Source organism: Macaca thibetana, chromosome 12 (assembly GCF_024542745.1).
Source record: "Macaca thibetana thibetana isolate TM-01 chromosome 12, ASM2454274v1, whole genome shotgun sequence".
In the NCBI taxonomy this organism is placed as follows: domain Eukaryota; kingdom Metazoa; phylum Chordata; class Mammalia; order Primates; family Cercopithecidae; genus Macaca; species Macaca thibetana.
Genome location: NC_065589.1, coordinates 123,547,255 through 123,619,343, shown reverse-complemented (window position 1 = coordinate 123,619,343; position 72,089 = coordinate 123,547,255).

Sequence of the window (72,089 nt, the reverse complement as noted above, 5' to 3'; positions counted from 1 at the left end):
ATAGCAGAAAAGAGAAAAGCAAAGCAGAGTTTGGGAAATAATGTTGAAGAGAGTAAAAGGAAATGAAATAAAAATTCTAGATCTGGTAAGGAGAGGGGAGGAGCAAATCAGACAATGCGATGAGCACCAAATGTCCACCTCAAATCAGAATCTTGGGAGCGTCTCTAAAGGAGCTAGAGCCATGGCTCACTGTGTGGATTAGAGGACCTCAGTACCCCTGACCTTAGTGTCCTTCTGCAGAAGTCAGAACCCAGTGAGGCTTTTGTGAGAATCATCTCATTCCTATGAAAATGTTCATACTATTTTTCAGTCTAATTTATTATCTATGGTGTTATTCCTTTTATATAGTTAAAATTGTATTTATTTTTAAATAGGTGAATTTCACCCTCCTACTTGTGTCTTTTGACCTGTCCTGGACCAGTGGATACTGATCCTTTACTGTGTAACCTGTTCAGATGTCCTGTCCTGGTTTTTAGTTTACTTCTCTGATCTAAGATAATTTGTCCAACTCCTGACTTTATCCACTCCCCAACAGATCCTGGTTTCTTAACATTTTCCTTGGGCATCCTGGAAATCACACTTAATCTTTCTTTTCTTTCTTTTTTTTTTTCTTTTTTGAGATGGAGTCTCGCTCTGTCTCCCAGGCTGGAGTGCAGTGGCGCGATCTCGGCTCACTGCAAGCTCCACCTCCCGGGTTCACGCCATTCTCCTGTCTCGGCCTCCCGAGCAGCTGGGACTACAGGCGCCCGCCACCACGCCCGGCTAATTTTTTGTATTTTTTTTTTTCAGTAGAGATGGAGTTTCACCGTGTTAGCCAGGATGGTCCCGATCTCCTGACCTCCTGATCCGCCCACCTCGGCCTCCCGAAGTGCTGGGATTACAGGCGTGAGCCACCACGCCCGGCCAGAATTAATCTTTCCATAAGCAATGGCCTCGCACTAGAGCCCTCTGATTACTACAAATATCTTTCGCAGTTTGGTGTCTAAACCCAGGTGGTGGAGGAAGGGGCCTAGCAATCTCATTCCGAGCTTAATTCATGGAGTAAGAAGAGGGAGTGACCAAGCAGGCAGCAGTGGCCATGTGAGTGTGGTCATGAAAGGATATACCTAGAGCTCTCCAGCCATCACAGAATCACTGACAGCAAGGTTAGCCAACCAAAATAACCAAAACAGATTTCCTGTGCCTAGAGACATTTTAGAGCTACAGGAAGCAGTGCATTCCCCAGCATCTGCTAATGGTGATCTCAAGTATCCAAAAGCGCTTCGAATATTAGCCATGTTTTTCTTTTCTAAGTTTCTGTATTCAAAATATATTATTTTCAATGCAACATGATCCCTTAGAGTGAATCTTAAAACAAAAAAGCAGTAGAGATTAGTGAAAATATATGCAAAATCCAAGTAAAGCCTGGAGTTTTACTTGATATTAATGTACTATCAACAATAAAGTCTAGTTTAGAAAAATGTATTATAGAAATGGAAAATATTAATATTAGAAGAAGTTGAGTAAGAGGTGTTTAGGTACCACCTGTAATACCTTTGCAACTTTTATATAAATCTAGAATTATTCTGAAATAAAGTTTATTTAAAAAATTAATGATAGCCTTGGGGAACAGCCAAGATGGAGCAACCAAGAAAAGCATAGCATTTCTCTTAGTGATTACAGCAAAACCTCTGGATAAATACCATAGCAACTACCTGAAGACTCTCAGGAAACTGAATAATAACAAAACAATTGGGGACAGAGGCGAAATGTGAAGAACTATCCACAGAGTATTGGTGAACTTCTTGTTTCCCTGCCATTTATCTCCCAGATGAGCAGGCCAAGTCAGAAACATACGGGGTGGGGACTACAAAATCTCCAAAAGTAGTTATCTTTATAACAAGAGGACGAAGAAAAAGGCCCCGCAGAATGTGAAAAAATAATCCTCTTAATAAAAAGTCAAAACCAGAAGCTATTTTTTTTTCTTTTTAAGTCCAATTCCAAGACCAACTCCATACACAGAACTATATCACAGGAGCGTGTCTATTCAGCAAAGGTGTTAGGACACCACCAGAAAACCTGCCCCTCTGTGTAGAGACATCAGAAAAAAAATATGACTAGAATCACTACGATTTTTTCTCTCTTCCCTTGTCACATTGCACAGGGCAGGCCCAATCATGTGAAACTGTGTGACAGAGTGGGAGGCTAAAACTATGAGACAATGTCACCTTGATGGACATGAACATGGATGAAGGGAGCCTCTTATTGCTTCCTGAGAAAACAGACCAGGAGAAGCAGATTCCTAACTCTGTGCATGATGTGACATAAGCCCTGGGGTAACCCTCAAGATGCACATGTGTGGAAGATCTCCCTCTTTCCACGCCCATATCAAGGGCTTCGAGAATTGAACTTTTATGTACACATCTGCACAAGTGCCAGAGCATGTTCTGAGGGGCACATGCATGGGAGAGATCAAATAATAAAGCAAATGCTCTAAAAACTCAAATGATACTATACCCACAGTCCACAAAATGTGAGGAAGAACCTGCAGTCTGAACTTAATTGCATTGATTACCTGCTTAAACAAAACTAAACAAAGCTAAAATAAATATTCTCAAGATCTTAACAGAAACCAGAGTTCCACAATAAAGTATTTAAAATGTCTGGAATACAATCCAAAATTACTGTACATGCAAAATTCAAGGGAAATACCAAAATCTTGCAAGGAAAAGACAACTAACAAATGCTGACCCTGAGATTACCCGGGTGTTTCAATTATAAGACAAGACTTTAAAGCAGATTTTATAACTAGTTTCATAAGTTAAGGTGACTAGATCTGAAGCAAGTAAAAATATAGAAGTTTTCAGCAAGAACATATAAACTATTTTTTAAATGGAATATAACATGTGAAATAGACTGGACTCAATGGTAAAATGGAGATGGAAAAGGGAGGAGTCAGTGAACTCAAAGCTATGTCAAAAGAAATGACGGAATCTGAAGAACAAAGAATATATTGTGTTTCAATATATTTCAAGATATATTGAAAAAATATGAACAAAGACTCTGAGACTTGTGAGTGAAGATGAGAAGGCAATGGTGCAAAAAACATTTTTTAATACATGGCTACTTTTCCAAATTTAATGACAGTCATATTATTCTTCAGTTCTGCTTACTCCGTCTGTTCTGAAATTATCCCTACTGATATCTACAGTTAAATTCTATTCACTTTAACTGCAATGTAGTATTTCATCATATACATATGTTATCCATTCTCCTAATGAACATTCTGTTTTTTTCTCAAATATTTTACTATTATAAATAATTCTTCACTGATCTCCTATACATATCCCCCATTCACATACACATTAGTTTATCTAAATTGCATATAATTAATAAAGAATATTGGTGATTCAAAGTGTATACATGTTTTTTCTTACATTGATAAATAATGATCTAAAATGATTGTAGTAATTTTCACTCCCTTCAGCACTTTATGAGAATATGTGTTACTGCCCAAATTCTTCACACCTGCCCTCTGGGAAAATATGCATAACTGGATTTTCTGTTCCTGATTTAATTTTTATTAGATTTAGGCCAGTTCAAACTCGATATCTCAAGTTAATTTTGGAGTCATTATTTTATTGTACTCTGTATAGTTTTTTTTTTATTTTTTGCTTTCCTTGAGCATATGCTCTTGTTCTTTTTTCTAACATCTTGAGTTAAATTCTTAGCTCATTAATTTTCAGTCCTTACTTTTTTATAAACATGTAAGTCTATACGTCTCCTAAGAACAATTAGAGTTGAATCCCCTAAGTTGTCTCTATGTTAACTTGATTTTCATTTAGTTCTAAATATTTTATAATTTACAATTAGGTTTTGGATTCATGAATTATATAGGATCTTCTTTTTTCTCTCAAACATACAATAAGATGTAGTGACTTCGGGATTTTTATTCTGCCATTGGCATCTAGGTTAAATGTATTTCCTTAAGATAGTGTATTCTGCTTGCTATTGATTATTAACGGTTTGTAGGCTTTCAATTTGTGGAACAGTAGATTATTTGTAAATTATTAATGTGTGTTCAAAAAAAAAACTTTTGATCTCCAATGGTTGGGTGACCTAGAGTCAAAGTATTAATTGAACTATATTAATTGAACTAACTATATATATATGTATATCTTCTTACTGAATGATATTCATCTGCTTGATGTATTATTTATTGAGAAACTGGCTTTAAAATCTGAACACTATAATTATAAAATTTAAATTTTCTCAGCAATTTTACCATTTTAATTTTAAGGCAATGATATATGCTATACACATTTTACATTTACTGCGATTACCAGAGCACTGTTCTTTTTTCACTTTATAATGACTTTTTATTCTATCATCTTTTTAAAGTATCTTTTACATGTAATATATATATTCAATATTAATATTTTGCAACAGCTTTCTTTTTATAATATTCACCTGATATACCCTTTTGTTATACCTATAACTGTCCCTTTACTTTCAATCTTCCATTATCCTTTGTCCCTCTGTTAAAGAGCATATAGCTGGCATTTAAAAAGCCAAATCTGAGAATCTTTGCCTCTTAACTATAAAATGGAGGCTGTTCAAGTTTATTTTGTTTAGTGACATTTAAAATCAATGTATACTGTCTAACTTTTTTAACATGAATATTTGACATAAAATCCCATACTTATTTAGCACCTTTACTATTCCTTACTATTCTTCTAAACCTCATACAACAGTTAGGTCTCTTGACTTTGGATTTATTTTTTCTCTTCTTACATTAAATTATTAAAACTTTGAGTTTCAACTTCCTTTTATAACCTTCCAATGAATAATTGTTCAGACAGTTAATGAATATTTATATTTATGCGTGATTTAAACTATTCCTTTGCTCATCATTGCATCTTGTATCTCATTTGTTCCATCTGGATAAGTTTCCTACATATGGAAATGTAATATTTGATAGGAAGTACAGAGACAAGGAATCTGTTGGTGACCTGTCTGTTTTCATTTCCAATTACTTTGTCATTATTCTTGAATAAACTGCTTAGCTGATATAGAATATTGTATTAATAGGTGTTTTCTCTGATGCATGGGAAGATATATTCCATTGTCTCTTGACTTTTACTGTGACTTTTGAAATTTCTACTCTCAGAGTAATTGCCATGCTTCTAAGGAAGAGGATACGCCAATAATTCCTAACCAGTACTATGTGTCAAGGATTCTTTTACACAAATTGTGTGTACTAAATCCTTGACTTTTCACAGCAACCTAGTGACCAATGTATTTATGGTGTTTTTCAGCAGGCATTATTTACATTTATCTTTTGTCAATGGGATTGAGGTTTGGTTTTTTTTCTTCATATCATTCAGAGATATCACTAAATGGGAGTAAATGGGAGTAATTTTTGTTAATTTATTAGCTTGGGATATATCCAAGCCTTATGTGTATTTGACATTTGAATTCCAGCTCACATAAGCCATACAGATTCTTCAAAAAAATTTTTTTTGTTTTGTTTTGTTTTTTACTTTGACAGTGGAGTGAAACCCTTAAGCTTTTGTGTTTGGCCCTGTGCCTCTGGATAGACCTTTTTTTTTTTTTTTCTTGTACACTCTTCGTTCATGGTATAGTCTTTATCAGACCACAGCATAAATCAAGGAACTCAGTTTTGATTCTCTGCTTACATGCTTTGGAATCATGTCCTGTTCTTCTGTGGCCATGAACCCAAATTCCTAGCTTACCTGGGATGATCATCCTCTTGTCATTCCCTACTCTCCTCCTGATGATCTCCAAGGACAAAGGAGGTAATTATAGATCTGATTTTAAGCTGCTTCTTTTCTTCTGTGTCCTGTTTTCATTGTATCTTATTTCTCTCTTATTTTTTATTTCTCTTCCTTATAGTCTTCTCATCTCCATAGAAGGTCTGTGTGATGACTAGTTTTATGTGCCAACTTGGATAGGCCACAGTACCCAGGTATTTGTTCAAACATGCCTAAATCTGATCATGCAAGTATGTTTTTGTATACAGAATAATTTTTCAACTTTATTCTTCTCTATATGGCTATCCGTTGTCCCAGCATCATTTGTTAAAAAGGCATTTTTTCTCCCAAGTAGATAGTCTTGTTACCCTGTCAAAAACCAGTTGGCTACAGATGTATGGGTTTATTTTTGGACTTTCATTTATATTCCATTGAGAACATGTCTTTCTTTGTGCCATTATCAAGATGTCATGATTGCCATTGTTCTGTATTAGCTTTTGAAATCAGAAAGGGTGAGTCTTTCTAATTTGGTCTCATTTTCCATTTTTTTGTGTCTGTTCTACGTTTATTGTAATTCCATGTGATTTTTTACAATCAGCTTGCCAAATTTTACAAAATGTCGGCTGGGATTCTTGCCATCTTGTCAATGATAATTTCTCCAACTCATGAAAATAGGATGTTTTCCCAATTATATAGATCTTTCAACAATCTTTTGAAGTTTCAAAATATAAGTTTTGCCCTTTTTTGTTTATTTCTAAATGTTTTATTTTGATATTTAAGTAAATGTTACTGATTTTTAATTTTATTTTTGGATGTTTATTGCTTTTTTGTTGAAATAAAGTTAATTTTCATATATTGGTCTTATATCCTGCAATCTTACTAAACTCATTTACTAGCTCCTATAGTATTCTAGTGGATTCTTTAAGATTTTTTGCATACATGATCATGTTATCTGCAAGGAGATAATTTTATTTTTCCTTCCTATATGTATTTGTAATTTATTTCTCTTGTCTAACTGCCCAGACTAGTACTTCCAGAGTAAGATTAGTGGACGAAGACATCGTTGTCTTGCTCCTGATTTTAGGGAGAAAAGCATTCAACCTTTCACCATAATGTCTGAAGTTGGAGTCACTGCTGCCTTTTACCGTGTTGAAATGTTTCTTCTCTTCCTAGTACATTGAGTAATTTTATCATTAAAATATACTGAATTTTGTTAAATCCTTTTCCTGAATATATTGAAATGATCGTGTGGTATTTTTCCATTAATATGATGTATTATACTAATTGATTTTCAGATGTTAAACCAACTTGGTGTTCTTGGGATAAACACAACTTGGTTATGGTGTATGATTTTTCAAATATACTACTAGACTCAGGTTGCTAGTATCTTGTATCCATATTCTTTTTTTTTTTTTTTTTTTGAGACGGAGTCTCGCTCTGTCGCCCAGGCTGGAGTGCAGTGGCCGCATCTCAGCTCACTGCAAGCTCCGCCTCCCGGGTTTTACGCCATTCTCCTGCCTCAGCCTCCCGAGTAGCTGGGACTACGGGCGCCCGCCACCTCGCCCGGCTAGTTTTTTGTATTTTTTAGTAGAGACGGGGTTTCACCGGGTTAGCCAGGATGGTCTCGATCTCCTGACCTCGTGATCCGCCCGTCTCGGCCTCCCAAAGTGCTGGGATTACAGGCTTGAGCCACCGCTCCCGGCGTATCCATATTCTTAATAGATATTAATTAGTCTGTAGTTCTTTGTTTGTTTGTTTGTTTTACTTGTTACATGTTTGGCTGGTTTTGGTGTCAGGAAAATACTAGCCAAAAAACAGTTTTAAAGTGTTCTCTCCTACTTTTAAGAAGATCTGTAAAAAATTATTACTTCTCCAAATATTTTGTAGAATGCATTGAAACCATCTTGAACTGGCTTTTTCTTTGTTTGTTTTGGATTTTTCCTTTTTCCTTTAAAGATGGAGTTTTAGAGCAGTTTTAGCATCACAGCAAAACTGAGAGTTAGGTACAGAGATTTCCCATACATTTCACAATTTACCTGAGGGTTCACTCAGTGTTTTATCTCTATGGGTTTGGACAAATGTATAATGGCATGTATCCACCATTGCCAGACAGAGTAGTTTAACTACCCTAAAAGTCTTTTGCACTCTGCCTATTTTTCTTCAAACCTTGGCAAGCAATGATTTTTTAAATTTTTATTTCTTTATTTTTATTTTATTGAATTAAGTTCTGGGGCACATGTGCAGGATGTGCAGGTTTGTTACACAGGTAAACGTGTGTCACGGTGGTTTGTTTTAACCAACCACCCATCACCTGGGTATTAAGCTGAACATATATTAGCTTTTTTCCCTAATGCTTTCCCCACCTACCCTTCCCTAACAGGCACCAGTGAGTGTTGTTTCCCTCCCTGTGTCCATGTATTCTCATTGTTCACCTCCCATTTATAAGTGAAGATGCAGTGTTTGGTTTTCTGTTCCTGGGTTAGTTTGCCGAGGATAATGGCTTCCAGCTTCATCCATGTTCCCACAGGACATTGTCTCATTCCTTTTTATGGCTGCATGGTATTCCATGGTATGTATGTACCATATTTTCTTTATCCAGTCTATCAATGGGCATTTGGGTTGATTCTGTGTCTTTGCTATTGTGAATAGTGCTGCAATGAACATACATGTATCTTTATAATATAATGTATCTTTATAATAGAATGATTTATATTCCTTTGAGTATATACCCAGTAATGGCATTGCTGGGTCAAATAGTATTTCTGGTTTTAAATCTTTGAGGCATCACCACCCTGTCTTCAACAATGGTGGAACTAGTTTACATTCCCACCAACAATATAAAAGCATTCTTACTTCTCAGCAACCTCGCCAGCTTGTTTTTCTTGACTTTTTAATAATTGTCCTTCTTACTAGCATGAGATCTCATTGTGGTTTTGATTTGCATTTCTCTTTAAAGATCAGTGATGTTGAGCTTTTCTTCATATGTTTGCTGGTTGCATATATGTCATTTTTGAGAAGTGTCTGTTCATATTTTTTGCCCATTTTTTCATGCAGTTGTTTTTTTCTTGTAAATATGCTTAAGTGCCTTGCACATTCTGGGTATTAGATCTTTGTCAGATGGGTAGATTACAAAAATTTTCTCCTATTCTGTAGAATGTCTGTTAGCTCTGATGATAGTTTTTGTTGTTGTTGTTGTTGTTGTTTTAATCTAATTAAATAGCTCTTTAATTAGATTCCATTCATCAATTTTTGCTTTTGTGGCAATTACTTTTGGCATTCTTATTATGAAATCTTTGCCCATGCCTATGTCCTTAATGGTATTTCCTAGATTTTCTTCTAGGGTTTTATAGTTTGAGGTTTTACATTTAAGTATTTATCTTAAGCTAATTTTTGTATAAGGTGAAGAAAGGGATCCAGTTTCAATTTTCTGCATGTGGCTAGTCAGTTCTCCCAGCACTATTTATTAAATAAGGAGTCCTTCTCCCATTGCTTGTTTCTGTCAGGTTCGTTAAAGATCAGATGGTTGTAGTTGTGTAGTTTTATCTCTGAGTTCTCTTTTCTGTTCCGCTGGCCTATGTGCAAGTTTTTGTACCAGTACGATGCTGTTTCAGTTAGGGAGCATGATGCCTCCAGCTTTGTTCTTTTTGCTTAGGATTGTCTTGTTTATGTGAATTCAGTTTTGGTTCCATCTGATTTTTAAAATAGTTTTTTCTAATCATGTGAAGAATGTTAATGGTAGTTTAATGGGGTAGCACTGAATCTATAAGTTGCTTTGGGCAGTATGGTCATTTTTATAAGATATTGATTATTTCTATCCATGAGCATGGAAACTTTTCTTCATCTGCTTATGTCCTCTTTGTTTTCCTTGTCAGTGGTTTGTAGTTCTCTTTGAAAAGGTCCTTCACTTCATTTGTTAGCTGTATATTTTACTCTCTTTGCAGCAATTGTGAATAGAAGTTCATTCATGATTTGGCTGTCTGCTTGCTTGTTGTTGGTGTATAGGAATGCTTGTGATTTCTGTACATTAATTTTGTATCCTGAGACATTGTTGAAGTTACTTATCAGCTTAAGAAGTTTTTGGGATGGGTTTTTCTAGACACAGGATTACATAATCCACAAACAAAGATCATTTGACCTCCTTTGTTCCTATTTTGAATATGTTTTCTTTCTTTTTTTTCTTTTTTTTTTTTTTTTTTTTTTTTTGACAGAGTTTTGCTCTTGTTGCCCAGGCTGGAGTGCAATGGCATGATCTCGGCTCACCGCAACCTTCGCCTCCCAGGTTCAAGTGATTCTCCTGCCTCAACCTCCTGAGTAGCTGGGATTACAGGCATGCCCCACCACGCCCAACATTTTTTTTTTTTTTTTGTATTTTTAGTAGAGATGGGTTTTCTCCATGTTGGTTAGGTTGATCTCGAACTCTCAGCCTTAGGTGATCCACCTGCCTCGACCTCCCAAAGTGCATGAATTACAGGCATGAGCTCCCGCGCCTGGCCCATTTCTTTCTCTTGCCTGACATCCCTGGCCAGAACTTCCAACACTATGTTAAATAAGAGTGGTGAGAGAGAGCATCCTTGTCTTGTGCCAGTTTTCAAGTGGAATGATTCCAGCTTTTGCCCCTTCAGTATGATATTGGTTGTGGGTTTGTCATAAATGGCTCTTATTATTTTGAGGTATGTTCCTTCAATACCTAGTTTATTGAGAGTTTTTACATGAAAGAATGTTGGATTTTATCGAAGGCCTTTTTTTGCATCTACTGAGATAATCATGTGCTTCTTGTCTTTAGTTCTGTTTATGTGATGAATTATGTTTACTGATTTGTGTATGTTGAGTCAGCATTGCATCCCAAGGATGAAGCTGACTTGATCATGGTGGATAAGCTTTTTGATGTGCTGCTGGATTCGCTCTGCCAGTATTGTACTGAGGATTTTTGCATTGATGTTCTTCAGAGATATCGGCCTGAAGTTTCCTTTTTTGTTTTATCTCCACCAGGTTTTGGTATCAGAATGATGCTGACCTCATAAAATGAATTAGGGAGGAGTTTCTCCTTTTCAAGTGTTTGGAATAGTTTCAGAAGAAATGGTACCAGATCATCTTTGTACCTCTGATAGAATTCAGTTCTAAATCCATCTGGATCTGGGCTTTTTTTGTTGTTGTTAGTAGGCATTTATTATTGTCTCAATTTCAGAACTTATTATTTGTCTATTCAGGGATTAAACTTCTTCCTGGTTCAGTTTGGGAGGGTGTATATGTCCAGGAATGTATTCATTACTTCTTGATTTACAAGTTTATTTACAAAAATGTATTTATAGTATAATCTGAGGGTTGTTTGTATTTCTGTGGGGTCAGTGGTGGTATCCCCCTTTTCATTTCTGATTGTGTTTATTTGAATTTTTCCTTATTAGTCTTGCTAGCAGTCTATCTATTTTATTATTTTCAAAAACCAGCTCCTTTTTTTGTTGATTGTTTGAAGGGTTCAGTTGAACAAAATAATTTAACACAAATTCTATTTTATAATAAAGTATTGAGTGCTGTACACAAATAGATGTTTGTAGACATAATGAGATGTGAAAACAGAAAACACAATATCAAAAAATTGCTGATAACACAGTAAACTGTAGAGTATTAGTTTGTAAACCAACAGGTATCTAAGACAGATCTCAACCAATTTAGAAGTTTATCTTACCAGGGTTAAAGGCACGCCCAGGAAGAAAAAAAACAAAACAACATGCAGAATTATACAAATAGTTGTAAAGGAAATGGCTGTGCTTCAGTCAGGAGTAATCCAAGGCAGACATCTGGTACCCCATGACACAGCAGGTTTGGAGCACAGGTGCACAGTCCCATGCACAATGTAATTACATTTGTGTAGCCTTTAATGTTACCTAGTTGTGTGATCTCATATCTGGCTTTGAGCCACTCTTGTCTGTGACAAATATAACCACACTGCTGACTCAGTAGCAGAGACAGGGAGAGAATAAAGCCATGTCCCAACTGCCTACAGTCCCTAGAGTGTTCTTTTAGCTACCAGTCACCGGTCTACCAGATACCCTTGGACCCCAGCTCAGGTTGGAGTCTGACAATTGGCCTAGTCAGCAGGATCCCAAGGTGAGTGAACCCTTGGTCCCCAATGATGCCAGGTCAGCCATGTGGCCCCAACATGGGCTGTGGTCCCCGGTGGCAGCCGTGCTGTTGGAAAGGCCCTGATGGAAACATGGGCAGTGGTGGACGGGTCCCCTGCAAGCATGGAGAAGGTACTGAAGCACCTGGAAGCACAGAGCACCGAGAAGGAGCGCACCTTTGCTGGCAGAGTTGGATGGGCATTTTTTACTGTGCTACGCGAAGTACACTTTCAGTCCCTACAGGATGCAATGCAGGTAAAGAACCTCCAGGTGCAAGCAGAGTCCCTGGAGGCCCTGACACACAGGTTGGAACAAGAATAGGGACTGCTGTTAAAGCAGGCCTGGGCCCACCATCCCGGCCAGAGGCTCCCATTCAGTCTGATACCGAAGAGAAAGAACCTCCGCTCACCCAGTGGTCCATCAGAAAATAGAGGAGAAACAGCCATTGGGGCCCCAGAAGCAGGCTCAGGAACCCCCTATTGTGACGGAGCACACATCATACACTGTCTATACCTCAACTGAGTTTGCCTTTGGGATGAGGGAGCTGACAGTATCATCTGCTCCACCTCTGAAATGGAAACATTGGCCTCCATTATGACCCATCCCTTCCTCTATCAGCAATGGCAAGTGAGCAGGCGGTTAGCACAGAGGCAAGGTGACCAAACCCTAATTGAATGCATGATGGCAGCCATACAAACAGTATGAAATGATGCCAGAGAAATATCAGAAACTGTGAGTACATGGCAGTCATATGCAGATTTGGTGCAAGTAATTTAGGAAATAGGTATGCGGCAGGCTATGTTCGATCTGAATACCCGAGGGCCAGATAAAGAATGCTTTACCTCCCACCTTTATGACCTTGTGTTGGGCTCTGTGCCCCTGGGTGCCTTTGGGCCCCTGGTCGCTGTCCTCACTCCATATGTGGGGTGCCGGCCACCTCACTGGACAAAAAGGGGCCCCAATGGGTGACTCACATGCAGATGTGGATTGATTTGATTTGGGTTGGGGTTGCCTGAGAGAAAACTGATAGGCAATCCAATGCGATGCTGTTAACTTTGTGGAGGAAATTGTCCCCAGAATAGCAATTCCAGAAAATGCCCAAGAGGGGGCAGGACGATGCTGCTCCACCCAGTCCCCACCCCCACGCCCCCCCCCCCAACACACACACTCCAGACACTCCAGCTCAAGGACTACTTGCAGATGTGTGGAGGTATACAGCCTTTTGTTTTTGATTAGAAGTTTTTTCTAATTTTTTTTAAATAGTTTTTTTCTAAGATTTTTAAAAGTTTTTAAAATTTTTCTAAATTTTAAAAATTTTCTCTAAAGTATGTGAAGAATGTCATAGGTAATTTAATAGGAGTAGCACTGAGTCTATAAATTACTTTCAGCAGTGTGCTCATTTTAATGATGTTGATTCTCCTATCCATGGGCATGGAATATTTTTCCATTTGTTTGTGTCCTCTGATTTTTTTCAGTAGTGGTTTGTGAAGAAGTCCTTCACTTCCCTTGTTAGCTGTATTCCTATGTACTTTATTCTCTTTGTAGCAATTGTGAATGGGAGTTCATTCATAATTTGACTCTCTGCTTGCCTGTTGTTGGTGTATAGGAATGCTAGCGATTTTTGCACATTGATTTTGTATCTTGAGACTTCTAAAGTTGCTGATCAGCTTAAGAAGCTTTTGGGCTGAGTCAATGGGGTTTTCTAACAGCATCGTGACATCTGCAAACAAAGATAATTTGACTTCCTCACTTCCTATTTGGATTCTCCTTATTTCTTTCTCTTGCCTAAGTACCCTGGCCAGAACTTCCAATACTATGTTGAATAGGAGTGGTGAGAGAGAGCATCTTTGTCTTGCGCCAGTTTTCAAAGGGAATGCTTCTAGCTTTTGCCCATTCAGTATATTTGGCTGTGGGTCTGATATGAATGACTCTTATTCTTTTGAGATATGTTCCATCAATACCTAGTTTATTGAGAGTTTTTAACTTGAAGGGATGTTGAATTTTATTGAAGGCCTTTTCTGTATCTATTGAGATAATCATGTGGTTTTTGTCTTCAGTTCTGTTTATGTGATGGATCACATTTATTGATTTGCATATGTTGCACCAATCTTGCATACCAGGGACGTAGCATACTGGTTCATAGTAGATAGGCTTCTTGATGTACTACTGGATTTGGTTTGCCTGTATTTTATCGAGGATTTTTGCATTGATATTTATCAAGGATATTGGCCTGAAGTTTTCTCTTTTTTGTTGTTAATTGTATCTCTGCCAGGTTTTGACATCAGAATAATGGTGGCCTCATAGAATGAGTTAGGGAGGAGTCCCTCCTTTACAATTTTTTGTAATAGTTTCAGTAGGAGTGGTGCTAGCTCTTGTTTGTACCTCTGGTAGAATTCAGCTGTGAATCCATCTGGTTCTCTGCTTTTGGTTGATGCTCTCTTTGCATTTTATTGTTTTTTCTCCTCGATCTTCACGTGAAATCTCTAGTACTCTATCTTCCAGTCTGCTTTTCATCTTCTACTACTTCAAATCCACTACTGTCATCTCTGGAGCTGGGAGAATCGCAAGCTTCCCTTTGAGTGACACCCCAGCTGGAGGAGGAAGAGTTCACCAGAGGTCCTTTGGCTGGGCTCACTTGGCATGGAAACAGTGACTCATGATCCAGGACAAGGATGGTCAGGACCCCAATTTGCTTAATGTGCCATGCATAAGGTAAGTCTGCATTTCATGAGTGGAAGCTGGCCAGCTGAAGGGTTCTCCTACCTCTTGCCTGCACTGGTTTGTAACTTAGTAGCAGCAATAGGTAGCTGGGAGATGGATAAGCCGGCTGATGTTCTGCTCCTTCCAGGAATAAAGTACTCTGGGAGATGGGGGAAATAAGTACTCCCTGTGTTCTTTGCTGTGAGCTGAGAGGGAGTAGGTTTGTTTGTTTTGTTTTTTTGTTTTCAAATACCACAAACTTTAGACTGTTTAAACAAAGTTTTTTTTTTTTTTTGCGATCTTGAATATATATTTCTTCGTTAGCTCTTTGTTCCTAAAACCTTTTCCAGAGGCTTTAAATGGTTGTTAGTTTTTGTTTTGTTTTGTTTTACAGTTTTTAGCAGTTTCAGTGGAAAGAGGGTCAGTGATATGGTACACCACCACTGTTGTACCAGAAGTTGCTCTCCATATAAGCCTTGTTCTTACACATGCACACTGAAATATTTAGAGAAGAAGTAATATGGTACTTGGAATTTAATTCAAAAGATTCTAGGGAAGTGCTTGGGAATACAGATAAAACAGATTTGAATGTGTTAGAGCAAAAAATGAATCAATTTTATTAAATTATTTTCTGCCTCTCTCTTTCCAACTCATATTTTTTTGGGTTGTTGTTATTTGTGTATGTGTGTGTGTGTGTTTAGTTGCAGACAACAATTTCTTGAAGATACACAAGAAACATTCAGCAGCAGCTGTGTCTGGGAAGAACTACTGTCAGAGGTAGGGCAGGGGAGGAGAGAGACTTAATTTTATGATATAACTTCTTTTGTCCTAAAAAAAAGTTTTAGATAATTCTGAAATATGGCTCCATTTGGAATCTATTAATACAGTGCAGTTTATCATTTTGTAAAAAGCCAACCTGTTTAAGATAAGTAAGTTAGTGGGAGTGTCAGAATTTAGATCTAGAGCCCCTGCCATCACACTCATAAGTAATGGCAAACTGCCATCCTGATTTTAGAACAATTCATTCTAGACCTCAGAGAAGTAGGAAAGCGTTCATTAACAATGATTTCGAAACACATGCTTACAAAAAATTATTTTTAAAAATTTACATTAGTGGGTATCTGCTTCATTTAAAGTTGTGGCTAAAGATTGACTTTGATTTAAATTACTTTTGGAAGAAGATATTGTGATTGTGAGCAGGGAAACTAAATCATCTTATCAAGATGAGCCTACACAGTGACGTCTGCTGATTGAGATCCATATCTGCCTAGGTAATATATTTATTTAACTTAGGCCTCCAGGGTAAAATGAATCTTTTCTGTAATTTTTCCAATAATAGCAATAATAATGATATATGTGTTCATAAAAAATATAAATGGGTAGGTCGTGTATTATCAAATCACAGACTGAACAAAAATGGAATATTTAGAAACTTTAATAAATCTTAAATTTCATAAAAATCTTCATCTCTCACTGCTCTTGAGATACCATAGTAGTTGTATAATGTTTAACAATTGACTGTCTGGGTTTAATACAAAATGTTCTGATTTGTAGCTTTTGCCAAACTTTGAGTATAAATACTCTATGGCCAAGTTCTACGAATGAATTAAAAACCAGCTGACCAAATTCCCGAAATGTTAACAATAGAGTTTCATAGCTGGCAAGTCAGCCCCAGCACACCCATTGAATATCATTGCACAATGGAAGCACACGTATTTGAAAATAAAACCAAATTTAGCATTAAGTTTTCAGAGGGAAGCAGTGGTTCAAATGAGGGCTAGATGGTTATAGTTTTATGTGTCAGCTTGACCAGGCCACAGGATGTCCAGAGATGGGTCAAACATGATTCTGAGTGTGTCTGTGAAGGTATCCTGGAGTGAGATTAACATTTAAATTTGCAGGCTGCATACAATGATTTGGCCTCTCTAATGTAGGGAGGCCTCATCCGGTCAACTGAAGACTTAAACAGAACAGAAAGCCTGAATAGGAGGGATCACCTTCTGCTTGACTGCTTGATCTGGAACATTAGTCCTTTCTGGCCTTTGGACTTAAACTGAAGAATTGGTTCTTCTTGGGTCTTCTGCCTGCTGGCTTTTCGAATGAAATTTACATCATTGGTTCTCCTGAAGAGCAGGTCTTTAAACTTGGACTGGAGTGACACCATTGATTCTCTCAGGCCTCCAGTTTGCAAACTCAGTTATTGGGACTTCTTAGCCTCTATAATAGCATGAGCTACTACTGCTACTATATCTATCTGTCTGTCTGTCTTCTGTCTGTCTGTCTCTCTATCTATCTATCTATCTATCAGTCAATCTCCCATTGGCTCCATTCCTCTGGGAAACACTAATATAACCATTTCTACCTGAACCGTACCAAAATGCTTAAAATCCTCAGGGCTTAGATTAAGTTTGCTTCTGGCAAAATCTATTTCTGTCTTTCTCAGCCTACAATAATTCTCCTATTTTCTAAATTGTTTATATATAATAAAAACAACCATTGTGAACTCCCAAAATTTGAGACCGGTCTCAGTTAATTTAAAAAGCTAATTTTGCCCAGGCTGAGGATGCGTGCCTATGACACAGCCTCAGGAGGTCCCGACAACATGTGCCCAAGGTGGTCAGAGCATAGCTTGCTTGGTTTTATACGTTTTAGGGAGATATGAAAAATCAATCAACATACGTAAAATGAACATCGGTTTGGTCCGGAAAGTGGGGACAACTCAAAGTAAAAGCAGGGCAACGTGAAGCAGGGAGGGGCTTCCAGGTCACAGGTAGGAAAGAGGCAAAGGGATGCATTCTTTCGAGTTTCTGATGAGGCTTTCCAAAGGAGGCAATGAGATATGCATTTATCTCGGTGTGCAGAGGGATGACTGAATAAAATGGGAAGCAGATTTGCTGTAAGCAGTTCCCCAGCTTGACTTTTCCCTTCAGCTTAGTGATTCTGGGGGCCCGGGATATTTTCCTTCCACACCATCATTTGCTGAGGACCTACTTCAACACTCTTAGGCCATTCAAATTCACAATTTTGAATTCCTGTAAAAATACTTCTCTGACAACAATAATACACTTACAAAGACTCACAGAATCTGTTACAGTGAATTAGGGACCTTGTAGCAAATAAGAGGCATGACTCAGATATTCCCCTGGAGGCCCATCAGCCATCAAAGCCCATGGCTTTCACCTCACTGCCTATTATTTATACCTCTCTTTGTAATGATGGATCTCATTACTTAGGCTTCAACCCTGCTCTCCAAAGGAAATTAGCAAATTCATGCATATTGTGGGAGAATGAAATAGAATAAAACTACTGTGAGCAAAATATCTGGGTCATACACTGTAATGGAAACTACGCTTTCATGAAGTCACTTAATCCGAACAAGGCTATATGTAGGCATCATTATTCTCATTTTACAGAGGAGGAAACTGATGCTCAGACGTGACTTTCCTATGATAATGCCACCAGCATGTGACAAGCAAAGCTGAAACCTCAGTTTTGAAATGACTTGTTTTTTTTTTTTTTTTTTTTGAGACTGGGTCTTGCACTGTCTACCAGGCTGGATCTAGGCTCACTGCAACCTCCGCCTCCCAGGTTCAAGCAATTCTCCTACCTCAGCCTGTCGAGTAGCTGGGATAAGAGGTGCCTGCCATAACGACCGGCTAATGTTTTTTTTTTTTTTTATTAGAGAGGGGGTTTCACTATGTTGGCCAGGCCTCGAACGCCTGACCTCATGATCCACCTGCCTTGGCCTCCTTGCATTCTTTAAACTATCTGAATATCCTTTATAAATTTTGTAATAATATGGCTTCTATTAAATCATAGCTTCATTCTCCAGTGTCACGCTACACACTATTGCTTCAACCACTGGGGATCCAGTGATATTGCTTTACCATGAATTTAGTGTATCAAATTAACAGGCAGAGCGAGGATTCACCACGTTATGTAAAACTGACAGATTTCTCAGTAACTTCTCGTTATGAGAGAATGGAATTAGCAGTGTTTGCTGATGGGTGTTCTTTGCTTCTGCCTCTTCTCATCCACTTACTTCCTTTCGGCTCACAGAGTTCACAGAAAGGAAAAAAAAACCAAGTCTGAGGGTTTGAGAAAGCTGGTCTGAGCGTATGGAGCAGGATGCATCACGAATGCAGAATAACTGAGGGGACTTCTCCCAAGATTTCATCCTCTTCCTGCACCATTTGCCACGGTCTCTTAGGTGCCACCATAAGATGTCATTTCTACAAGTCTCTGGGTTCCCTGAGGGTAGATGGAATTGTATTAATCTGTTTACAGTGTAATGAGTAAGATAATGGACTTTGGCATGAAGCCTGTCTATGCTGCTCACTACTTTGAAGAATGGAGAAATTTCTTCACATATGCAAGCCTCAGTTTCCTATGTAAAATGTACAGTAATAACCTTATCTCATAGAAAAGTTGCGAATGTTAAATAAGATGATCTAAAGTCCTTAGAACAGTGTTTGACCCATATGTTGTTATTATTATTGCTTTATTTTTGAGTTAAGGATCTAAAGTCCAGAGAGAAAAAGTCCCTTGCTAACAGAACTGAAATTAATACCAATGTCTTTGGTTCACAATTTAGTGATTATTTCTTACGTATTTTATTATCTGAAACGGCAAGTTGGGCCAATATCTAAATAATTCACTTAAGAAAAAAGCTATAATTTTTCTGTTTAATCAGTAATCTGTTTAAAATGGTTTTTAAGTAAAATTTTGGGCAATTGACTTGATTTTTATGGACAACATATACCTAAAATACAGATAATTTATTTGGTTAAGTTATATGTATGGGGACTGTATCTGAAATGTTGTTCTGTACATCCAGTATTATATGGGACTATCTCATAAACTGTATTTTATTTACAAAAATGAAGTGGAATTTATTTATAGAATTGTGTATATATATATTTTTTATTTATCTTGTGGAACTTGAGAGTCAGCAAGACACTTAAGATAGGAAGAGTAAAGACAAAAACTACTGTAGCGTTTCACTGGGGCTATGACAATGAGAGAATGTACCTGGGATACTCCTTCAGTCATGGTTTTAATGGGGCTATATTTAGCCTTTGTTTTGAGGTCATCTAGACTTGGCATATAATTGCCCTTCCTTTGACTGGTGAGGGCATAAGTAGAAAACAAAACAAAATAAGGGAGTGTGGAATTATTTTGTGTCTGTGGTTCAGGCTCTGAGTATTACTGAATGGAGCTGCATCCCTGCACACCAAGATCATGGAGTATGTGGCTCATGCCTGTAGTCCCAGCTACTGTGGAAGCTGAGGTGGGAGGAACTCTTGAGCCCAGGGGTTTGAGGCTGCAGAGAGCTATGAGAAGGCCACTGCACTCCCACTGCACTCCAGACTCAGTCTGGCTCTTTAAAAAAAAAAAGAGAGAGATTATAGAGTGATCAGGTCAGTCTGCTGCTTTGATAATTATTCTCCTTGACAATTGCCACCACCAAAACTGCCTAGAGTAGGAAGTTAAAAGAGAGGGTTTAATATATAGACCTAGCTCTCCCAAAATTGAATATTTATAAGTATTAAAATCTATAATTCAACATTCAATAACCTATTTTCTTTCATCTACTGTTAAGAGGAAAAATTACTTGTCCACATTTCTTCAAGTTATGGGGTATATCTTATGATTTTTTAGTAATTAAATATAATTAGACCATTTTTCTCGGCTTGGCAATTAAATTGTTTTAGCACATTTCTCCCTCAGTAAAATTAGAGAATTGCTCCCTCATACCATTTGACCTGTCTTATGAGGTCATTAAAACACACACATACACACAGAAAACAACGAATCCAGTGTTGCCTGGCTTAAAAGAAAATGAAAGAAGGGGAGGATTTAATTTGTGCAAAATATTTTCTCAAGGATGTACAGACATGATTCTTTAAAAAATACATGTTCTTTTAACTTGAAAAAAAGTTTCCAGTTGGACTGAGTCAAATATATGTGTGTGTGTATATATATATTCATATATAAATTATATGTATTTGTATATATAGTTATATATGTTATATGTAAATATATATAAATTATATATTTGTATATATAAATGAGGCACAGCTGAGTCCAATTTTAAGTGAATTACAGAAAGGTATGAAAGTTCAGCAGCCTAACCTCAGGTTACCAGCTCTGCAACAGGTCTGTGACAGCCTCTCCAATGCCACCAGAGAAACTTTGCAAGGCTCTGGCTTAAGTGAACACACACTATGTTGGTTTATTGTAAATGGATCAGGTGTAATCAAAATTTTTTCCCATTACTCATAAGCAAACATTGCTTATTACTCTCCTTTGAAAATAAAGAGCATTGCACAAAATATGCATGTCAACAGGAAGTGGTGGAATAACCTTTAAGTAATAACTTCACTTTGAGCTGAATTTACTTCAGGAATTGTTTATGCGTTAAGTTCTAGCATGCAAGTACAATCATCATGTCCATATAAGGTAGTTCTTCTTTGTTCCAGGATAAACCTGACTCAGGCATTTCTCAGGACTGTCCCTGTACAACAAAATGGCAGCATCAGAAGAATGATTGGTGACACACTCAAGAGAATTTGAAAGTTTGTTGCTTGTCTACTCAAGCACCCATAGCTTAAATCTACTTAGGGAGGTAGAAACATTGGTTGGTTGATTTTCTGGTTACTTTCAAAACCACACATGGATTTGAAACACAAATTTATTATCCTATAAGGGAATCTAATTTCCAAAAATATTGGCCAGGCAGGGTGGCTCACACCTGTAATCCCAGAACTTTGGGAGCCCAAGGCAGGTGGAACGCTTGAGGCCAGGAGTTCGAGACCAGCCTGACCAACATGGTGAAACCCCATCTTTACTAAAGATAGAAAACTTAGCTGGGCATGATGTCATGCACCTGTAGTCTCAGCCAATCAGGAGGTTGAGGCAGGAGAACTGCTTGAGCCTGAGAGGCAGAGGTTGCAGGGAGCTGACATCATGCCACTAGTGGCATTGTGGCCTGGGTGACAAAATAAGAGACTGTCTGAAAAAAAAAAGAAGGAAGGAAAGAAGAAATAGAGAGAAAAAACAAAGAGAGAAAGAGAGAAGGAAAGGAGGGAGGGAAGAAGGAAGGAAGGAGGGAGGGAAGAAGGAAGGAAGGAGGGAGGGAAGAAGGAGGGAGGGAAGGAGGGAGGGAGGGAGGGAGGGAGGGAGGGAGGGAGGGAAGGAAGGAAGGAAGGAAGGAAGGAAGGAAGGAAGGAAGGAAGGAAGGAAGGAAGGAAGGAAGTCCCCCAAGCAATAGCTGTCAATCCTCATTTTCTAGTCCCCTATCCCCATCATCCTGAGGAAAATATTTACCTGTTCTGGAAATTTATTATAAAAGGAAATATACAATATGTGTTTTGGGACTGCCTTATTTTATTTAGCATAAGTTTGTATATTCTGTATCTCATATCAGTGCTTCATTCTATTTAATGCCAAATATTCCATTATATACACATAAAACACTTTATCAGTTGATGGACATTTGTCTCATTCATGCTTTTTGGCTAGTAAAAATTATAGCACTATGAAAATTGGTTGACAAGTTTTTGTGTAAACATATGTTTTCATATAGCTTAGGTATATTCCTAAGAATGAAACATTGGGATCACATGGTAACTCTAATGTTAAACATTCAGAGGAACTCAAACTGTATTCCAAAGCAACAATACCATTTTACATTCCTACCAACAGTTTATGTGTTCCAATTTATTCACATATTTTGAAGCACTTGCTATTATCTCTCTTTTGGTTTATATAAGCAACTTGGTGAGGTGACGTGGTCTCTTAAATTTTTTATTTACATTTCCCTAATAATCGATGCCTTTTGAGCAAAATTTCATTCATTTATTGGCCATGTATATATATATGTGTGTGTGTATATATATATATGTATATATTCTGGGGATCTTCTATTCAGATCCTTTCCCCATTTTTAAATTAGGCTATTTGTCCTTTTATTATTGAATTACAAGTACTCTTTATATGTATATCCAAATCCGATTTCAGGTATATGACATGCAAATGTTTTTTCTGTTCTTTGGGTTTTTTGTTAAATTTCTTTATGGTGTCTTTTGAAACAAAAAATTATTTCTTATAATTTTGATAAAGTCCAACGTTTCTTTTATGTTCTTTTGTTGATTATGTTTTGATGTACAAAGGTTTCCTTTGCCTATCCCCAGGTTACAAAGATTTTTTTTCTATTCTTTTCCTTTAAGAGTTTTATAGATTTACTGTACCAGTCTCTTCTGAGGCTGCTAATAAAGACATACCTGAGACTGGGTAATTTATAAAGAAAAGAAGTTTAACTGACTCAGTTCTACATGTCTGGGGAAGCCTCACTATCATGGCAGGAGGCAAAGGAGGAGCACAGTCACATCTTACATGGCAGCAGGCAAGAGAGAGAGCGCTTGTCCGGGAGAACTCCCATTTTTAAAACCATCAGCTCTCAGTCAGGTGTGGTGGTTCACGCCTGTAATACCATCCCTTTGAGACCGAGGCAGGTGGGTCACCTGAGGTCAGGAGTTTGTGACCAGCCTGGTTGACATGGTGAAATCCCATCTCTACTAAAAATACAAAAGTAGCCAGCTATGGTGGCATGCACCTGTAATCCCAGCTACTCGGGAAGCTGAGGCAGGAGAATCACTTGAACCCAGGAAGCAGAGGTTGCAGTGAGCCGAGATCATGCCACTGCACTCCAGCCTGTGTGACAGAGCAAAACTCTGTCCCCAAAACAAAACAAACAAACAAACAAACCATCAGATCTTGTGAGACTTAGTCGCTACCACAAGAACAGTATGGGAGAAACCATCCCCATGATTTAATTATCTCCACCTGGCCCCACCCTTGACGCATGGAGATTATTACAATTCAAGGTGAAAGTTGAGTGGGGACATAGACAAACCATATCAGTTTAGTTCTCACAAATATTTATTTGAGCTATTATGTATTAATTTTCTATATGACGTAAGTTGAGTTTAACATTATTCTTTTGCAGGTGGATACCTAGCTGTCCCAGTACCACTTTTTGAAATAACTCTTTACCTATTGACTTTTCTTAGGACTCTTGTCAAAATTCAATTGAACGTAAATGTTAGTGGTTTATTTCTGTACTATCAGTACTCTTTCATAGATCTATGTATGTATTCTTATGCAAGTTCCACACTTTATTGATTATTGTGGCTCTGTAGTGAGTTTAAAATTGGGGAATGTGTTTCCACCAACTAAGCCTTTCTTTTTCAGGATTGTTTTGTCTGTTCTGATGCCTTACTTTCCATATAAATTTTATATTATGTTCTGTATTTCTACAAGAAAAATAGCTGGGATTTCACAGGGTTTTCATTTAATCTGTAGCTAATTCTGAGGAGTACTGCCATGTGAGATCAATAGTAAGTCTTCTAATCCATAAACACAGGATTCCTTGCCAGTTATTTAGATCTTTAATTTTTTCAATAATATTTTGTAAATTTTGTTCCTAAGTGTTAGCTAATTTGTTCCTAAGTGTTTTATTCTGTTATGCTATTATAAATATAATTAATTTTGTAATATAATTTTCAGATTGTTCATTCAAGCTGGATAGAAATATAACTGATACTCGTGTTTGTGGGACTATATTTTAGATTGAGATGGGATTTTGGTATTTTGCCTGAGCTTATCTTGAACTCCCGGGCTCAAGTGATCCTTTTACCTGGGACTACAGAAACAAGCAACCACACCTAGATTTTTATATATTGGTATTTTATACTGAAATTTTAGTGAACTCACTCATTAACTTGAAAAGTTTAAGTGGATGTATACAATATGATGCCATCACACATGGAGAAAGATTTACATTTTTCCTTCTAATCAAAATGTCTTTCACTTCACTTGTTTGTCTAATTGCCCTTGCTAGAACCTGCAGTACAATGCTGAAGTGGCAAAAGCAATATTGTAATTTTGCTCCTGATCTTAGAGAAAATATTTCATTCTTTCACAAATAAGTATGATGTTTTCTTTCAATGTGGGTATTTCATAAATAGCTTTTGTCAGGTTGAGAAAATTATTTTATTACAAGTTTACTGAATGTTTTTATCATGAAAAGGCATGGATTTTTGCAACTGCCTTTTCTACTTTTATCAAGATTAGGGAGGGCTTTTGGGTTTTTGTCTATTGATACGATTTTAATTAATATTGATTTCAATATATTAACTGATTTTTGGATATTAAATCAACTTTGCATTATTGGGCTAGATCTCAGTTTGTCATGGCATGCAATAATTATGTTTCTAGATTCAGCTTATATTATCTTGTTGATGATTTTTATTTGTAATTTACTTTCTTGTGAAGTCTGGTTGATTACTGCATCAATATTATAAAATAACTTTGAAAGTGCTTCTTCCTGCCAGGTGCGGTGGCTCACACCTGTAATCCCAGCACTTTGGGAGGCTGAGGCAGGTGGATCACAAGGTCAGGAGTTTGAGACCAGCCTGACCAACATGTGAAACCTTGTCTCTAGTAAAAATACAAAAATTAGCTGGGCGTGGTAGTGTATGCCTGTAATCCCAACTACTAGGGAGGCTAAGGCAGGAGAATCACTTGAACCGGGGAGGCAAAGGTTGCAGTGAGCTGTGATCATGCCATTGTACTCCAGCCTGGGCGGCAGAGAGAGACTCTGTCTCAAAAAAAGATCATTTTTATAAAGTTTTTGTGAAAACTTTGTATTAATTTTTCATTAAGTGTTTGGTAAAAATCACTAGTGAAGCTCTGTTCTGGGTTTTCATGAGTAGTTTAATGATTACTAACAAATCATTTTTTTTTCTTCTTATATGTGTATTCAGATTATGTATTAATTGAGTCAATTTGGACAGTCTTTCTGGGAATTGGTCCATTTCGACTAAGGCATCGAATTTGGGATTTAATTGTCTATAGCAGTATTCCCTTCTAGTGTTATTTTTGTTTGTGTGATTGGCATTAAAAGTCCTTCTTTTATTCATTTCTAATATTAGTAACTTTACACCTCTCTTTTTGCTTGATCAGTCCAGCTAAATGTTTATTCACTTTATTAATAATTTGAAAGAACCATTGTGGTTTCGTTTCTCTCTGGTGTTTATATAATTAATATCTACTCTGATATTTAAAATTTTCTTCATTTTATTTCTTGAGGGTTAGTTTGCTCTTCTTTTTTCCAGTGTCTTGTGGTGAAAGGTTTGGTTACATATTTTAAATGTTTTCTTTTTCTTTTTAATATATGAGTCTACAGTTATAAATCTTTCTCTAAGTGCTGACTTAGCTGCATTTTATAAGGCTTTTGTATGTTGTATCTTAATTTTCATTTATTTAAATGTATATTTGGTTTTTTCCTTAGATTTCTTGTCTGACCCATTGAATATTTTGAGTGGACTGTTTCATTTTCATGTATTTCTGAATTTTCCAAATTTATTTTGCTACTAATTTCTAATTTCACTACCTTTGGCTTGAAAAAAAAAAAACTTTCTGTGATTTCAATCCAGTTAAACTTACTGAGACTTGCTTTATGGCCCAGTATATGTGTGATCTGCACTTGAGAAAAATGTGTATTCTGCATTTATATAAAGTATTCTGTAGATGTCATTTAGGTCTATTTTATGATGTTTTCCATATCTTCCATTTCCTTGTTGATCCCTCTGTCTAGTTATTCTATTATTGAAAGTGAGGTAGTGAAGACTCTAAACATTATTGCTCAACTGTCTATTTCTTTTAATGCTTTCAGTTTTTTCTTCATGTATTTTGGGGTGTGTTTTTAGGTGCGTATATGTTTACAATTATTATGCCTTTCTCTTTCTTTGTATCTTTCGTCACTGTAAATGCATAATTTCATCTCTAGTAATATTTTTTGTTTTAGTTTATTTTGGTATTAATGTAGTTACTTCCACATTTTCATGGTTGCCATCTTCATAATATAACTTTTTTTCATGTTTTTACTTTTGTTTGTATCTCTGAGTCTAATATTTTCTCCTGTACAACACATGGAGCTGGATCACTTTTTTAGCTTTAAATTATACTATATAATGTTACATCTACTACAAGTGGCATAAAAAATAAGAGAGCAACTATATTTCTATAGTTTTATTGTGTTAAATTTCTTACCTATACTTTCTTTTTCTCCTTGTTTATTCTTGTGAATTTGATTTACCATCTGGTGCCTTTTCTTTGCTTCATGCATCTTTGTTCCCAGCCATCTACTTTGTGCTATTACTGGTAAATAGATGGCATTTCTATATATTTTAATCTTAGAGATATTATATACATATTAATGTAATTTTTAAAAAAATTAGTTCATAGAATAAATGTGCATTTTACTTTATTAATTCATAGTCACCTTTACGAGTGCTCTTTCTTATGTTGTGCAGGTTTTAGTTAGCATCTAGTATCGCTTGCTTCCAGTCTCAAGAACATCCTTCAGCATTTCTTACAAGGTATACCTACTAAGAGTACATTCTGTCAGATTTTGATGAATGTGGAATGCCCTAATTTTAATTTTGTTTTTGACATTAGCTTCGCTGGATATAACACTCTTGCTGAAAATTTTTTGTCCTTTGGCATGACTATGTCAGCCCATAGTCTTCTGATCCAATATATCTAATGAGAAATAAACACTTAATTTGAGGGGGTTTTGTACATGATTAGTAACTTTTATACTGACCAATAATTTTTGTCTTCTGTTTTCAAACTTGTATCTTTATCTTTCAGTATTTTTATTATTCTCCTGTTCATTGAGTTTGTTGAATGTGTGGGTTAATTTTTTTCATCAAATTTGAGATGTTTTTAACCATTATTTTCTCAAACATTTATTTCTTATACTTTCTCTCTTTCCATTCATTCTAGTACTCTCACCATATGTTTGTTGCTATGCTGAATGGCATCTCATTTCTCTGAGGCTTTGTTCTTTTATTCATTCTTTTTTCTCTATTTTTTGAATTGCATAATCAATCAAACTTTAACTTTGCTGATTTTTCTTTTGCCATTTCAAATGGACCCTTGAGCCCCACTAGTAAACTTTTGTTTTCATTTTTTGTTACTGTAATTTTTAACTTCATAATTTTCATTTATTTTGTATAGTTTCTGTACTTTATTGATGCTCTGTAATTAATAAAACATTCTCATTGTAGCTTCCTTTAGTTTTTTGTGGTATAGTGCAGTTTCCTTTAGTTCTTTGAACATTTTTAAAATAGTTGCTTTGGACTCTATCTCATACATCCTATGCCTGGTTGTCTCATAAGTAGTTTTCTCTCAGATTTTTATTACTTATTCTCATTTGCTTGAATTGTATTTTTGTTTCCCAAAGGTTTCTTGTTATACTATGAATTTGACATGCCCCTTCTTATTTGGCAAGTTACATACATCTATAGATTTCCTTATGAGCATTGGTTTAACTGCATTTATTAAGTATTGATGTGTTGTTTATTTTCTTTTATTAAAAACTATTTTATAATGCAACTTGAGATTTCTAAGATATAATTACTTCATAATGTTCTAACTATATTATTCATTGTGTTTTAAATTTATCCTTCCAGTTGTACCAGTTTTTGCTGTATGTATTTTGGAGCTCTGTTGTTAGGCACATACATGTTTATAATTGTTTAATAATCCTAATGGATTTCCTCTTTTATCAGTATAAACCCCCTCTTTATTCTAGTAGCTTTTTCTGTTTCATCTTGTTTTAAAATTTATTTTTTTGTTCATCTGTTGTATTTTTCCTTTTATGGTCACCCTATTTGTATCTTTAAATCTTAAGCCCAGAGATGTTAAATAAATAATTTTAAAACAATGCCAGTTAAATGTTCATGTTTCCTGGGGAGTGGATCCACCAACCTCTTTACACCATCATCTAGAAATCCTACCCATCTTAAACCTATATTTTTGAGATTATTATTAGATATAAACTTCTATGTTTAAAGTATTTTTTTCATTATTTTAAAAATGTTGCCTTACTGATGAGAAACATGTTTCATCATTCCTTTGTTTCGTGTGATGTCTTTTTGTCTTTCGGATTTCAAGATTTTTCTTATTATTATGAGCTTCTTTAGTTTAATTTTCTTTATGTTTCTTGTGTTTTAGATTTTGTTGTTTGCTTCAGCTTCTTGGATTTCTAGATTTATAATTTTATTTAAAATTGGACAATTTTTGAGTCGTTATTTAAGTATTTTCAATTCCCCTTGTTTACTTTCCTTTAGATCTCCAGTTACAGATTTATTGAGCTGCTTAAAATCGTCCCATTTCTCACTGGTACTCTGCTCAGTTGTTTTCAGTGTTTTTTGTTTGTCTCTCTTTCCTTCTCTGCTTTCTTTCTCCTTTTCTTCCTTTCTTTTTTCTGTGTTTCAATTGATATAGTTTTCATTGCTATGCTGTCAAGTTTACTACTCTTTTCACCAACATAAAATCTGTCATTCATCCTGCCTAGGGAATATTTGATGCAATGCATTGCTTTTATCTCTAGAATTTTGATTTGAGTTTTTCCATATCTTCTATATGTTTATCAAATGTATTTAAACTTTCTTCTAGATTTTTAAATATATTAAGTGGAGCTATGATAACTGCTTTTGTGTCTCAGTGTACTAATTCTATCACCTAGATCATTTCTGAGACAGTTCTGATTCTTTGATTTTTTTTCCCTGCTTCTTTTCCTGAGTAGTACATTTTTATTAGAAGTTAGAGATTGTGTTTTGTGCTTTTTTTCTATTAAATTAAAAAAAGGTTTAAGAAGAGTCTAATTCTTTAAGTTTTATTTTCAATAAAGATTAAAACAATTGCCCTATAATTGATATTATAGCTAATTGATCATTTAGTCATTGCTAAGAGGGTCTAAGAGAGTCCGTTTTGGTCAATTACTAAGGTAGGGCCCTGCTAAATACTTTACTTGAATTATTACTTTACTAGAATTTTGAATTATATTTTCCATTCTGATTGGTGATCAGGAGTTATTTCCATTTCCATGGATGTTTCTGAGAGCATTCTAGTTCAAGTGGTACTTTCTCTACCCTTGGGTTGTTAACTCACATCCAAGAGCTGATTGGTACTCAGCTGAAGAGTGCCACTTGACCATTTTTAAGATATCTAAGTTGTCTTACTTTGCAACTCCGTTCTATCTAACCCTCTGTCCTGCTAACTTCAGCCATCTTGGGCTCTCTGGAATCTCGACTCTATTTCCTCAGTTTAGAAGTTTCCCTGGGCTCTGCTTGGGCTTCCTTTTCCTGCATTGCAGCCTTGGAACCCTCTGTGAGCAGTAAATTCAGAATTCTGTGGCTTTCAGAGACCACAGCACCTTGCTACCTAATGGCAAATTTCTCTTTTTTTCATTTGCCTGCTTCTCGTCTTCCTTTCGTTCTTTTTATTATTATACTTCAAGTTCTGGGGTACATATGCAGAATGTGCAGGTTTGTTACATAGGTATACATGTGCCATGGTGCTTTGCTGCACCCATCAACCCGTCATCTACATTAGATATTTCTCCTAGTGCTATTCTTCCCCCAGCCCCCAACCCTCAACAGGCCCTGGTGTGGTGATGACCCCGCCCCCTTGTGTCAATGTGTTCTCATTCTTTAAACCCCACATATGAGTGAGAACATGCAGTGTTTGGTTTTCTGTTCCTGTGTTAGTTTGCTGAGAATGATGGTTTCCAACTTAATCCATGTCCCTGCAAAGGACACGAACTCATTCCTTTTTATGGCTGCACAGTATACCATGGTGTATATGTGCCACATTTTCTTTATCCAGTCTATCATTGATGGGCGTTTGGATTGGTTCCAAGTCTTTGCTACTGTGAATAGTGCTCCAATAAATATGTGAGCATGTGTCTTTATATATTTATAATCCTTTGGGTATATACCCAGTGATGGGATTGCTGGGTCAAATGGTATTTCTAGTTCTAGATCCTTAAGGAATTTCCACACTGTCTTCCACAGTGGTTGAACTAATTTACAGTCCCACCAACAGTGTAAAAGCATTCCTATTTCTCTACATCCTCTCCAGTAGCTGTTGTTTCTTGACTTTTAAATGATCGCCATTCTAACTGGTGTGAGATGGTATCTCATTGTGGTTTTGATTTGCATTCATCTAATGACCAGTGATGATGAGCTTTTTTTCATATGTTTGTAGATTCTGGATATTAACTTTTTGTCAGATGGACAGATTGCAAACATTTTCTCCCATTCTGTAGGTTGCCAATTCACTCTGCTGATAGTTTCTTTTGCTGTGCAGAAGCTCTTTAGTTTAATTAGATCCCATTTGTCAGTTTTGGCTTTTGTTGCCATTGCTTTTGGTTGTTTTCTTCAAGGGTTTTATGGTTTTAGGTCTTAGGTTTAAGTCTTTAATCTATCTTGAGTTAATTTTTGTATAAGGTGTAAGGAAGGGATCCAGTTTCAGTTTTCTGCATATGGCTAACCAGTTTTCCCAACACCATTTATTAAACAGGGAATCCTTTCTAAAAAACGTTTTATAACTACAATGAATGTGGCCTTTGAAATAATTATGCTGGTTGTATGTGGGGGAATCAAAATTATAAAGCGGTACACTGAATGTTCTTTTAGGGAAGTGAAGTTTTCTCTTTTAGTGGACCTTTTACTTTGTCAAGGTGTGTGTGTGTTTGGGGTGGGGATTTACTTTAACTGTTCTTGGATTGAAAATCATAGAACATTAGAAGTTGCTTGAGTCCACAAACAGAATTAGCATTTTGACCAAACTCAGTAAATCACTTTTTCTAGTTAAACAAATTTGCCTCTATTAAGAGAGATATTTATCTCCATGGTGATTTCTCAAACATATCTTACAGATTTCCCTTATACAGATGAGAGGAATATGGCAAAAACATAAATAAATAACAAATTGCTCCAAATCAAGTATCTAACATTTGGCAGAGCTGATGCAAAATCTTTGGACTCCATTTTTGTTGCCTTCAAAACATCCAGCAAGAGCGTCTATTATCAGAGCTAAAATATTTAGTCTTACATAATTAATCCAAATGGAAGTTAGAACAGTTAGAAAAAAAATGTAATACATGTTTGAGACAATTTATTAAGATTCGTATATTTTGGGTCCTTTTGCCAATCCATTTGCTTCTTCCAGTACATAAGTTTGGATGGAAAATATATTACAGTTCATTTAGTTATAATAAACCTTTTGTTTTCATTATGTGCTTTTTACTGCAAATGCTAACATTAATATTCAAATTTTATCAGGCAAACTGCACTTATTCATACTAAATTGCCAGCTGTCTGCTTCTGACCAAAATCTTGGCAAAGTCATTGACTTATGCAGCATCTGGAGTCCAGTTTCTTTTGTGCAGCCCACTCATATCATTGGCAGTGTTTCGAAAGGCAGTCTCATAGCTTTTCGTCTGTGTGATTTACAGAGCTAAGGTTCAGATGAGCTCCTGAATTTACTTCCTTCATAAACTTTATTTCTACTTCTATGCTAACCTATTCCTAAAGTACCTGATTCTTTTAGCAACTGGATTTAGTAGAGAAAGATGAATATGGGCTATTTATCCTCAAATTTAGCTATCAGTTAAATTTCTTAATGTTAAATGCAACATCTAGATGTTGGGAGAAAAAAACACTTGCTTAAAAATAATAACCCCTATATTTGCAGTCCGATCATGTTGATAATAAGCATAATTAATGTTAGAGACGGTAAGCTGGTGGAGATGAACACTCCTGATATGATCACTTACCTACATCTGTGTGGCTTGCTTCTTTTCATTTATGTCTATACAGTGACAACCTTTTTATTTCTTATGGAATAAAATCAGTGTATTTTATTAGCAGAACTACTTTTTGAAAAGTAATAGATTTCAGATACAGTATTGTCATATTTTCGATTTTGCCTGTGTGACTAACTTATCAAGATCCATGTAAAAATTGTCAATTCTGTAATGGAAATTAGTATGAGAACAGAGGCTGGGGTGTAAGAGAAATTCATGAGAAGAGTAAAAAGAAATATTGTTATCTATTCCATTTATTTTTTAATGCTATTTTAGGATTGCTGGTTAACCTGAAAATATTTTTGCTTTTTTCTTATTGTCAAAAATTAAAAGAATGTATTCAAATATAGTCAAATAAATCAAAGATAGAGAAACAGATTGTCAAATTCCCTCTTACAAACTAACCTCCATGGTTCTATACTACTGAGCACTCAACACGTTTTTAAAGGCATTTTTAAAAAGTGAAAACTGCTGAATGTAATAAAGAAAGATGTGTCCATCAGAGAAAGTCCTGCTTGTTATTGTTTTCTCTCCTTCTAGGGTAGTTATGTGATGTATGGGGTTTAGTTTTCATTGACATTTTACTTATGCTGAGTGGGAAGCCTGCACAGTAGTAATGCAAGTTTTTAAAATTTGCTTAGGAAAACAATATCTTGCAATACTTAGAAAAATATTTTTTATATCCAGGTTATAATGAACAAGTTTAAAATAATATATATATTTTTTTTACCAAAATGGATTCAATATTTAAACCTGAAATATTTAGAAGGAAAAGGTTTACTACTTTTCAAAGGATATACTGCAATTATGACGATATGTTTTTACGAAATCACTCTATACAGGCTGACCTATCTCTTTTTTTGTTATCCTCCAGGATAAAATAAACACCAAGTATAAGTATACCACTGGGCATGGTAGCTCATGCCTGTAATCCCAGCACTTTGGGAGGCTGAGGCAGGAGGAAATCTTGAGGCCAGAAGTTCAAGACTAGACTGGTCAAAATAGCAACAACATATCTATTAAAAAACAGTAAGTATACCATCATCACTTCAAATTTAACTCCCATGCTGCTCCCAGAGTAATCATACCGAAACACAAATATGATGAAGCTGTCTCATGCTTAGAACCCAATTAAATCCCTTATAAACCTCAGAATAAATTTAAATTATTCAGCATGGCCTACTTAATCCTTCAGATCAAGCCTTACTTAATTGTCAATACCTCCTCCTGTTCCCAACACTTGCTACAATAAGTGACTTGCAATAGAGAAACATCCTGTTTATGTCCATGCTTTCTGTCTGTATATTTTTAGCTTCTTTTACAATGAGGGGGGTTGCACTTTTTCTTCAATAATTAGCTTGGATATTTGTAGGTAAATCAATGAATAATAAATTATTTTTCTAAACCATTGCTTGCATTTTCCTTCTCCACTCTCTCTCCCCTGTGCTATCTTTGCTTTGGGTTCTTTTCATTAATTATATGGATTAATACCTCCTCATTTTCTTTTCTTTTCCTAAACTTTTATATTTTCATCCCTCATTCTGCCACTGAAAGCATGACTTCTTAAGTCTCAGGCAGATTAATCTTCTTTTCTGAAAAGCATACAGTAGTTGCAATTCCTTAGAGAACTAAAAAGCTTCCACAATATGGTGTCAAACTGCCTCACCAATTGCAGCTTATATTTTCCTGTGCTACCACAGTAAATGTGCCTTCATGAATCCGAGTCCAAAGAAGACCAAACAACTCACTGTTTTCCTGAGCGCTTTCTCACTTCTATTATTGGTTCATGTTGAAATGTTAACACTGTAAAAAGGCCATTTATTCTTCAAGGTGCATTTCAAATATTACCTGCTTCCCGTATAGGAAAGCCTTCTATTATCCCTCAGAGGAGTAGGGATAATATCTATTTGGTTTTTTTAAATTATATTTTATTGTAGATATGTTGTTTCCTTATTAATCGTTATACCTATGAGCCTCTTTAAGGGATTTGAATTTATTACCATAGACTCTCTTTCTGGAAGAATCACTAATGCATAGTAATTTCTCATTTCATGTTGCAGAGGAACAGAGAAAATGAGAGAAATAGACAGAGATAGAGACAGAAGCAGAGACAGGGTAATAGAGAAAAAGAGATTGAGGCTATAAAAAATGAAATAAATATCCCAGAAAATTACATAGAACAAAACTCATTGAGTTTTATAATATAATTTTAGAAAAATGCATTCATAGACTTGCTGATATGGCTTGAATTTGTGTCCCTGCACAAATCTCATGTCAAATTAGAGGAGGGGACTGGTGGGAGTTGATTGGATCATGGGGACAGATTTCCCCCTTGCTGTTCTCATGGTAGTGAATAAGTTCTCATGAGATTTGATTGTTTCAAAGTGTGTGGCACTTCCCCCTTCTCTCTCTTTCCTCTGTCATGGTAAGATGTGCCTGCCTCACCTTCACCTTCCGCCATGATTGTAAGTTTCCTGAGGCCTCCCAGCCATGCTTCCTATACAGCCTGCAGAACCGTGAGTCAATTAAACCTCTTTTCTTCACACATTACCCAGTCTCAGGTAGTTCTTTACAGCAGTGTGAGAATGGGCTAATATATTTATTTAATTTAAATTTCATAACAGGCTTACAGTTTTTCTCTATTTATAAAATCAAGACATGAGGGTTTACAAAATGTTTCAAACACTTTTTATGAGATTTTTACTTATGGTGTGGCTCTGAACTGTTGTAACCATTAATGCTTCTGACACTAAATGTGTGGATTTGTCCTCACATCAACAAATTTTCCGGCTTCAATTTCTCACACCAACCAATTATCCTATAACTCAATTCAATTCTCCTACAACTCAATTAAAAAAAAAAAAACAAACAAAAAACCAAAACACTCACTGCTCAGAATTAGTGCAGACCCCACAGGATTAAGAGCTTAAGTTTAGTTACACAAGATTGGCTTCACTTCAGACTCCAACCTGGATCACCCCTATTTCTGGTCAATGGGCTATAAAGCCAGGGATCCCACAGCCCCTTTTTCAGTTTCAATAATCTGCTAGAACAGTTCATAGAACTCATGAAAACAAGGTACTTACATTTATTAGTTTATTATAAAGGATACAACTCAGCAACAGCCAGATGGCAAGGATGCATAGGGAAGAGTATAGCTGGGTAGGGCGGAACATGGACCTTCCCTGCCTGTTTCAGATGTTCTACCCTCCCAGTACCCAACATATTCAACAACTTGGAAGCTCTTTAATCTCATTGTTTAGGGATTTTTATAGAGCCTTCATCATAAAGGCATGACTAATTAAGTCACCGACCATAGATGACTGAACTCAATCTCCGCCCCTGCTTACCTCTCTGGAGGTCTACAGTGGGGCTAAAATTTCCACTTCTCTGATCATGGGCTTGGTGCCTCTGGCAACCAGACCCCATCCTGAAGCATCCAGTGGCCCACCAGTCTCACTTCACTGGCATAAACTCAGGTATAATTGAAAGGGGCTTGTTATGAAAAATAAAAGATGCTCCTCTCACCCTCATCACTAAGGAAATTGTTTCAGGAACCAGGGACAAGGATTCAATATGTATTTCTTATCACAATGCATTTAGACCATTATGAAAAATGTTTAATAATGTTTGCCTATTTCAACTCATTTTCTGTCATCGAAATCGATGTCTACTCTTAATTGTGAACAACAATAACAGCAACAGTAGCAGCTCTTTTATGTAGCTCTTGCAGTAGGTCAGCCACTATGTGAGTGAAGTCATGGGGCCACTTCCATAAATTGCCTTACTGGCTCCACTGCACAGTCACGCAGGTGCCTTGCACTAAGGAAAAGCCATGCAGCAGAAGACTCGAGCAAGGGGAGAGGAGAATGTCTGTGTCTGCTTTGCTTATGGCTTATTCCTGTTGACAGATTACAAGGCACAGGAAAGTCCTGCTTTTTAGTACACTGAAGGATCTTTTTCTTTTTTCTTTTTCTCCTTGTTAAATGAGTCATTTCTGTATGTGTTTTATACTCTAGAAGCCCCTACACTCAGAAAACAGAACAAAATACTTTGTTATGCAAAAGTGTTGACGAATTCTTATGTTCATGAGCTTTTGCCTGCTTTTTACAAACTGGAGAAAATAAAGAAAGTTGGTTTCCTTTAAAGTTCTACAGGTAATCACCCAATCTGAACTCAAGTGTACACATGAATGGATAATTTGAAATAGCAATGTTTTATGTCTTTTTAAATTAAACTTCCCCTGCACACACGTATCTCTTGTTTTCTTTACTAGTACCTCCATATATTAAAATGTGGTAAATGAGAAGGTTATATTTTTTCTCAAATCAATGTTTCTTCCAAAAAAAAATTAAAAAGCATTTCCAGAAGATCCCCTCCTCATGCTGTCTTGGTTCCTTTTCTGCTGCTTTTAACAGGATATCTGAAACTGGATAATTTATCAATCCTTTTGTTCCCTACAGTTAGAAAGTCTAAGACATCCAAGGTCAAGAAGCTGCATTTGCTGAGGGCCTTGCTGCTGGCGAGAACTTTCTGTGGTATCCTGAGGCACCACAGGGTGTCACACGGCAAGCGGGGCTGAGCATGTGGCTCCTGTGTCTCTCCCACTTCTTATAAAGCCACCAGCCCCGCCCCTGTGATGATCCATTAATTTATTAACCCATTAATCCCCGTTCATGAGAAATTTGCCCAGTCATCTCTTCAGAGTTCCACCTCTTAATACGGCCACAGTGGGGATAACATTTCAACACAGTTTAGACGAGATATTCATACCATAGCCTTCTGCCCTTGGCCTCCCAGAACTGATGTCCTTCTAACAGACAAATACATCCATTTTATCCCCATAGCCCCAAAGTCTTAGCACAGTCCACCACCAACTCAAAAGTTCAATATCCAGAGTCTCATCTGTGAGCCTGCAAAATCAATACACGCTATCTACTTTCAAGGCTGAAGAATAATCTAGTTTGACTCAACGCTTTACTTCTTGGACACACCGAGGCAAGGGATTGGCCCCTGAGTCCTCAGGAAGTCCTGCCCTAGGGCTTTGCTAGAGAAAGCCCAGTAGCTGCCTGTATGGTTTGGAGTCCAGTGTTTAAAGCTTTCCCAGGTGGGCGCTGCATGATGCTAGTGATTCCACAGTTCTGGGCTCCTGGTGGTGGCCCCTCTCCCACTGCTCCATTAGGTATTACTCGGGCGAGGACTCTCTGTAGCAGATACAGTCCCACGTTTCCATTCAGCAATGCTCTAATAAAGGCTCTCTGAAGTGATGTCGCCCTTGCAGTAAGTCTCTGCCTGGACCCCGAGACTTTCAGCAACGTTCTTTGAAATATGGATGGAGGCTGTCATGCCTCCCTAGCTGTTGCATTTAGTGGCCCTGCAGAATTCACACCACGTGGACGCCTCCAAGTTTTATGGCTTACACCTTTGGGAGCGGCAAGGTTGAGTCACACCTCGGGCCACTAGAGTCTCAGCTGGGATGGCCAAGGAGTGTGCTGTGCTGAAATGCAGGGAACAGAGACCCATGGGGGACCTGGGCAGCAAGCCTGTGGAGGGCATACCAGGTCTGTCCCGCAAAACTATCCTGCCCTCCTAGGCCTCTGGGCCTGTGATGGGAGGGGCTGCCTCAGGGATCTCAGAAATGTGTCCAGGTCTTTCTTCCATTCTTTTGTCATCCACTCTCTAGGTACCAATCTTTGCAAAAGGTTGCTGGGCCACAAACACTAGGTGTTCTCTTCCTAACATGTTTTTATCACTCTGTACAGGGTACAGGGGCAGGCTGAGAGTTTTCCAAATCTTTTCACTTTACTTTCCTTTTGATTACAAATTTCATGTTTAAGTCATTTTTCCCTCTAAAATTTAATGCAGTCCAGGCACAGGGGCTCATGCCTCTAATCCGAGCATTTTGGGAGGCCAAGGCAGGAGACTCCCTTGAGCCCAGGAGTTTAAGACCAGCCTGAACAACATAGGGAGACCCGGTCTGGACAAAACACTTAAAAGTTCGCCTGGCATGGTGGCACTTGCCTGGGGTCCTAGTTACTTGGGGAGGCTGAGGTGGGAGGATCGCTTGAGCCCAAGAGGTCAAGGTGCCAGTGAGTCATGATTGCACGACTGTACTCTAGCTTGAAAGACAGAGAGAGACTTTGCACAAAAAGAAAAAAAAAACCTTAATGTGAGTAATTAAAAGTAGCTATGCAGTAGCCTGAATGCTTTGCTACTTAGATACTTATTCCAGAAGATAATGTAATCACTCTCAAGTTCAGCCCTCCATAAAGCGCTGGGGTATGGACGCAGTTCAGCCAAGTTACTTTCCCATTTATAGTAAAGGTGGCCTTAATCTCAGGTTCCAATACCTTGTTCCACAGTTCCACCTGAAACCTTGTGGGAATGTTCTTTACTGTCTATAATTTTATCAGTACTCTGGTTGTGACCACTTCACTGATCTCTAAGAAATTCCAAGCTTTCCCTAGTCTTCCAAGCCCTCAGCAGAGTCTAGGATTTTTCTAGCCTGCTCCTCCAAATTCCTCCAGCCTCTGCCCACTACCCAGTTCCAAAGCTGCTTGGACATTTTCAGGTATTCATTCTCAGCAGAGTTCCATTTCTTGGTGCCAATTTTCTGTCTTAGTCCGTTTCCTGTTGCTTATAACAGAATATCTGAAAATGGGTAATTTATCTAAAAAAGGATTTTTTTTTTTTTTTTTACATTTATAGAGGGCGAGATGTCCAAGGTTGAGTGGTCACCTCTGGTGGGGATCTTCTTACTGGTGGGACTCTCTGCAGAGTCCAAAGGTGGCATGGGGCATCGCATGGTGAGGGGGCCAAGTGTGCTAGCTCAGGTCTCTTCCTCTTCTTATAAAGTCAGCACTTCCACTTCCACCTTCGTAATAACCCATTAATCCATTTGTACAGAAATAGATTAAGCCTTTTATTTTAACATGTGTTCCATAAGGCACAAATATTTAAAACATAGCACAAGCCAGGCAAACAGATGTTAAGTAGACCATGAGTTTTCTTTTTTCTTTTCTTTTCTTTCTTTCTTTCTTTTATTTATTTATTTATTTATTTATTTATTTAGAGTCGGAGTCTCACTTTGTTGCCCAGGCTGGAGTGTGGTGGAATGATCTTGGCTCACTGCAACCTCTGCTTCCTGGGTTCAGGAGAAATTTTTGAGGGAGCATTACTTTGAGGAGAGAGATACAGCTGAAGCACTTAAAGGCCTGTTCACAACTCATGGTTGCTATGTGACCTGGTTAATCACTCTTCCTCATTAGGCTGCAGTCCCCTCATCTGGAATAATAGGGTGACCTGGTGACCTCTAACCTTAACATGCTCTGATCCTGTTGTCCTAATGACAGAGGGAAGGTCAGTATTCTAGGTATGTGCACCTTCAGTTTAAGAGTGGCAAGCCACCTGAGGTCAGCATAGGCACAACATTCAGAATCCAAAGGGGCTCACCATCCACCCACCAGCAAAGAAGCTCTGATGCAACATTGCTTTTTGTTCATCAGATCCTGGCCTAGGGCAGTAGTGGACACCAACTAGGTCAGGAAATCCTTGTATTCTCAGTACGTGTTCATGAACAAGGATCCTAATATTTCAAAATCTCAGAGTGAGCCTCTCAAACTCAGTCTCCTTCCATGAAAGAAGAGCACACGACAACTTAATATTTGTACTGTAAAAGTCGGGTCTGATTTATACGAAATGATTCATAGGAACACAGCAAGGACATACTTGCGGCACAAAGATGAAACATGGGAATACCTTGCCTGTCTTTTTTTTTTTTTTTGAGATGAAGTCTCACTTTGTTGCCTAGGCTATAATGCAGTGGCGGAATCTCTGCTCACTGCAAACTCTGCCTCCTGGGTTCAAGCCATTCTCCTGCCTCAGCCTCCTGAGTAACTAGGACTACAGGAATGCCCAGCTAATTTTTGTATTTTTGGTAGAGACGGGGTTTCACCATGTTTGGCAGGCTGGTCACGAACTCCTGACCTCAAGTGATCCACCCACCACAGCCTCCCAAAGTGGTGGGATTACAGGCGTGAGCTACTGTGCCTGGCCGGAATACCTCAACTTTTAAAGAAAAATTTAGCTATCCTTAATTTGAAACCTTGAAAATAGTCTCAGACTTGCTTTTTAAGGAAGATTTGACAAATGCAATTAGCATGGACACTTGAAGTTTATTTAAATGTCTAGGAGTAGAATGGGTATATAGAAGCACTTCAAATAACATAGCAAATAGAATCTCACAAATAAATGAACCCTACTAGAGCCAATATTTAATATTTTCTGCATTTTTTTCTTACAGGAAGAGAATCATCCTTGACATTAAAGGGATACATTAATCGCTGGCAAAAATTATTACGTTTTTGCAGTAAATAAAAGCTAACTGTTTCCAATTACTGTTTCCAATTAAAATTTAAATTAAGAAGAAATAAAAACTTGATGTTTAAAATTCTACTTTTGCCATTTATGTTCCATTTTGTCAACTAAGGCAATTATGACATCACCTCATCTTCTGCAGCATGTCAAGTTCATATGTTATTAAATACTGACAATGAGATGAACTTGAAGAAAGCAAAAGAATAGTTCATTAAGTATCAGGGACATTGTGTGTTATCAATAATGTCAAAAGAGTAAAAATCATGCAAACAATTGGCATCAATCAATCACCTTCCATTCGTGCACACTGCGTCAGCTGCCTCACACCCACCCATCTCCCCACAAGATGTTGCTACAAATATCTGTCTCTCTCTCTGTCTGGCAATATCTTCCTGCCCTTGCCTCTATCTCCTCTTGTTTTTAGATCATTACATCAGACCTCTTCTGTGTCCCCAATTACCATAAGTATAATCTTTTGCAATTTTCTGTCATTTAAGAGGTCAGGCTGCATTCCATGCTTGTCATCCTGCTGATGGTTTAAATATCAAATTGCAGCCAGAAGGTACCAGAATGAGGATGGAGGGAAGTGCACACAGCACATGCATTCCAAAAGGGCTCAGCTGGTGAAGCCTCTCTAATTGCAGTCCAGCTTAGTGTGCCATTCAAGTAAGAATAACATGATGCCCCTGAAAAGGAAGGGAGATTTAATGCTCTGTAATTCTCCCTTCATTCTGAGAGTGTTAACTTCCTTAGATTCATTCGAATCCAAAAGGAGGCTTTAGGAGGGCAAAGCAGCCCTCCCAATAAAGGTTCCTAAATTTAGACCTCTACATTTAAGCTCTTCAATCTTGCTTTCCCAGACACTCAGGTTTTAATCAAAAGAGACGGTGATTTTACAGCAACTTCCTTCTGTGCATCACCCACCAATGTAATCGCCTTAACTTATTTATCTTTTCTACTTTTCTTTATTTGTAAATTCTTATGCAAAATTATTGCTTACTATAGGAAGTGGCTGCCATGGACACATTAACTGACCTCTAAGTGACATTTGTTTGAATTTCTACGTAATAAATCAGTCACTAAAATAGATAAAACGATTTGGAAAATGATAGCAAAGTGAGAATTGTTCTTCACAGGTAAGGTTGCTGGAATGCAAATGAGAGACACCTTCTAGATGACTCAACCTCATCATCATAACCAAATTAGTCTCCTTGATAAATGGGCAGTGGGTCATTCATTCCTTTGAGGAATATGACTCTGCTGCCAGTTATTACAAATTGACCAAAGGCACCCCCTGGAACCAGCTGTGATCTTTATAGTTTCAGGGAATGTTCATCATCATGAAAACGCCTCTCGGTTCATCTGTGTCATCCTGCCGCCACGTCCACTGGGCCAGAACCAAAAAGCAGTGGCTCTGTTTACATTAATGTCGCTATTTATTTGCTCTCATCTATGGTTATCCAAGACTTACTGAAATTGACCTTTGAGATGACCAAGGTATTGACTCGTTCAGTTGTAGGTTGATTTTGACCCAAAAGTCTATTAATGCAATGAAACTATTAAGCATCAGAACCCATTCTTCTATTATAAGAAGTCTATCATGTAATTCAGATAAAAATAAAGTGAAATTTCAGAGGTGATAATTCTGAAAAACTGCTAGGACTCTGCTTGATGCTCTAAGTCATGCGCAGTATACGTACATATAATTTGACTTATATAAGTAAGTGTACACTTAAGACAAGCAAATAGGCAAAACTATGGAAGGCTGTAAAACGATCAGTTGTTGCCAGGGTGTTGCAGGAAGTCAGGGATGAATAGGGAGAACACAGAGGGTTTTAAGTCAGTGAAACTACCCTGTATGAAGTTATAATGGTGGATGCATGCCATTATGTATTTGTCCAAACATGTAAAATGTACAATATCAAGAGTGAACCCTAAGGTAAGCTATGGACTTTAGGTGATGATGGTGTGTCAGTGTCGGCTGATCAATTGTAACCAATGTTCCATTGTAACAAGGGATGTTGATGGTGGAGAGGGCTATGCATGTGTGAGGCAGGGGGTAAATGGGATATCTCTGCACCTTCCTCTAAATTTTTCTATGAACCTAAAACTTCCCTAAGCAAATAAATTATTTAAAACACTGGAAAACATCCCAAACCAAAATACATCAAAACAAAACAAAAATAAGCATGGGCCAATGTTCCTAGCATGAAAGAACAAATACCATAGCTTTCTTTTTTATTTTTTCTGCAACATGAATGCAAGCTACCTTAATTGTAGAGATTATTTGACGAGCCAAGGAATATGAGACTTTAGACACTGAGATCTTAAGGCACCTTGGAGATTGAGAAACCATACTGAAAACCCAAATAAAGGCAAATGACAAGCCCTTTAACGTAGATAAGGCATGATAAAGGTGCTCTGTTTGATTTCAGTCTAATACAAGATTCGATGACCTAGGTTGATGGAACTGATACTGAAAACCAGATCAAATAATGCTTTCTCCAGCCATATCTCAGTCTTCATTGCTGTGCCATAATGATTACAGAGCAGCAGCCACATTTCTTAGAATCTGCTGCATCTAAATTCTATGAATTCTGCTATGTACATATAGAGACTTAGAAGGTAGAAAGCTGCTTGGGTTGGTGCCAGTCACAGCAAAACTAGATCTGTGGCAGAGACTTTTCACTTTCTGTATCAGCTATGGTAGAATGTTGACATATCCCCTAGCATCATATATACCCAGAGGCAGTGGTGGGAGGTGTTCTGACTAGCACAGCTCCACACTGTGTTTGATCATTTCTGACAACTACACTGTTTCTGATTAGGTAGTATTCAAGCTCGGTTCCATGGCCCTCTTGAAATTGTTTAAGCTACAAAATGATGTAAAATAAATATTTTTCTTTTAATCAACCAACAAGGCTCTTCTTGTTTATAGCTGAAGACTTATTTCAGTACAATTGCCCCATTAAACTGATAGTTTGTGAGTGCACATCATCTTTGCCCATAATGAACAAGGGATAATTTCAGAGTTACCTGAGAAACTTTTACAAATGGCCTTTCTTTATCCCCTTTCCAAACTTCACCTCAACATTCTATTATACCACCTGGTATATAAGAGCCTTCACAGATATGCCAGTCCTACGTAGCTTGAAAAGCTAAATAATTTATTTTGATATTCCAACATAATTAAGAACCACTGACCTAAGTCAGTAGTCCAAATCTGGTTCACATTAAACATTCGTTAGAGCTTAGGAAACATAACGAGCCCTAAGTACATACAATCTTAATCTATTTAAACAAATTTACTAGGGAAAAAGGTTAGAAATAGGTAGATCATTAAATTCCTGGGGTAATTTATATAATATTGTAAATATATATAATATATATTTTTATATTTAAATATAAATATATATTTATATTATATATTTGTAACATTTATTTATATTATATATTTGTAAAATATATAATATAATAGTGCCATCTGGGGATGTTTTCAAGACCTGGTGTTTGGAAGCCTCTCATATAGCTCAATCACTTATCGAAGACCTTAATATAAGTTCGTGTAAACAACTTAAATGTATCTCATTCTCTGAAAGTATCAGTGGATCACTGAGCCAAGGAAAGTTGTAGAAATTATAAATCTGGATCTCAGAAACATATTCAATAAGAACTCTCATGATTGTGAAGAAGGTAGATAAGTGAAGTCGAAGGCAAAATCAGTTGGGTGGATTACTCATGGTCGCAATGGTTATAAACAAAAGACGCTCATCAATGGGAGGATATTCTTCTAACCTAAAAAGAGTTCTATCTATTAAATTGTGAGGATATTTAAGTTATACTACAATAACAACCACGTTTAATTCCCCTCTCATGCTATATGCTCACTGTGGGTTTGCTGGGGTTTCTGATTCACAGTATCTTCAGTCATGGATGTAGGCTGGAAATCCAACAATCTAGAAGACCTCTGTGGGCTTTGGGTGGTAATCAATATGGCAAATTGTATTCTGGCCAGGAGAACTTTGTGCCACTTAAAGTCTATTCCATTTACTAAAGCAGATAACAGGGTCATGGTCAGCTTGAGAGTCAGGAGAAAAGCAATCCTACTCCAAGCCTTGCAGGAGGAGAATTCAAATGCGAGACCTTGAGCCTTGGGTAACGCATACACTCAAAACCAAAGTCTTAATCCATCCTCATTGTAACTTCTACCTCCCTTCTTCCAAATCTGAGCAGTGTATTCTAAGGAGCATAAACTTTGGAGAAAGCTCTATCTGGCAACAATTAGATCTTTACCTCACGATTAAGGAAATCATTAAATCTCTAAGTTGTAGTATCTTTTTATACCTAAGGGGTGGATCATGCCCACATACCAGCACTGTTAATTGAGATAGATGGTTATTATAATTTTATTATTATCCTTGATTAGCACCCAATTTTCTATCTTGAATCCCAGCACACTTGATCTGGTACTTGATCAAATATGATGATAGAAAAATAATGAATGAAACCTCAGTTTGAAAGAAAACTGGACGGGCACTGTGGCTTATGCCTGTAATCCCAGCACTTTGGAAGGCTGAGGTGGGCAGATCACCTGAGGTCAGGAGTTCAAGACCAGCCTGGCCAACATGGTGAAACCCTGTCTCTACTACAAATACAAAATTAGCCAGGCATGGTAGGCACATCTGTAATCCCAGCTACTCCAGAGGCTGAGTCAGGAGAATCTCTTGAACCAAGAAGGCGGAAGTTGCAGTGAGCTGAGATCATGCCACTGTACTCCAGCCTGGGCAACAAGAGCAATACTCTGGCCAAATATATATATATATATATATGTAGGCAATAGACTGAAGGGCAAAGTGTTCATCTATTCTTCTAGAACAATGTTTTTGCCACATTGGCTGAACATTGAAATTGCCTGGGGAGTTTTTAAAAGACCAGATGTCCTGATCATTTCACAAGTCAATTAAATCAGAATTTTTTTGGCATGTGGCCAGTTGCTATAATTAAAAAAAATTCCTCAAGTAATTTCAGTGGGCAGCCAGAGTTAAGAACCACTGTTCTATAATCAATGCTTCTGAAACCTGTGTACCGGTGTACCTATGAAAATCGTAAGTAGAGTGTTGTAAAATTGTACATACTCAGTAGCCCCGGTTCCAGGCTCTGTGTAGTAAAGTTATATGGAGATAGGTTTCAGGTAGATACAGGATTACAGGTGTTACCTGTAATCACCCTGTCATGCTATCAAATACTACATCTGACTGTAGATGTATATAGAATGAATAAGATCTAGTATTTGAGAGCACAGCATGGTAATTACAGTCAATGATAACTTCATGTTCATTTAAAAGTAACTAAAAGTGTATAATTAGAATGTTTGTAATACAAAGAAATGATAAATGCCTGATGTGATTATTATCCATCATATGCCTGTATCAAAATAACCCATGTATCCCATAAATATATACACCTATTCACCCAGAAAAATGATAAATAAAGAAATTTAAAAAATTTCAAAAGGGAATGGTCCATAGATGAAATGAGCTCTCTCTGTAGGTAGTAATTAAGAAGAGTGACCATTTGCAGGGGCACTGCCAAAATATGTTTTAAGTGGGCACGAGTATTAGCCCTGCTGTCCCTAGGAATTTGTCCGTCTCCTCTGGCAGTATACTGTCATTAGAAAACTAGTTATTCCCAATACCTGTTGTATTAGGGTTCTCTAGAGGAACAGAACTAATAGGGTATATGTATGTATGAAAGTGAGTTTATTAAGGAGAACTGACTCACATAATCATAAGTAAAGTCCCACGATAGGCTGTCTGAAAGTTGAGGAGCAAGGAAGCCAGTCCCTAAACCTCAAAAACAGACAGTGCATCCTTCCGTCTGTGGCCGAAGGCCCTAGAGCCCCTAGAAACCACTACTGTAAATCCAAGAGTCCAAAAGCCAAAGAACTTGGAGTTTGATGTTCGAAGGCAGGAAGCATCCAGCACAGGAGAAAGAAGTCCAGAAGACTCGGCAAGTTTGCAGATTTCACCTCCTTCTGCCTGCTTTTTCTGGCCACACTGGCAGTTGAAGGAATGGTGCCCACCCAGATTAAGGGTAGGTCTGCCTCTCCTAGCCCACTGACTGAGATGTTAATCTCCTTTGGCAACACCCTCACAGAAACACTTAGAAACAATACTTTGCATCCTTCAATCCAATTAAGTTGACACTCAATATTAACCATCACAAGTCTACCCCTTGTCAATTTGAACCCATACATATCTCCTGAAATAACATATAATTTTCAAATAAGGAAAACAAGGTCATAATTATGCCTCACATAAAAACAGCTATTCTTTGTACTAAAAGAATTAGTGTGCTAATCCTTACCCTAAATGGTATTATGTAAAGATAACAACACTTAAATTGTGATGCAGAGTCAATAAATCTCTTTTTCTTTTGGAGATGGAGTCTTGCTCCGTCACCCAGGCTGGAGTGCAGGGGCATGATCTCGGCTCACTGCAAGCTCTGCCTCCCAGGTTCACGCCATTCTCCTACCTCAGCCTCCCCAACAGCTGGGACCACAGATGCATGCTGCCAGGCCTGGTTGATTTTTTTGTATTTTTAGTAGAGATGGGGTTTCACTGTGTTAACCTCCTGACCTCATGATCTGCCCGTCTTGGCCTCCCAAAGTGCTGGGATTACAGGCGTGAGCCACCGCACCCGGCCAGAGTCAATAAATCTTATGTCACATAACAAAGGAAAAATAAAATAAAATAAAATAAAGACATTTTCTTAGTACTAGTGTATACATGTGTTGTGTATACATGCACAAACATATATTTAACAAAGGAGGAAATACTCATGACAATTACAGTTCTTGTTGCTGCAACTGGTCACATGATTGTAGCTGTTATTGATGACTACCTTTTTCTACTACCCATTCTGCATTCCCTTTGTCTTCAGCAAACATCCTTCAGCTAGATGTGGTTTTTTACCTGATGGGGTGATCCTGAAGGGTCTGGGCCATTTGTAGTTCTGCCAAGATTAGATTGTTGTAGTTTCCCATGGATCTTAATCACAGGGCATGGTAATATTAAGAGACGCCCAAAGAGATCTCCTATATTCCATGCACCCTCTTCCTTACCTCCAATGTGGAGTAGTAAACTGATTTCATCTTAATAGTCCATGTCACCCCAGCCAACACTGTAACTCCTTTTTTAGCCTGTTGACTTAGAGGTAGGAAGAGCACAAAGTGGCCAGGTGGCAATCTTAATTTCCAGTTTAATGAAATTATTGTTGTGTCTCCTGGTGGCAGTATTCCTCCCTCGGAAACTAAGACCTTTAGGCCAGCAGAATATAATGTCACAGGAACAGGAAGCAAAAATTTTTCTAGGGGGTCACTAAGGGTAATGGTGAGTGGTGCCACTTCTACTTCTACCCCTTGATTCCTGGACCAATGAATCTTGGCTATGGGAGAAACAGTACCGTATATTGAACGCTGATTCAGGGCATATACCACCTTCTGGAAAACTTTGCCCCAGCTCTGCAAAGTACTGTCACCTAGTTGGCATTTTAATTGTGACCTCACAAGGCCACTCCACTGTTCTATCAATCCAACTGTTTCACGGTGATGGGAAACGTGGTAAGACCAGTGAATTCCTTGAGCATGAGCCCACTGCTACACATCTTTGGTCATAAAGTGAATGCCTTTGTCAGAGACAATGTTGTGTGGAATACCATGATTGCTGGATAAGGCATTCCATAAGTCCATGGCTGGTAGTCTTGGGCAAAAGCATTGCATGGAGAATAGGCAAACCAATATACACAGTAAGTGCCTATTCTGGTGAGGACAAACTTATCTCTTTTCCATGATGAAAGTGGTCCAATATAATCAACCTACCACCAAGTAGCTGACCGATTATTTCAAGGAATAATGCTGTATTGAGGGCTCAGTGTTAGTCTCTGTCGCTTGCAAACTGAGCACTCAACAGTGGTCATAGTCGGTCAGACCTGATGAATGGAAGTCCATGTCACTGAGCCCATGTGGAAACCTCCATCCCTGCCACCATGGCTACTTTGTTCATAGGCCCATGGGAGAATGACAGGGGTGGCTGGAAAAAGACGCTGAATGGTGTCCACAGAATGAGTCATCGTATGCACTTGATTATGAAAATCCTTGTCCACTGAGGTCACCCTTTAGTGAGCATTCATGTGAGATACAAATATTGTATTAGTCTGTTCTCACACTGATAATAAAGATATACCCAGGACTGACCTCATAATCGTGGCTGAAGGCAAATGAGGAACAAAGTCACATCTGACATGGCCGCAGGCAACACAGTGTGTGCAGGGGAACTCCCCTTTATAAAACCATCACACCTCATGAGACTTATGAGAACAGCAGGGGAAAGACTAGTCCCCATGATTCAATTACCTCCCACTGGGTCTCCCACAACACATGAGAATTATGGGAGCTACAATTCAAGGAGAGATTTGGGTGGGAACACAGCCAAACCATATCATTCCTCACCTGCCTCTCCCAAGTCTCATGTCCTCACATTTCAAAACCAATCATGCCTTCCCAACAGTCCCCCAGAACTTTAACTCATTTCAGCATTAGCTCAAAAGTCCACAGTCCAGGGCCTCATCTGAGACAAGGCAAGCCCCTTCCACCTATGAGCCTGTAAAATCAAAAGCAAGTTGGTCACTTCCTAGATACAGTGGGGGCACAGGCATTGGGTAAATACATCCATTCCAAGTGGGGGAAATTGGCCAAAACAAAGGGGCTACAGACCCATGCAAGTACAAAATCTAGCGGGGCAATTAATCTCAAAGTTCCAAAATGATCTCCTTTGACTCCATTTCTCACCTCCAGGTCATGCTGATGCCAGAGGTGGGTTCCCATGGTCTTGAGAAGCTCCACTCCTGTGACTTTGCAAGGTACAGCCCAACTCCTGGCTGCTTTCATGGACTGGTGTTGAGTGTCTGTGGCTTTTCAGGGTGCATTGTGCAAGCTGTAGATGGATTGACCATTCTGGGGTCTGGAGGATGGTGGCCCTCTTCTCACCACTCCACTAGGCAGTGTTCCAGTGGGGACTCTGTGTGGGGGCTTGCACTCCATATTTCCCTTCTGTACTGCCCTAGCAGAGGTTCTCCATGAGGGTTCTGCCCTGCAGCACGCCTTTGCCTGGACATTCAGGTGTTTCCATATATCTTTTAAAATCTAGGTGGAGGTTTCCAAACCCCAGTTCTTGACTTCTGTGCACCCACAGGGCCAACATCACATGTAAGTCACTAAGACTTGGGGCTTATACCCTCTGTAGCAACAGCCTAAGGTGTATGTTGGCCCTTTTTAGTCATGGCTGAAGCTGAAGGAGCTGGGAAATAGGGCACCATATCCCAAGGTAGAATAGAGCAGGGGAGTCCCTGGGCCTGGCCGACAAGGGAGGTCCCCAAGGCCTCCAGGCCTATGATGGGAGGGGCTTTTGTGAAAGTTTCTGATATGTCCTGGAGACATTTTCCCCATTGCCTTGGTGATTAACATTCAGCTCCTCATTACTCCTGCAAATTTCTGCAGCCTGCTTGAAAATGAGTTTTTGTTATCTACCACATTGTCAGGCTGCACATTTTCCAAACTTTTATAGTCTACTTCCTCATGAATGCTTTGCCACTTAGAAATGTCTTCTTCCAGATTACCTAAATCATCTCTCTCACAAATTTCCGCAAACCTCTAGGACAGAATCAAAATGCCACCAGTCTTTTTGCATAGCAAAAGTGACTTTTATTCCGGTTCCCAACAAGTTCTTCACCTTCATTTGAGAGCACCACAGCCTGGATTTCATTGTTCGTATCACTGTCAGCATTTTGGTCAAAGCCATTCAATGAGTCTCTAGGAAATGCCAAACTTTTCCATGTCTTCCCATCTTCTTCTGAGCCCTCCAAACTGTTTCAATCTCTGCCTGTTACCCAGTTGCAAAGTCACTTTCACATTTTGGGGAATCTTTATAACAGCACCCCACTCCTCTTACCAATTTACTGTATTAATCTGTTCTCCAGCTGAGACTGGGTAATGTATAAAGAGAAGAGGTTTAATTGACTCACAGTTCCACATGTTTTGGGAGGTCTCAAGTCATGGCTGAAGGCAAATGAGGAGTAAAGTCACGTCTTACACGGTGGCAGGCAAGGTAACATGTGCAGGTGAACCCCCCTTTATAAAACCATTAGATCTCATGAAACTTATTCACTAACATAAGAACAGCAGAGTAAAGACCTGCCCCCATGATTCAATTACCTCTCACTGGGTTTCTCCCACGACACATGAGAATTATGGGAGCTCCAATTCAAGATTTGGGTGGGAACACAGTCAAACTATATCAAATATATTCAATTTTTGACCACTCAGAGATGTGAGTCACTAAGACTCACATCCACATACCTCTTCTCCAAATTTCTTTGCCATTGATATAGTTTACCTGTATCCCCAACCAAATCTCATCTTGAATTGCAGCTCCCATAATCCCCACAAGCTATGGGAGGGACCCGGTGGGAGGTAATTGAATCATGGGGCAGTTCCCCCATGCTATTCCTATTCTTGTGATAATGAGTACATTCTCACGAGATCTGATGGTTTTAGAAGGGGCTACCTTCTTTACTTGCCTCTCATTCTTCTCTTTGCTGTTGTCATGTGAAGAAGGATGTGTTTGCTTCCCCTTTCACCATAATTGATTGATTTCATCAAATTTCCAAGGCCTCCCCAACCATACTGAACTGTGTGTCAATTAAACCTCTTTCCTTTAAAAATTACCCATCTCAGGTATGTCTTTATTAGCAGTATGGAAACTGACTAATACAATCACCGATTTTCCAATCATGCTTCTTCCAAGTCTTTAACCATCCAGTCAAACCATTGGCTATAGCCCATGAATCAGTACATACTGATATACTTGGCCATTTCTTCTTCCATCTAAAATGCACAACCAGGTGCACTGATCAGAGTTCTGCCCACTGGGAATATTTATTGTCAACACTATCCTTCAGAGATATTCTAGAAAGGGGCTATAGTGTTGCAGCTGTCTGCTTTTGACTGGTGCCTGCATATCATGCAGAACAATCTGTAAACCAGGCCCTAGTCTTCTCTTCCTCTGTTAACTGATCATGGGGAACTCCCCATGAGGCAGTCAGTGCAGGCTGGGGGAGAGAAGGCATGGTGGCAGGCGTGGAGACCACGGGCATTTGAGCCACTTCCTCGTGTAACTTCTTTGTGCCTCTGGACCTGCTTGAGCCCATTCACGTATATACAACTTCCATTGGATGATGGAATGCCGCTGTCCACACCCCACTTTATGGCTAGATAGGTCAGAAAGCACTCAGTTCATGACAGGCAGTTCAGGTTGCATGGTGACGTCCATTTCTACCAAAGCTCACTGATAAGTCAAGAGCTGTCTCTCAAAAAGAGAGTAGGTATCTGCAGAAGATGGCAGGGCCTTGCTCCAAAATCCTAGAGGCCACTGCTGTGATTCAACTATGTGGGCCTGAAAAAGGCTCCAAACAGCATCCTTATCTGCCACTGACACTTCAAGTATCATTGGATATGCTGGGTCATATGGCCCAAGTGGTAGAGCAGCTTGCACAGCAGCCTGGACCTTTTGCAGAGCCTTCTCTTGTTCTGGACTCCACTCAAATTTGGCAGCCTTTGAGGTCACTCAATAAATGGACTAGAATAACACCCAAATGAGGAATGTGTTGCCTCCATAATCCAAATGCGCATCTCATCCTTCATCTTAGAAGGAATATCTCGACAGTCCTCACACCACTGAACCCTTAGAAATTTCACTGAAGTGAAAGTTCCCTGAATTTTAGTCAGACTTATTTTCCATACCATGGCACACAAACATCTTACCAGTAAGTCCAGTGTGTTTGATACTTCTTGCTCACTGGGTCCAATCAGCATAGTGTCATCAATGTAATAAACCAGTGTGACATTTGTGGAAGGGAAAAGTGATCAAAATCTCTGCAAACAAGACATAAATATGGCATAAAGCCAGAGAGTTGATATACCCCTAAGGTAGGACAGTGAAGGTATATTGCTGGCCTTGTCAGCTGAAAGAAAATTGCTTCTGGTGGGCCTTGTGGACAGGAACGAAGAAAAAGGCATTTGCCAAATCAATGGCTGCATACCATGTACCAGGAGATGTGTTAATTTGTTCAAGCAATGAAACCACATCTGGCACAGCACCTGCAACTGGAGTCACCACTTGGTTAAGCTGAGGAAAGATAATCCACTGTCATTCTCCAAGATCCATCTCTCTTCCTCACAGGCCAAATAGGACAGTTAAAAGGGGATGTGTTGTGAATCACCTCTGTTATATCTTTCAAGTCCTTGATGGTGGCACTAATCTCCACAATCCATCCAGGATGTAATATTGTTCTTGATTTACTGTTTTTCTAGGTAGAGGTAGCTCTAATGGCTTCCATTTGGCCTTTCCCACCATAACAGCCCTCACCCTGCCAGTCAGGAAGCAAATGTGGTGATGCTAATTATGTATCCTGGCCCTGGGGAAATGACCACAGGATGAGTCCAGGGACCCACTGGACCCACTGCAAGTTGAACCTGAGCTAAAACTCCACTAATTACCTGACCTCCATAAACCTCTACTTTAACTGGAGGACCACAGTGACCTTTTAGGTCCCCAGGAATTAATGTCAGCTCAGAGCCAGTGTCCAGTAATCCTTGAAAGGTCTGATGATTTCCTTTTTCCCAATTCACAGTTTCCCTGATAAAAGGCTGGAGGTATCCTTGGGGAAGGATAGGAGAAAGATTAACAGTATACATTGTCAGTAGTAAGGTCCTTCCTCAAGGGAACCCAGCCTCTCCTTCATTCAAGGGCTTCTGGGTCTGTTAACTGGCTTAAGTCTGGAAATTGATTAAGGGGATGTAATTCTCTATTTTTATAGTTAAAATTAGCCTTTTGTCCACTCAACCTGGAATTTTTCTGCTTATACAAATTAAGTAAGAATGCAGTAGGCTTTCTATCAATTTCACGTGTAGAAACACTGTGATTAATTAGCCAATGCCAGAACTCTACATGAGTCAGGCTATTCTGATTGCTGGTTCGCCTCTGCTGTCCATTACGGTAACTATGCCTATCCTGCTTTGGATGGTTCAGTGCCTCCACTTGGCCACCTCAGGATCCAATTATTCCCATTGCATATAAGTTTTCTAATTGAACGACTGTGGTTCCCACTGTAAGACCTGGCATACAGAAAAGGGCAATCACAAAGTTCTTCAAGGATGCAGGTGTTCCTCTCACACATCTGTTTCACAAGGTTTTAGTGAAGGTTATGTCTTCTCGACACTCCCAGTTGGGATGAGTAGGTCTAAAGTGACTAATCCACTCTAGCATTCCAGTCTCCCTAAGCCTTTGGAGCCCTTCCTCTACATTAAACCACGGGAAATCAGGCATTTCCAGTTCACTCACAGTTGGGAAATCTTTTGATTCACGTTTCAGCTAACCAAGCAAAGAAACTATTAGAACCTCTTTAACTCCCTGAGCTGCAACATTAAATGCAGAATCCCTGCTTAGTGGGTCCATATCAATAAATTTAGCCTGACCCAATTTTATGTTCCTTCCACCATTATCCCACACCCTTAATATCCATTCCCAAGCCTGTTCTCCAGATTTCAGCTTATATAAATCAGAAAACTCAAGCAGTTATTTTGGAGTGTAGCACACCTGCTTGTGGGTCACACTCTAAACCTCACTTCTAGGAGTCTGTCAGGACTTGAGTCTAGTTATAGGTTTAGAAGCAAACAGGGGTTTTGGGAGTGGGTCCTGAGGGTAATCAGTATTTTCCTTCCTGGCAACTGCCTCAGGGGAGGCCATCACTGTTGCCTCAGGCAGTGCATGGTTAATAAACTCAGACAAAGGTGGAAAGACTGATGGCAATGTGGGCGGGGGAGGGGATGTTGCAGCCATTGGGGGTGGGGAAGCTGTTTCCTCTAGGAAAAAGGCTCATCAGAGTTTACAAGCTCAGTGTCCCCAGCTTCATCAGGGTCCTCCCACACATCCCCATTCCAAGTTTCAGGGTGCCCCATTCTTTTTCAGTCAATGCCCTTACTTTAACAGTAGACACCTGGAGAGGCTGAGCATGCACCTTTCATTGCAGGTCAGCCACTTGAATGATAAGAGCTTATGTCTGATTTGCCACAATTTCAGCCCGTTGTCTAAAGAGATAAGACTCTCACTCAGGACAATTTTAAAATTTTGAGGTTCCATGTGTGCTTCTGGAACCAGAAGTTAGAATCTTTGGGCTCATGATTTTCTTTCATCACTTTGTCCAGTAAACATAGGAGCGACCAACCAACTTAATTATACTTCTTGATCCTCAACATATGGTCAAAGGTATTATGTGTAGAGTCACTATCCTTTTTGCCTCTCAAGAATGGTGAGTCAGGCGTATCAAATTCATCTACTTTGCATAACTCTCTAAATGGTTCATGTCAAGGACTATCAGTGTTTCCCATACTATTAGAAGTAGAGCCCTTAGCATATCGGGGTCTAATCAGATTAAGTAGCCAAATCTAGAAACCCCAACTACAACTAATGAAAATTCTGTTCCTCTAGAACCACTCCTGGTACCAAAATCTGTACTAGTCAGGGTTCTCTAGAGGGACAGAACTAATAGCATATATACATATTATATATATAAAATTATATATATATGAAAGGGAGTTGATTAAGGAGAATTGACTCACAGGATCACAAGGTGAAGTCCCATGATAGGCTGTCTACAAGTTGAGGAGCAAGGAAGCCAATAGTGGATCTGCTCCAGGCCCCAAACCTTAAAAGTAAAGAAGTTGACAGTGCAGCTTTCAGTCTGTAGCCAAAGGCCCTAGAGCCCCTGGGAAACCACTACTGTAAGTCCAGGAGTCCAAAAGCCAAAGAACTTGGAGTCTGATGTTTGAAGGCAGGAAGTATCCAGCAAAGGAGAAAGATGAAGGCTGGAAGACTCAGCAAGTCTGCTCATTCCCTCTGCCCGCTTTTTCTGGCTGTGCTGGCAGCAGAGGGGATGGTGACCACCCAGGTTAAGGGTGGGTCTGCCTCTCCCCGTCCACTGACTCAGATGTTAATCTCCTCTAGCACCCTCACAGACATGCCCAGAAACAAGTCTTTGCATCCTTCAATCCAATCAAGTTGACACTTTCTCTGGTGAGAAAGCCAGAGGCATCAGAAGAGCCAGTCCAGGCTAGGGATGAAGAGACACCTAGACAGTACTATCCTCCCTCAATGGCACTCTTCCATCAGAAGCTGTCTTCAGGAGGCATGTACACCCATGAGAGTACACCACTATGTACTCTGCTATCTTAAGCTCAGTTGTGGATTTTGGCATCCTTTAATTGCACTAAAAGAAATTTTACTATTTTTTTTCTTGCACAGAAATTTTGGTGTTCTGTCAATCACTGTTATTCTTGGGACAAATACATAGTTGCACAGGGAAACTGGATGATGCCTTGAGGCAAAGAGCACAAGCAAATGTTGGAAGAATTTCAGACCTAAGGACGCCTTCACATTGAGAAGGAGGAAGGGTTCGGGAGTGGGATCTGTGAACTGATAATCAGAAACTGAAAGAAATACTGTGTATCTCAGGAGTCACCATAGTAGATGGACTGCAAATGAGGTCTACCTCCCTCAGTACCAAAGTCCCATCCTTCGACTAGAAGCTGCTTAGGGTCTGAGAACATAAACAATCCTTAATTCACTGCCAATAAGAGTGTATGTTAAAATCAACTTTCTCAAAATTTCCTGTATGCATTTTTCTGTATACACTTGCAATCCAGAAACGCTTATTTAGTTTTATATATGGTAACAGTCTAGAACTATTTTACCCATACAGAAATTAATATGTGGATTTATAGTATCTGTAAGTGGAAATATAGTATGTGTATAACAGAGTTATTTCAAAGATATTAAACTAAAGGCAGTTCTATAAAAATATTTTCTTTCAGTTATTTTTTTACATTGAAGATATAAAATATATAGAACTAAAGAGAGTTAATATTTGAGAAAATATATTTCTGAATTTGGAAATAGCTGTGTGAACCAATTCCATTAGGATTCCATTTATATTCCATGGGAGTATAAAAATGAAATAAAAGAATGTTATTAGTAATGATAGGGATATTAAATGCCACGTGCCATAAATCATAGCACATTAATGACTAATGTTCTGCAGTATCTTCCCCCATGTCATACTTGGAGTAGAACCGGTTTAAATGAAGGTAAAATATGAAGTATGTGCAATAATTACTGAACTTATTAGAAAAATAATTCAGCAATTTGAGAATTATTTAGAACATTATTTCAGATTCTTGCCAGTCTCTCCTCCAGTGAGTAGAAACATTGAGTCATTAGTACATATCTCCATAAAACTGATTAATTTTGATGGACAGGACTAATTTTATGGTTACCAATTTTGTGACGCCTCAAGTAAGCTGTTTCCATTAGGAAACTTGACTGCTTGAGGAGTCAGCTTCATTGTATTTTCTTTTCCTCCAACAATGAGGTTCAGGATTCTCAAGCTTCATCATCATTTATTACCAAATTACATTTTTCACTTTCTGTCCTCTTGCCTTATTATTTGTTATTCCTAATTCATGGCCAGTCTTAATGACTTCTTTAGTTCACCTTCCTCCAATCCTAACGAGATTTCCTGAGCTTATAAAAAGTTTTAAATTTGGTAAAATTTGGATAATTCTATACATACACACATGGCCTCATAATCCTAATTTCCCAATGAAGGACATTAAGAGGTCACAGAAGGAAGAGTCTTGAGCAAGACCCTGGGCTCCCGCACCAGCTAGGCTGGAACTGAGGAAGGATTCAATCATTGCTTTGCATTTGTACTCTAGAGTTTGGGTGACGTCCTGAGAAAGGCGGTAGAACTAGGTAGTGTTAGGGATTAAGAAGCACATTCGATTGTAAGAAAACAAAGTCTCTTTAATCTGCATGTTTTATTCCAAACAATTCTGAAAATTAGTAACACTGTCATTACTTGTTAATAAAGTGTGTCACTTGTGTCTGTGCTCAAACTCCGTGGCTTCAAAAAGTAAACAAAAAGTTATTTTGAAGATAAATTTACTTTCTATTTTTATATGTACCAGGTAACAAAGACATAGTTTAATTCTGTCTCCACAAACAACATGTAAAAGTGCATGAAATGGGTAATAGGGGCTCTAGGTAGATGAAAGATAAATCCATCTTCATTCAAAAAGTAATTAAACAACACAGTCTAATGGTAGACAGCAGACATATTAATCTCAGAGTTTATACATTGTCTCTCACAGCTAAGTTTCAGCAAAGTATGGGTCATTTAATTCAGTTTTCAGACTAACTTCGTAAAAGAAAAATTGTCACAAATAATTATATCTTGATTATTTTTCAGTGATTCAGGTACATTCTCAATTTGAAATAATTTCTTAGGTATTAAGAAATTGTGGCACCTATAGCATACGTGTGTGTGTGTGTGAATATGGTTGAGCGTATATGTGTTCTATTTAGGAAAGAGACTGTCTTCAACTGAATCTTCTACTAAGAGTAATGACAACGGTATCTGAATAACTACTGATGTCAATAATAGCGATGGTATTCTTAGGTTGTTGCAAAAATAATTGCCATTAATGGCAAAAAACTCAATTATTTTTGCAAAAACCTAACATGTATGTGTTGCAATTGATGTATCAGTAAACACTTAACAGAATATAACTTTTACAAACTAGAGAAACACAAAAGGTACAGGTTCCTAACTGTAATTTGCACCACTATTCACTCCAAAAAGGGTTGGTAAACATCCATGCCCAGTTATTAATGTTACAAAAAAGTTTTGCACCTGTGACAAACTTGTAATGCTTGGTAGATGCAAAAGTGAGACCCTTTCCAGAGATACACCTACAACCTGTTCATTATTGGATTCTCACAAGAAGAGCTCCAGTGATGAGGAACTCAGATAAAATAATAGTTACACAGTACACTAAGAAACAATCTTACATAAATATGTTTCAGCAGATCTCATAAAATAGGAGATTAGTCACTCCAAGATCCTGATATATTATTATAGCAATTTGTAAATGTATAAGAAAAACAATATTTAAGATACATAATACATTAAAGAAACCTAAAACTTTACAAAAATAACAGACTAAAATAGAATTAATACAGATGCAAAAATGAAAATAGTTGCAGTCATAGACTCAGTGGAGAGAGTAAACATCACATTTAACACTGTCATGAAAAATGCAAATTATAAAGAAGAGATGAAGGTATTTTGATGACTGACAGAACAGAAAGAATATGAGATGAATAATTTCTTAAATAAAATGCATTAACTTATGTAAGACTTCTATACTTAACTAAATTGTCATCTGTACTAGTAGAGAGTGCAACACAGAAATTTAAGTGCCTTCAAGGGTGGGGAACATGAAACATAAGTCCTTACTAAGGGCTTGAATTCTGGTTGTTAAATATCTCAAAAGTAGCAGAGGTGATCACAGGTGATGAAAACAGGAAAAGCTGAAATCTGAATAAGCAATTAAGAACCCATATCCTTTCACCAGTTCTATGCAATCAATTCTCTCCAGCTCCGGCAAAAAGCAGGACATTTATTTCTGCAAGGCCAATATTATTTCTCTCTTAAATACTTAATGGAGTTCAAAAAAGAAATCACGAAGCCTGTAGTCTATGTGTGTGTGTAAAATGTTTTTATTACAAATTCAATTTATTTACTAGATATGAGCTATTCTGATATTTTATTTCTTCCTGAGTTTTGATAAGTTGCATTTTTCAAGGAATATGTCCATTTCATTAAAGCCATCAAACTTCTAGAACACATTTTATTTTTTTACAATATGCTCTTACTATCATTTATTAATATCTGTGACATTTGTAGTAATATCACTTCTGATATTTATAATTTGTGCTTTTTCTATTTATTCATCAATTAATCTTGCCAGGAGGTTATTGATTTTTAGTAGTTTAAAAGAGCCCACAGGAGTTTGTCAAGGTTTGTTTCTTGTTTATTCTCCGTTTCTTTGATTGTGTAATTACTATTCCTTGCTTTCTGCTTACTTTGGGTTTAATTTGCCCTGCTCTTCTAGCTTTCTTAGGTAAAAACCGATTTTAGAAAACCGATTTTAAGCATTTTTTTAAAATTTTCTTACAAAGGCAATTAAAACTATAAACTTCTCTCTAAGCACTGCTTTAACTTTACCCCACCAACCTTTCTGTTTAAAATATGAGTTTTTCTTGTGATTTCTTATTGACCCATGGGATATTTAGAAGTGTGTTACATAATTAATATTTGGCACATTTCTGGGTACGTTATTGTTACTGATTTCTAATTTAAGGTTACCCTAATCAGAGAAAACTCTTAAATTACAATCTTTGAAAGGTTACTGAGATTTGTTGTATGCTTAGCATATGGTCTATTCTACATACATTTGAAAAGAATGCATATTTTGCAATTGTGAGAATGGGACTTAATGATGCCAACTGGGTCGTGTTGATTGATGGTATTGTTCAGACCTCCTGTGTATTTACTAATTTGGCCTACTTTTTCTGTTGCTAATGGATGGTTATTAAAATCTCAGTATATGATTATTTAGTTGCCCATTTATCCATTTAGTTCTGTAAGTTTACATTCCATTTATTTTGAAACTCTTCCTTTAAATGCATAGATATTTAGATTTTTTGTCATCCTCATTAATTTTCTAATATATTTCTATTATCTAATACATTATATTATCATTATAAAATCATTCCTTTAACTATTATAATACTTTTTGTTTTGATGTCTACTTAGTAACTATATTACCTTTTTATGCTTCCTCTTTTCATGCCATATGCTTTTCTATGAACTAAGTCCTCTAACATTCGTATGTTGAACTTTAATCACTATTGTGATCATATTAAGTGGGGCCTGTAAGTGGGATTAGTGACCATATAAAATGGCTGAAGCAAAGTGACTAGGCCCCCTTTTTTGTACATTGTCTCTTCCATAATGCGAGGACACAATATTTAAGGCACCCTTCTTGAAGCAGAGACAGCAGTCCTGATTCTAAACCTTGATATTGGACTTTCCACCCCTCAAGACTGTGAGAAATAAAAGTCAATTATTTATAAGGTACTTTGTCTCAGGTATTTTGTTATGTCATCACAAATGGACTAAGACATGCTTCCTCTAACTTATTTGTGTATTTAAATTTAGAGGGCATCTTAAGTAAATATCTGTGATTAAAGTCTTTTATTCCCAGTGTAATAATCTTCACCTTTTAATTACAAGTTCTTAATCCATTTACATGTTTGGTTTAGAGGCTACACTCACCTTTTCCATTTTCCCCTTCTGCTTTTCCTCTGATTCTTATTTTCTGCTTTTATTTAAATAATCAATTTTTTAAAGAATTTTATCTTCTCTCCTCTCGTTTCCTAAACTACACCACCTTTTATTGTATGTTTCTTTATAGGTGAACATACATTTTCCTAACATGTTTGAAAGAATTCCCCAGTTAAGGTATCTAGGCCTATAGTTTTATTGCAAGAATATTTTTAATAATAGTTCTTATTTCTTAAATTGCTATAGAAATATTCTTGTATTTAAATTATTGTGGCAATTTTCTTGGTAAATTTGGTTTATCAAAAAATGTGGCTCAGGCTGGGTATAGTGGCTCATGCCTGTAATCCCAGCATTTTTGGAGGCCAAGGAGGGTGGATCACCTGAGGTCAAAAGTTCAAGACCAGCCTCACCAACATGGCGAAACCCTGTCTCTACTAAAAATACAAAAATTAGCTGGGGGTGGTGGCATGTGCCTGTAATTCCAGCTACTCGAGAGGCTGAGGCAGGAGAATGGCATTAACCTGGGAGGCGGAGGTTGCAGTGAGCAAGATCGTGCCACTGCACTCCAGCCTGGGTGACAGGGAGAGACTCCATCTCAAAAAAAATAAAAAATAAAAAAAAGTGTGGCTCCAAGACGGTTGTACTAGTCCATTTTCATACTGCTGATGAAGATATACTCAAGACTAGGAAGAAAAAGGTTTAATGAAGTTACAGTTACACATGGCTGAAGAGGCCTCACAATCATGGCGGAAGGCAAGGAGAAGCAAGTCACATCTTATGCAAATGATGGCAAGCAAAGAGAGAGAGCTTGTGCAGGGAAACTCCCATTTTTAAAACCATCAGATCTCATGAGACTTATTCACTATTAAAAGAACAGCACGTGCAAGACCTGCCCCCATGATTCAATTACCTCCCACTGGATTTCTCCCATGACATGTGGGGATTGTGGGAGTTACAATTCAAGAGGAGATTTGGGTGAAGACACAGCCAAACCATATCAATGGCCAACTGGGTGCAGCCAGGAGGAAAATCTCCTACTGAGGAACTGGGACATTAGGAAGACTGGTGCACTCCTGGCAGATCTTCAGAGAGGAGGCATTGAGAACAGACAGAGGGAAGACTCAGATGCTGAGCTGAAGCAGGAGGAAGCTGAGAACACTGCATGGGGCTGCTACGCAGGACTCATTCCTGGTCCCCAGTGACTCCTGTTGACGGCTGATTTGAAGAGTCAAAGAGCAACCTGCTCTTGCCACCGGTATCTGGCATCCTGACAGCAGAGACTTCATGACCCTCATGGACACTTGAGTTGGTAGCAAGAACTGTTTAGAGAAGCAGTAGCAGCAGAACTTGAGCTGGGGCAATTTGGTGCAGGAGTGTCAGAAGTGAAGGAAACATATGATCATTTTCAGACAAGCAAATGCTGAAGAAATTTGTTGCCACTAGACATGTCTTACAAGAGATCCTGAAAGAAACACTAAATATGAAAAGGAAACACTGTTACCAGCCACTATACAAATCAAACTTGGTACACACATCAGTAATACCAGAAAGCGGGGGAGCGCCCAAGATGGCCGAATAGGAACAGCTCCAGCCTCCAGCTCCCAGTGTGAGTGACACAGAAGACAGGTGATTTCTGCATTTTCAACTGAGGTACTGGGTTCATCTCACTGAGGCATGTCAGACAGTTGGTGCTGGTCAGAGGGTGCAGCCCAATCAGTGAGAGCTGAAGCAGGGTGAGGCTTCCTGAAGCAGGAAGCACAAGGGGGAAGGGAATTCTTTTTACTAGCTAAGGGAAATTGAGACACACAACACCTGGAAAATCAGGTAACTTCCACCTTAATACTGAGCTTTACCAAGGTCTTAGCAAATGGCACACCAGGAGAATATATCCCACACCTGGCCTGGAGGGTCCCACGCCCACGAACCCTCCCTCATTGCTAGCACAGCAGTCTGAGATATAACTGCAAGGTGGCAGCCAGGCTGGGGGAGGGGTGCCACCATTGCTGAGGCTTAAATAGTTAAACAAAGCCGCCGCAGGAAGCTTGAACTGGGTGGAGCCCACCGCAGCTCAAAACCCCATCAAAAAAGTGGGCAAAGGATATGAACAGACACTTCTCAAAAGAAGACATTCATACAGACAACAGACACATGAAATATGCTCATCATCACTGGACATCAGAGAAATGCAAATCAAAACCACAATGAGATACCATACCACACCAGTGAGAATGGCAATCATTAAAAAGTCAGGAAACAACAGGTGCTGGAGAGGATGTGGAGAAATAGAAACACTTTTACACTGTTGGTGGGACTGTAAACTAGTTCAACCATTACGGAAAACAGGGTGGCAATTCCTCAAGGATCTAGAACTAGAAATACCATTTGACCCAGTCATCCCATTACAGGGTATATACCCAAAGGATTATAAATCATGCTGTTATAAAGACATATGCGCATGTATGTTTATTGCGGCGTTATTCACAGTAGCAAAGACTTGGAATCAACCCAAATGTCCATCAGTGACAGACTGGATTAAGAAAATGTGGCACATATATACCATGGAATACTATGGAATACTATGCAGCCATAAAAAAGGATGAGTTCGTGTCCTTTTTAGGGACATGGATGCAGCTGGAAACCATCATTCTCAGCAAACTATCACAAGAACAGAAAACCAAACGCCGCATGTTCTCACTCATAGGTGGGAATTGAACAATGAGATCACTTGGACACAAGAAGAGGAACATCACACACCGGGGCCTATTGTGGGGAGGGGGCAGGAATAGCATTAGGAGATATAACTAATATAAACGACGAGCTAATGGGTGCAGCACACCAACATGGCACATGTACACGTATATAACAAACCTGCACATTTTGCACATGTACCCTAGAACTTAAAGTACAATAATAATAAAAAAAGAAAAAAAATACCATAAAGTGACCACACAAACAAATCTTCATAATAACCAGCTAAAATCAGGATGATAGAATGATCAAATCACACATATCAATACTACCCTTGAATATAAACAGACTAAATGCCCCAATCAAAAGGCACAGAATGGCAAGCTAGATAAGGAACCAAGACCCATTGCTATGCTGCCTTCAAGAGACCCATCTCACATGCAGTGACACATACAAACTCAAGATGCAGGGATGGAGGAAAATCTGCCAAGAAATGAAAAACAGAAAAAAAGCAGAAGTTACAATCCTAATTTCAGACAAAACAGACTTTAAAGCAACAAATATTAAAAAAAAGACAAAGAACAACATTACATAGTGGCAAAAGCTTTAATTTAACAAGGATAACTAATTATCATTCATATATATATAAAATACACAAACACACTCAACCCAGGATCACTCAGATTCATAAATCAACTTCTTACAGACCTTCAAAGAGACTCTGACTCCCACACAATAACAATGGGAAACTTCAACAACCCACTAACACTATTGGATGGATCATCAAGGCAGAAAATTAACAAAGATATTCAGGACCTCAACTCAACATTGGTCCAATTGGAACTGACAGACATCTACTGAACTCTTCAGCCCAAACAATAAAATTATACATCCTTGTCATTGCCACATCTACCATACTCTAAATTGACTACACGATTGGACATAAAAATATCCTCAGCAAATGCAAAACAACTGAAATCAAAGCAACCATTCTCTATAAAAGTAGAATTCAAGAGTAAGAAAATAGCTCAAAATCATATTATAACACAGAAATTAAATAAGCTGCTTTTGAATGACTTTTGAGTAAATAATGAAATTGAGGCAGTAATCAAAAAGTTATTTGAAACGAATGAGAACAGATATAAAACATACCAGAATTTCTGGGTCACAGCTAAGGCAATGCTAAGAGGGAAATTCATACCACTGAACACCCACATCAAAAAGTTAGAAAGATCTCAAATTAACTACCTAACATCACAACTAAACGAACTAGAGAAGCAACAGTAAACCAACCTCAAAGCTCACAAAAGACAAGAAATAACAAAGATCAGAGCTGAACTGAAAGACATTGAGACATGAAAAAACATTCAAAAGATCAACAAAGCCAGGAGCTGATTTTGTTAAAAAATTAATAAAATAGATAGACCACTAGCTAGAGCAAAAACAAGACCCAAAAACACACAATCAGAAACAATAAATGGGATGTTATCATTGACCCCACAGAAATATAAATAACTATCAGAGACTATTATAAACATCTGTATGCACACAAACTAGAAAACTTAGAAAAAAAATTGGATAAATTTCTGGACACATACACCCTCCCAAGACTGAAGAAGGAAGAAACTGAATCCCTAAACAGATGAATAACAAGTACTGAAATTGAATCAGTACTAAACAGAAACCCTGGAACCTAAAGATTCACAGCTGAATCATACCAGATTTACACAGAAGAGCTGGTACCATTTCTATGGATGTTATTCCAAAAAAATTAAGGCAGAGGGATCCCTACCCAACTCATTCTATGAGGTCAGCATTATCCTGATTCCAAAACCTGAAAGACACAACACAATAACAAAAACTTCAGGTCAATATCCTTGATGAACATTGATGCAAATATCTTCAACAAAATACTAGCAAATCAAATACAGGAGCATGTCAAAAAGCTTTCCACCACAAGCAGGCTTCATCCTTGGGTTGCAAGGTTGGTTCAACATATGCAAATCAATAAATGTGATTCCTCACATAAACAGAAATAAAGACAAAAACCATGTGATCTTCTCAATATATGCACAAAAGTCTTTTGATAAAATTCAACATTTCCTCATGTTAAAAAATGTCAACATACTAAGTGTTAAGGAGACATATCTCAAAATGATGAGAGCCATCTATAACAAACCCACAACTAACATCATACTGAACTGGCACAAGACAAGAATGCTCCCTCATGGCTCCTATTCAACATAGTATTGAAAGTTCTGGCCAGGGCAATCAGACCTGAGAAAGAAATGAAGGGCATCCAAATAGTGAGAGAAGAAGCCAAACTATTTATGTTTGCAGATGACATGATTCTTTATCTGGAAAACTCCATAGTATCAACCCCAAAACTCCTTAAGTTGATAAACAACTTCAATTTGAGGTATGCCTCCTCAACATCTAACTTTCTTTTGAGGTATGTCTCCTCAATACTTTAGTATTTTTTAGGTATGTCTCCTCAACATCTAGTTTGTTGACAATTTTTAACACAAGAGAATGTTGAATTTTATCAAAAGATTTTGTGCATTTATTGAGATGATCACGTTTTTTTTTCTTTAGTTCTGTTTATATGATGAATCACATTTATTGATTTGCATGTGTTGAGCCAATCTTGCAACCCAGGGATGAAGCCTACTTGATTGTGGGGGAAAAGCTTTTGACATCTTTCAAAGTTTCAGGATATAAAAGTAATGTACAAAAATCACTAGCATTTCTATACACCAGCAACAGTCAAGCCGAGAGCAAAATCGGGAGTGCACACTCATTCACAATCGCCAGAAAAGCAATAAAATACCTAGGAATACAGTCAATCATGGAGGTGAAAAATCTTTACAAAGAGAATTACCAAACACTGCTAAAAAAAAAAATCAGAGATGAATGAGGGGCCAAGATTGCCAAGTAAAGAAAGCTTAGTCTGCAGCTTCCACTGAGATACACAAAAACAATGAGTGAATTCTGCATTTTCTACTGAGGTACCCAGATTCTCCCATCAGGACTGACTAGGCAGTTGGTGAAACGTGAGGGCAAGGAAAAGCAGGGCAGGGCAGTAGTTTGCCCAGGAGCTGCACAGAGCAAAGGGACTTCCCTTCCCCAGCCAAGGGAGGCAGTGAGGGACTGTGCTACTTGTCCAGAGAACTATGGTTTTCCCACGGATTTTTGGAATTTGTGGATCAGGAGATTCACTCATGTTCCCACAACACCAGGGTCTCAGGTTTCAAGCACAAAGCTGTGCAGACCCACGACAACTGCTAGGCTTGGCGACTCTTCAGGCAAACACAGAGCTGCAGGAGTTTTTGCATACTCCAGAGGAAGGAGCAGGCAACAATCTAAACAATCTATGCTGTTCTGCAGCCTCCACTAGTGATACCTGGTAAACAGGGTCTGGAGAGAACTCCCAGTGAACTGCAGCTGACCTGCAGAAGAGGGGCATGACTGTTAAAAAAAAAAAAAAAAAAAAAAAAACAGAAAGAAGCAACAGCAACATAAAAAAATAGACCCCACAGAAAGCCCACCTGAAGGTCAACAGCATCAAAGATCAAAGGTAGATAAATCCATGAAGAAGAAGAAAAAACCAACAAAAACGCTAAAATTTCCAAAAGTCAGAATGCCTCTTCTCCTCCAAATGATTGCAATACCTCTCCAACAAGGTCACAGAACTGAGCTGAAGCTGAAATAGATGAGCTGACAGAAGTAGACTTCAGAAAGTGGAGTAATAATGAAATTCACTGAGCTAAAGGATGAGTTCTAACCCAATGCAGAGAAGCTATGAATCATGGTAAAAGACTACAAGAGCTGTTAACTAGAATAACCTGTTTAGAGAGGAACATAAATGATCTGATGGAGCTTAAAAACACAGCATGAGAACTTCATGATGCCAACACAAGTATCAACAGTTGAATCAACCACATGGAAGAAAGATTATAAGAGCTTGAACACTATCTTGCTGAAATAAGGCAGGAAGACAATATTAGAAAGAAAAAAAAATAATAAAAGGGAATGAGTAAAACCTCTAAGAACTATGGGACTATGTGAAAAGACTGAACCTATGACTTATTGGAGTTCCTGAAAGAGACAGGGAGAATGGAACCAAGTTGGAAAACACACTTCAGGATAGCATCCAGGAGAACTTTCCCAGCCTAGGAAAACAAGCCAACATTCATATCCAGGAAATCCAGAGAACCCCAATAAGACACTCCACAAGAAGATAAACCCCAAGATACATAATCACCAGATTATTCAAGGCCAAAATGAAGAAACAGATGTTAACGACAGTCAGAAAAAAAGGCCAGGTCACCTACAAAGGGAATCCCATCAGAGTAACAGCGGACCTCTCAGTGGAAAACCTACAAGCAAGAAGAGATTGGGGGCCAATATTCAACATTCTTAAAAAAAAAGGAATTTTCAACCCAGAATTTCATATCCAGCCAAACTAAGTTTCATAAGCAAAGGAGAAATAATTTTTTTTTAGACAAGCAAATGCTGAGGGATTTTGTCACCACCAGATTTGCCTTGCAAGAGCTCCCAAAGGAAGCACTAAATATGGATAGGAAAACCCATTACCAGCCACTACAAAAACACACTTAAGTACACAGACCAACAACACTATGAAGCAACAAGATAAAGAAGTCTGTAAAATTAATGAGCCAGAAACATGTTGACAGGCTTAAATTCACACATAACAATACTAACCTTAAATGTAAATGGGTTAAATTTCTGAATTAAAAAGACACAGAATGGCAAGCTTGACAAAAAGATGAGACTCATCAGTGGGCTGTATTCATGAGACACATCTCATGTGCAAGGACACACATAGGCTCAAAATAAAGGGATTAAGGCAAATTTACCAAGCAAATTGAAAGCAGCAAAAATCAGGGATTGCAATCCTAGTTTCTGATAAAATAAGACTTTTAACCAACAAAGTTCAAAAAAGACAAACAAGGCCATTACATAGTGGTAAAGGGGTTCAATTCAACAAGAAGAGCTAACTATCTCAAATATATATGCACCCAATACTGGAGCACCCAGATTTATAAACAAGTTCCTAAAGACCTACAACAAGACTTAGACCCCCATACAATAACAGTAGGAGAGTTTAATATCCCACTGTCAATATTAGATTATCAAGACAGAAAATTAATAAAGATATTCAGGACTTGAACTCAGCTCTGGATCAAGTGAACCTGATAGATATCTACAAAACTCTTCACCTCAAAACAACAGAATATACATTTTTGTTGGTGCCACATGGCTTTAAAACTGATCATAGAATTGGAAGTAAAACACTCCTCAGCAAATGCAAAGGAACTTAACTCACAACAAATAGTCTCTCAGACCACAGCACAATCAAATTAGAACTCAAGAATAAGAAGCTCCCTCAAAACCACACAACTGCATAGAAATTGAACAACCTACTTCTAAATAAGCTCTGGTCTAATAATAAAATTAAGGCAGAAATCAAGAAGTTTTTTGAAACTAATAAGAACAAAGAGCAAACATACTAGAATCTCTGGGATACAGCTAAAGCAGTGTTAAGAGAGGAATTTATAGTACTAAATGCCCACATTAAAAGCCAGAAAGATCTCAAATTGATATCCATGATCAAAACTAAAAAAACTAGAGAACCAAGAGCAAACAAACCCCAGAGCCAGCAGAAGAAAAAAAAAATAACCAAGCTCAGAGTGGCACTGAAGGAGATAGACACACACACATACACCCTTCAAAAAATAAATCCAGGAGCTATTTTTTTTAAATCAATAAAAAGATAGACTGCTAACAAGACTAATAAAGAAGAAAAGAGAGAAGATTCAAACAATCAGAAATGATAAGTGGAATACCACCACTGACACCACAGAAATGCAAACAACCATCAGAGAATACTATAAATACCTCTATGTACATAAACTAGAAAATCTAGAAAAAAAATGATACATTCCTGGACACATACACTCTCCCAAGACTGAACCAGGAAGAAACTGAATCCATGAATAGATCAATAACAAGTTCTGAAACTGTGGCAATAATAAACAGCTTACCAACCAACAAAAGCTGAGGGCATGATGGATTTACAGCTGAATTCTACAAGAAGTACAATGAGGAGTTGGTACCATTTCTTCTGAAACTATTCCAAATACTTGAAAAGGAGGGACACCTCTGTAACTAATTTTATGAGTCCAGCATCATGCTGATATCAAAACCTGACAGAGACAAAACAAAAAAAGGGAACTTCAGGCCAATATCCCTGATAAATATCTACGTAAAAATTCTCAATAACATACTGGCAAACCAAATACAAAGCAGCACATCAAAAAGCTTACCCGCCATGATCAAGTTGACTTAATCCCTGGGATGCAAGGCTGGTTCAATGTACACGAATCAATAAACACAATTCATCAAATAAACAGAACTAAAGACAAAAAACACATGATTATCTCAGTAGATACAGAAAACGCCTTTGATAAAATTCAACATCCCTTCATGTTATAAACTCTCAATAAACTAAATATTGAAGGAACATACCTCCAAAAAATAAGAACCATTTATGACAAACCCACAGCCAATATCATACAGAATGGGCAAAAGCTGGAAGCATTCCCCCTTGAAAACTGGCACAAGCAAGAATGCCCTTTCTCATCACTCTTATTCAACACCGTATTGGAAGTTCTGGCTGTGTCATTAAGAAAAGAAAATGAATATAGTGAATTCAAATAGAAAAAGAGGTCATATTTTCTTTATTTGCAGATGACATGATCCTATATCTAGAAAATCCCATCAGCTCAGTCCAAAAGATTCTTAAGCTTATAAGCATCTTCACCAAAGTCTCAGGATACAAAATCAATGTGCAGAAGTTACCAGCATTACTATACACTAACAACAGGCAAGCAGAATGCCAAATCATAAATAAAATCCCATTCACAATTGCCAGAAAGGAATAAAGTACCTAGGAATAAAGTAACAATGGGAGTAAAAATCCTCTTCAAGGAGAACTACATACCACTGCTCAAGGAAATCAGAGAGGACACAGACAGATGGAAAAGCTTTCCATGCTCATGGATGGAAAGAACCAATATTATCAAAATGGTCATACTGCCCAAAGCAATTTGTAGTTTCAATGCTGTTTCCATTAAACTACCATTGACATTCTTCACAGAATTAGAATTAAAAAAACTTTTAAAATTTATATGGAACCAAAAAGAGCCCCAAAACCAATTTAATCCAAGCACAATCCAGGAGGTATCATGCTACCCAACTTCAAATTATACTACAAGACTACAGTAACCAAAATAGCATGATGCTGGTACAAGAACAGACACACAGACCAATGGAACAGAATAGATAACTCAGAAATAAAACCACACACCTATAAACATCTGATTTTTGACAAACCTGATGAAAACAAGCAATGGGGAGCATATTCCATATTTAGTAAATGTTGTTAAGAGAACTGGCTAGCCATATGCAGAAAAGTGAAACTGGACCCCTTCCTTACACCTCATACAAAAATTAACTTGAGATAGATTAAATACTTAAATGTAAAACCCAAAACTACAAAAACCTCAGAAGAAAATCTAGGCAATACCATTTAGGACATAGGTATGGGCAAAGATTTCATGATGAGAACACCAAAAGCAATTGCAACAAAGCAAAAATTGACAAATCATATCTAGTTAAACTAAAGAGCTTCTGCATAGGAAAAGAAACTGTCATTGGAGTGAACATAAAACATAAAAAATAAGCGAAAATTATTCCAATCTATCCATCCGACAAAGATCTAATATTCACAATCTACAAGAAGCTTAAGCAAATTTACAAAACAAAAGACCCCATTAAAAAGTGGTTAAAGGACATAAACAGACACTTGGTAAAAGAAGACATACATGTGGCCAACAAACATGAAAAACAGCTCAGTATCATTGATCGTTAGAGAAATACAAATCAAACCACAATGAGTTCCCATCTCATGCCAGTCAGAATGGTGATTATTAAAAAGTCAAGAAACAACAGATGCTGGTGAGACTGTGGAGAAGTAGGAATACTTTCACAATGTTGGCAGGAATGTAAATAAATTTGACCATTGTGGAAGACAGTGTGGCTATTCCATAAATATCTAGAACTGGAAATACTATTTGACCCAGAAATCTCATTACTGGGTATATACCCAAAGAAATATAAATTATTCTATTATAAAGATACATGCACATGTATGCTTATTGCAGCACTATTCACAATAGCAAAGACATGGATCTACCCAAATGTCCATTAATGACAGACTAGATAAAGAAAGTATGTTACATATACACCATGGAATACCATGAAACCATAAAAAAG